This window comes from Polypterus senegalus, chromosome 7 (assembly GCF_016835505.1).
Source record: "Polypterus senegalus isolate Bchr_013 chromosome 7, ASM1683550v1, whole genome shotgun sequence".
Taxonomy (NCBI): Eukaryota; Metazoa; Chordata; class Cladistia; order Polypteriformes; family Polypteridae; genus Polypterus; species Polypterus senegalus.
This window is the reverse complement of record NC_053160.1, coordinates 841,196-913,284: the sequence shown is the minus strand read 5'-3', so window position 1 is coordinate 913,284 and position 72,089 is coordinate 841,196.

Below are 72,089 nucleotides of genomic sequence, written 5' to 3'. Positions count from 1 at the left end.
CTAAACCAGCCCTGTGTCTCCCACAGGAGCCATCACTGTGCCAGCGCGCCCCCTTCTTCCGCTAATCCCCAGTCTAAGATCTGCATTGTTATCAAGTGGAAGAGGGTCCCATCTGCCGGTGGCAGAGTGAGTTTCTTTATTAGGCTGGCACGGGCGCCCGCTGTGTAAGGAAGACAAGACAAAAGGCTGAATGAACTGGGGGTGGGGAGGGGGGCCTCAAGTGGCTGCCGCCGGAGTCAGCTGATGAGACATTCAAACAGCTGACAGCTGGAAACAGCAGGGGGGCCGACCGTCTGGGGTGCCCATCATTGTCTCTCGGGGACGACACAGATGTGCCATCACAGCTCTTCTCATCTTAATCACCAATATTTACAATTCAGAAGATGAGCTCGGCCTGGAAATGATGCCACCTGGCACTATATTGATGGAGAGGGCGAGAAGTCTCCAGACTTGGCATTCCTACTGCCACTGCTGGCACCCTGAAGAGGTGTTGACCCCCCGTATCATCTAGTGAGACCAACACCCCCTGACTCTAAGCTCAATGGACTTGTGGCTCCATCTTGGACCAAACCCACCACTAGAGGGCATCTAGGAAGCCACGGTGCCCTCTGCTGGCATCCAAAACCATTACACCCAAAAAGCTTAAACTAGTGTCCCCATCTCTTGGGCTGCTATGTTCTATAATTGTGTGCCAACCTGCAATTAGGGAGTCAGTGGGGCCCTCTGCCAGGTTCATCATGGGTACACTTCCATTGAGCTGGGCACTTGCAGTGCCCTCTACTGCCCAAGCCTCTTTTTCACTTGCTGCACAGGCTCAGGTGTCCTCTCACCCATTGTGCTGCCCGGGAGGACATTACGTGACACTTCTGTCTTTCTTTAAGGGTCTAATTGGGGTCTGTCCCATCCATCCAGTAGACCTGACCCTAACTGGTGACCCTTCATGAAAACGGGACTTAGTGGATGCAGAAAATGGGAATCAATGCCCTCCCATACCCCCCGCTCCAGTTCTACACCCTTTCTGCTTTGATGAGACTTTAAATCAACTTTAAGTGGGACGACTTCTCACACAGCCAGCTTTAGTCACCAAAATGTACATTTCAGTAGATGAGCTCAACCTGAAAGTGGCACTGCTGGCGCTGTATTGGTGCCACCGGCCTAGGCTGTCAACAGAATGCTGGAGACCTGAGCTTCCTGCCACACGTACATCAGGGATTCTCAGCTGGCAATTTTGACAAATGTTGAACTCGTCCATCCCGAGTCTCCTCACCTGTCCTTCTCCATCCAGCGAGCCCTTTGTGCCAACAGCCCACCTGTCCTCAATTTGACTCTAAGCTCAATGGACTTTGTAAACCCACCCACTACCAAGGGCATCTATAATGCCACAGTGCCCTCTGTTGGCCCCTGAGGTCATTACACCCACTTCTCTAGAGCTGCCATGTTCTATAATCATGTGGCACCTCGGAATGTGGTGGGGAGTGATGGATGACAGCCTGCCCATCCTAGCACAGACTCACTCCCATGCCAAATGATCAAAGGCACACTCACTTGGCACCACCTGCCAGTCCTAAAGCCTGAAGCTGCACTCCCAGAATGTGTCCCTGGAGGAGGAGGAGGAGGAGGAGGACGTGTGATAAATAATTCAGTGCCACCACATGGATTGGGCTGTCACTTACAGAATCAGACGTGTTCTACAGTTTCAAGATTCCAATAAAAACGAGGACAACATGAGCCCATTCTGAGCCCCCATGCCATGGACTTTAGCTCCTTCTGCTGTGTCCCACCAATCAGAGGATGGAGTCAAAGAAACGCACCAATCAGAGGGCTCCGATGCACTTTAATCAGCAGCCAGTCCACACCCAGAGGTTTGGCAGGGTCAGCTGACTGAGTGGCCGTGTGGCTCCAGCAGCCCACTGACCTAAGGGTGACATCCACAAATCCTAAGGGGTTGACAGTCCCTGTCATGAGATGGCACTGGCCATTCTTAAAAAGAGCTCTGGGCATGGTGCCAATCCATCACAGGGCGCACTTGGCCTGATGACTGATTCTGATCAGATATACGGTAAGCCCGCTGTTTGAAGGTGTGCTGCTGGCCTCCCAGATGTCAACACTCCAGATGGGTGCCATGGAAAGCAGAAGAAGAAGATGGTAAGAAGGTGCTGGTTTAGGAATACCCAGGGATGGGTGAGGTCCTTAATCGTTAAAGACTTTAAAGTCGTATGCCTGCCAGGCTGGGGCACAGAGACGCCAGTTCAATAATCTCTGAGCCGTTGGTGCTGCCTGTGCTCAGGATTAACTACTGAACTGCATCTGTAGAGCACCTAGGGGGCGCTATATAGACACTCGCATACACAGACCACCATATAAGAAATGTCAATAACTGAAAACAATGAGCAGTAAACTAACAACCCGGAAGATGGGTGGTACGGGGGGGCTGTGGCGCCTCCTTTAGGTACATCTTTGATAGTTTTGGAACTCTTTGTTTTTAAAGAGCCAGGGCTTTATGTGTTTCTCTCCCTCCTGATCAATTCTTCAATTGCTCTTTCATTAACGCCGCTGGGTTAGCATTGTGTGCCAGTGGAGGCCCAGGCCTACTTAAAGCCCCTCAGTCAGTCTGTGACCCTCATTTGTTGGCCTTTTGGGGCTCCAGCCTGGTAGGCCCTTATAGCTGTGCAGGCCACAGGCTCACTTTGTGGGTCCCTGCCTGGTTTTCCTTTCTTTATTTTTTTTTTAGTTTTGATTTTGCTTGTATTTTTTTTTTTTGTCTAGTCAGTAATTTGAAGTTTAATTATTTGTTTTATTTCTTGATATGTAATTCTGTTTCTTTAAATATTTTTCTAATCCTTTTGCAATTTTTATTCGGTGTTCAGATTTTATCAGTTTTACTTGTCGTGGAAGGAAAGGGGTGGAGCCTTCAGCTCTGTGTTTAAACCTAAGGGGCGGGGTCTCCTACGAGGGCTGGCATTCATCTCTGTATGAGGTCCCCCTCCCAATAGCGCCCTCTATCGATGCCAAAGGAACCCCTACAGGACTCCATTTCCTCAGCACCCCTGTGGGTGTCCCGACTGGGTTCTCATATGAGGACCGCTGCCCCCTAGTGCATGGAGGACGGGACCACCCCCAAGTTCCGGCCTCTGCTGCTCCAGTCATTATTTTATACCTGCTGGGCACAGAGTTATCATTCCACTCAGCTGGTCAATCCATCCATTGTTCCTGTCCAGCCCCCCATCCAGGTAATAACCCGTGCCCCTTCCTGGCTGGGATGCCCCTGTTTATCCCCCAAGTGGCAGGTCGAGCTACATGACCCCAGAGCTGAGGACTGACCTGACTGCTCCTATCAGAGGTGGTCCTTCAGTTCTCACACCCTGACTAGAGCTGCTGACTGGCTGTGCCAACCGCGTTTCTGCTTGTCAGTCATTTGTTTAAAATACAATGAATGTAATGTGAATAAACCGTTACCAGCCCTTCTCGATTTTAAACTTGGTGCCACTGCTCAACATCCAAACTGTCTCTCCTGGCCTTGGAGAGTCACCTGACATCCTGAGAGCCTTCGAGTCAACAGATCGTGTCACACGTGCACACCTGGCACCACCTGCAGCCTCTGAGGAGGTAAGCAGTGCCAGCCTCGGACTCCAACAGGCATAGCCACGCCCACAAAGCACACAGAAGGCACCGCCCCTTTCTGGAGTCCTTCCCAGCAGGTGGCATCGCATTCTGACCTGATGGTCAAAGAGGACCAACCTCAACACTTGGCAAAGCCAGCCGTTTTTCACTCTCTGTTCTTTTCTGTTCTAACTACACAGGGTGACCCTCTTGGTACCCCAATTATTTCTAAGAGTACCCGCCTCTATTTCTGGTACGATGGAAAGATTCTGTCATCAGATTAGACAGCCCAGAGCAGACTCGTGAAGTCCCCCAGACTCTGACCCTAACCCATCGTGGACCCCCAGATGAGTTTTTATTTTCCTCTTCTCCTGCCAGCTGGGCACAGATCAACAATTAAATTAACGGACAGACTTTGTTTGCTCCCTTTATGTGGCCCTGCTTTGCTTTACTGTGTCCTTATATGTGAATTGTCACACACGTGTGGCTGGTTGGTGACATCAGGGCTCAACTCATGGTAATTCCACCCTGACTCAAGAGGTGGCGCTGTTGTCCAATGTCTCTCCACTGATGATCGGTGACAGGAGGACAAGTGACAACACATTCAGATCCCAGTCCGCTGAGCCCACCATGCCCACCCCTTAGTCATGGAGTGGATAGACCTGCGCCTGTGTAGACGTCTTCTAAGCCACACGTTCACTTCGTGATTTTTATTTTTCTGCAGTTATCCAGTGTAGCGGGTGGCCAGTGCCCTTACAATACAATACAATACAATACAATACAATTTATTTGTGTATAGCCCAAAATCACACAAGGAGGGCCGCAATGGGCTTTAACAGGCCCCGCCTCTTGACAGCCCCCCAGCCTTGACTCTCTGAGAAGACAAGGAAAAACTCCCAATAAAAACCTTGTAGGGAAAAATGGAAGAAACCTCGGGAAAGGCAGTTCAAAGAGAGACCCCTTTCCAGGTAGGTTGGGCGTGCAGTGGGTGTCAAAAGTAGGGGTCAATACAATACAATATACAGGACAGAACAATTCCTTAAGACAGCATAATAATAAAAATTTTAGAAGTACGGTTTAACAGTAGATGATATGACATAATTAGGTTTGGATATTTTTAGAGTCCTGGAGACCTCATCCATCTAGCTGCCGGGATGTCCCCACAATGGAACGACCGGGGGGCAGAGCTATTTAAGGACATTTTCTCACTAAGACTGATAGTGGGCAGCCCCCCTTGGCTTGCAGCGGGGCCACAGGTTTTGAACTTCGAAGCTCAGCCACCAGGGGGCAGCTGGACGTTTGCTGAGCCCTGTTTGGCACCACTTCTTCCGGAGGGTCCTGTCAAAGGGGGCCATTCAACGTCCAGAGTCGGGAGTAATGGAGGCCGAGAGGACGTTGCCATTATTTGTATTGTCCTAAGAAGTGGGGAGCAAACAGAAAGGCTCTTCCCTCGGAGGACTGAAGGGGTGCGTTGTGCCACCCCAGAACTCTCTCTGCCAGTCGGCTGTCTGCGCCCGGGCATCACACCAGGGTTTGCCTCAGGTCTTTCCCTCTCGTGTGTTTTCCACTGACCGTGCGTTCTATAATTCAGACTTTGTAGAGTCCCTGGGGGCTTTAAACAGCACTGTGAGCCCACACACTGCAGAGGGCGCTCTACAACCACCAACTGAATTCAACTCAACTAAACAGCTTTAGAAAATGGTCTGAACACACAAAACAATGAAGTGACGTCAGTCGAGTTCAGCTGTGGTCTGCAAACGCTGCCGTGGACGGTCGCCGGTCGTCTTTCATCCCAAGGCCCACTCAGCCGCTCTCCACGGTGCTGATCTCCGTCTACCCCTGCGTCTCCGGTGCCGAAGGCTGTGAAAGCCCACCCTGAGATTACGGCCACAGACGCAGGGGTAATCAATGTGTTTGATTAACAAGAACTTCATAAACGACAAGCAGGAAGGAAATCCGAGCACAACAATTTGTGTCAATGAAAGGAGAAATGGAAGAATAACGCCAAGCAAGTGAACTCCACAGAGAGCTCAATTAAACAGAATAAACTCTCCAGCTGGCACAGAGAAACACACCAAGCTCGCGTGGTCCCTTCAAATGGACTGAAAATCAGAACAGAAAAACAAAACTTTCAATAATCCAAACCCTGAGGGGAAAATCACAGAACCCAAAGGGAAAGTAAAGGAGCAAAAGACGCAGCCCAGGAGTGCAAATGAAGACCAGCGAAGCTCCACTGACCAATGGAAGGCTCTGATCCGTTGGCTCCACCCTAATTGACAGCCACAGGTAAAAGAGGGCGGGGCCAGCGACGACCAGATGGGCACAAAGCACCACACGCTGCAGTCATCCCACGTGACATCGGGACGTCCCCACCCTGGACCCCCCTACAGAGCCCCTGAACGTAAACCCTTGCCGATGTTCGTTTGTATTTATAGGACCTCAGACACGTTCTCGTAGCTTCACGATCCTTGGTGAGTAGACATCTCCAGACACAGCGACATCTGCTTTGGGATCAGCATGCGCTGCAAGAAGAGCTGGTAGTCGGAGTCCAAGTCGGCCGCCTAAACACCCTTTACGTTCTGGACTGCAGCAAATCCCAGCCATTGCGCCAATCAGGAACCCGTCGTTTGGCTCTGTAGTGCTGCAGGAAATGCTTCTCCTCCACGCTGAGCCTAAACCTCACATCCCAACTGTACAAATATATAGCGCCTTCACCTAGAGTAGGATTATAAGGAGCCCATTCACTCTGTCACGCTCCTTTGGTGGGTTAATCACTGAGCCGTCCCAACATCTCATCCGCTGACCCTTCACATCTTCCTTAGCGTTGTGTCAAGAATACTCCCATTGTGTGGGACAGAAACACGTCAAACATCAGCAGAGGTCCAGGGCTGTCTGGTGTCCACGGCTCCCCTGACACAGATTCAGTGCATGTCCCTTGTGCCACACGTTTTGGAGGTAACACGGACAGTAGACGTGTGTTTCTCTCCCCATTTTTCTTGTAAGATTTTTTTTCTGCTGCTGGCACATGAGGTGGTAGAAGGTGGATGCCTGAGCTGCATAATCAGTGCCACCCCTTGCGTTATTGTGCGCTACCACGGCGCCAGGCTGAGGGACCTCCACAGATCCCTGACATGGACATTGGCGTTGCATTGTAAACCGGGGCTGACGTCTGTATCGTCTTTCCAATCCATCACAACCATTTTTCCTATTTGATCCTTCACGTGACCAAAGTCACCAGGGTTATCACGGCGGTTCAGTCATCCAGCGCCACACATGCCTCAGTTCCACTGCCTGTGCCAACATCTGGTGACCAACTCACATCGCTTGATTCGACTAATGGCTCAGTATTAATATCTTCAGCCTCTCATTTACATGCCATGTTAGTGGGTTGAAGGCTCCGCCCCACTCATGAATATTGATGAGTTACCTTAAAATGCATAGAAAGAGTCAGGATATGTTTTGCAGCATGATGTTATTTTATCCACTAGATGGCAGCATTAGACTGTCTCGAGCATTATCCCTGCACGTCACCTCGAGTCCGACTCGGGCTTAACCCTAATTATATAGAATTCTGAGCCCAAATCACAGCCAAGGAGGTTAAAGGATCTCAACGTTTCTGCTTCTTCTCCATGTCTTGATGATAATCCTTCAGTTTGCTGCAGTTGTTTGTGTAAAGAAGAGCTTTGTGGCTTCAGTCGAAAATGCACTTCTCCTTCGTCCCCACTAGATGTCCTGTATGAATTCTGCTGAATTTTCCATATCGATGCCTTTGAGGATTTTGAAGACCAGGATGAGATTCTCCATTCAGACTAGACAGCAGGACATGTCTTGAAGTCCCATGATGCACCTGGTTTCTCATCTCTGCGCACCTTCTAATGGCTTCTCTGTCTCTCCGGCAGTGTGGTGACCAGAACTGCACACGATGTCCCAGATTTGGACTCCACTGTGCATTAAATAATCCGACGACAGCTTTGACCGCCTCTGTTACCTAACACTTTGAAGTTCACTTCAGTCTTCTTTGTGTTTCATTTTGCGTTGCTACTTTTCTGTGAGTTTCACTTGCCCCAGGAGGCGGGGCCACGTCATTGCCACACCTCCTGGCTCCTCCCTCCGGCTCTTTGTTTCTGTTCCGCAGTCGAGGACTGGAGCTCTTTGGTCATTTTTGAGCTTCTTTCCTTGTGGATTTGATGGGTTTGGACTTTTCTTTCTGTTTCAATCTTGGATGGCATTTTAGAACTTGTTTACTCGGCACTGCCATCTAAAATTTGCAGGGTCCTCGTCTGAAGTTCCTTAAACTTTACGGCCAGTCAGGCTGAAGGCTCGGTGACAATCCAGCCGCTCCCTCCTAAATGCCTGGCACCTTACAGGGTAACACAACCTGCCGAAGGTCCACAGATAATCCCCTAAATCCCCAAATTCTCTGAGCCGTCTTTGTGTCAGGGCTGTCAGAGTGCGGGCCGTTCCTTCGTGTAAGACTTTCAAATCCGAGTCGCTCTTTAATGTTCTGTCATCTTCTTTACATTTTTAATTCTCCTCTCTGCTCCCTCTTGGCGCTGAGATGAAGCTGGTGGCACAGCAATGGGCTTAGGAGAGCAAACAAAATGTCCCATTGGTTCCATCACACGGCTGGCAGGTTGGCTTAGTGCCCACCGGTGACTTGCTGTGTGACCCCGAGCATCACATCACCACCATTCTGTGAAGCGCTCTGCATGTACTGGAGACGCTGGGGGGTCAGACTACACGACCGGCGGACATGGCGGTGGGCCGATTATGTAAATGAACTCTGAAACTGAAAGTCACTGGAAGGCTTGTGTAGCGTGACAGGAGATAAGAACCATAAGAAGTGGGCCCCTCTCTACCCCCCCCCACTGCTAGATGTGAAGGTAAGCAAGGCAGGTTGAAGCGGGGTAGTGGCACACAGGAGCACTTGGGGGGCCGGCACCTCCTCTTCTCTTCCTTCAGACCCCCACATCACTTCCGGCCCCCCTGACGATGACCTCACTTCCTCCTGCCATTTTAGCTCACGTTTATGTGTGGACTCCATCCTTTGTGACTCCTCGTTTTCTCAAATTGCTTCACAGTATGCGGGGGTTCCCAAACTTTTATTTAGGAATTTATGAGTCCCCAGAAGTTAAGGGGGGGGGCAGACAAAGAGCCCCGTAGGACAGGATGGCCACACCACACCACACTTAGCTTCATAAGGTCAGTCCAGGAACTGATTGAGGGTCTTCCATACCATCACAACTGAGGCACACAGGCGAGGCGAAGCAGCACGGAGACGCCTGCAAACATGTGTGGTGGGCACTGCCACATCTTGACTTGCCTTGGCACAGAACAGTATGGCGCCTTCATGCGTTGAACACCTGCATATTAAATGGCATTAACTGCCAGCTTCTCTGGCCTGCTTTCATATTTTGTATGCTGTTTGTCAGCTTTGCTCTTATTTGTTTCTTGTGCTGCCATTCTATGTTGCTTTTTGGGAGGAGCCTAAGGAGGCGGGGCCACCCTGACATCACTCTGCTGGCCCCTCCTTCAGTCACAAGTGGGACTCGACATCGGCCCGCTCATTGTAAATGTCATCTCACGATGAAATGATTCGATTCCCAAACCCTAACCCTAATTTTGGGACTTGTTACCTTTGGATTGCTTTTTAGGAAACTCTTTTCTCCTCTTTTGGGTATTCGTTATTATATTTGGTTTTCTTTCCCTAAATATCGTACTTTATCCAGATTGGAATACAAGCCCAAGTTTTCATCATGTCTTTCCCTTCTGAGGTATTTAAGGACTTTATTGAATTATTTTTGGATTTTTCAGGCCATCTTATAGGCCTGTCTAGGCCAGAAGCCTGCAGGCAGCAGTTTTGGTAACTTGACGCCATTCTGTGAGCCTCTGGCCTTTTAGACTCTCAATTTGGTATTTTTTCTTATGATATTTATTTTCTCTTTTATTGTCGTTGTTGAACTCTTATTCTATGTTGTAGTAATTGTGTGCTGCAACTTTAAATGTGCGTCCATTTTGTTGACTCTGTGGGAGGAGCCCGAGGGGCGTGGCCTTGCTGACACCAATGCTGGTGGCCCCTCCCTCTGTCTTTATATTATGCCAAGACAGAGAAATTCAGCGGCAGGACATCAGGATGGTGGAGGTTCTTGTGCCTTGGAATTTACTGCTGCTTTGTGCTTTTCTTTCTCTCCTCAGATTCCACCCTGCAGACTTGTTAGCTTTGGATTTCCGTCCAGGAAACGCCTTTCTGCTCTTTTGGGCTCTTTGCTTTGGGTTTTTATTTCTGTCAAACAAACCTTTCAATTCTTCAAGATTCTTTGCCAGACTTGCCTCTGTAAGCCAGAGTTTTACGGTTTACCTCTCCCTTGTAAGCCATTTTTGTATTCCGTGAGACTTTCTTTGAATTTTGAACTTTTAAAGCCAGCTCTTCATTTTTGGGGTCTCCTTCAGTGGGAGCCAGCAGGTAGTAGTTTGGGCCTGGCTGGGTTATGGTGAGCCTCTTCTGGGATGGTCCATGAAGGTCCTCAAGGCTCAGATCTGCCAGTCCAGATAATCAACCTGCTCAGTTTCCCTTGGATGTCCTCTTGGGTTGCTGTGACCCAAACTGTGCCCAGAATGCTAGGTGAGGCCTCACTGGTGTGTTACATGGCTGAGGAGTAAACACAGTCATAGCTTGTGATATACGTAAGTAACACCTGAACCAACCGATCCACCTCCGTTCCTAATTCTCCGTACTTTGTTCAGCCCCTGTGTGCTCAGCCTGCAGAAGTTCATCTCTTTGAGTCCTTCATCATTTCTCACCGTCCGTAGTCTTCAGGTTGGCCTCCCTCCCAGTCTGAGCCCCCTGCTCGCTACTCACACTTCATGGCCCACAATCAGCCATGCTGCTCTCCTCTGAACCTTCTCTGTGTCTGCCTTCTCACTTCTTTGTCATATGGATGCCTAATCCTCACTAGTGGGCTGTATGGCTGGACTTCCGAGGCTGGACCCACCAAACAAACTCCATTCATAATCTGAACACATTATTCATGCCTCCTCTTAGTTTGTGTAAACTGTAAAGCTTTAGCTCCTTCAGTGTAACCGTACTGACCTCTGGCCATGGTCCTGAAGTTGGACCTTCATCACTCAGTCGTCCTATTGAGCTGCTCTCTCTGAACGTTCTCTTTTTTTTTTTTTGGGAATTTGAAGACCAAACCTGCGTAAGGCACTTCAGCTAAGCCCTCACTGCTGTGGCTTTATAAACTCCATTACAGCAGGCGGATACTAAGAAGTACCAGCTAGGATCCACCATACTGACTCCTGTCATAATCTGGAACATTTGATTTCAGTTCCTTTTCTTTAAAACCATTCTGACAAAGCTGCTTTGATCCCTGTCCGTGGTCCTGAACCCGGTCTCCCTGCTCGGTGTCCTCTTTAGAAGTTCTCCATTGTTCTTGCAGTTGGGCCCATGCAGTCCGCTCTCCGTGGTCCTGAATCCAACCTGTTGCTTATTGCTGGACTTTCTCCAGTGCTGCTCTGTCTTTTTTGGTAGCCTGAAGTTCAATATTGCAAACAGCCACCCCAGGTGAGGCTACACTATTGAGTTTATGGCTTAATTATTAGAACATCAGAACATTTGAGGAGGGAGCAGGCCATTCTGTCCAACAAAGACAGATCACCAGTCCTCTCCACTTAACTCTTCCACAATAACATCAAGTCGAGTTTTGAAAGTCCCTAACGTCTTACTGTCCACCACACTACTTTGTCGCTTATTCCAAGTGTCTAGCGTTCTTTGTATAAAGAAACAACTTCCTGATGTTTGTGTGACATTTCCCCTTCACAAGTTTCTAACTGTGCCCCCCTCTCTGTTCTTCATGAACTCATTTTGAAATCACCGTCTCGACCCACTGGACTAATTGCACTCATCATTTTAAACACTTCACTCAGGTCTTCTCTTCACCTCTCTTAAGCAGCGTTTCTCAACCTTCACATATTTGTGACCTGAGTTTTCATAACAGTTTTAATTGCGCCCTCCTAACTAAACTAGTGTTCAGTTTTTGAAACCCTAATAAAATGTATTCCTGTATTTTTTGCTACAAGTTTTATTATACCTACTTCACTTTTATCGACATTTATCTAACACTAGATTTATTGTTCCAGTATCAGAATGTAGTTTAAGTTCATTTGTTTTAGTTTCAATAGATGGATTTTTCATATTTTCTATTCTTGTTTTCTTTCTTTCACATCTTTACACCCCTTTTTTGTTACTTTGCACCCCCCCAGGGGGCGCACCCCACAGGATGAGAACCTCCGCTGTAAAGGCTCAGCTCTTTGAATCTTTCCTCATAACTCACCCCCTGTAGCCCCCCGTAGTCACCCTAGTTGCCCTTCTCTGGACCTTCTTTAGTGCTGTTATGTCTTTATGGAGACCAAACCCCGGACTCCAGATGAGGCCTCACCAGTGTGTTATAAAGCCCCCTGGGACTTGTAGTCCACACGTCAAGGCGCTATATAACCTGACATTCTGTTAGCCTTCTTAATGACTTCTGAACACAGTCTGACAGTTGAGTCCACTATGAGTCCTAACTCCTTCTCATAAGGTGGGCTTTTTGATTTTCAGACCCCCATTGTGTATTCAGACCTCACATTTTTACTTCCTATCTGTGATTCTTTACATTTACTGATATTAAATTTCCTCACCCACAAATCTGCTGTCCAAGTCCTTCTGTGATGACATAACGGATTCCAAATGATCTGCCAGGCCACCTATCTTGGTATCATCTGCCAACTTCACCAGCTTGTTCCTTCTATTCCTATGTAACTTGTTTTTATGATTTAGATCAGAATCATAGCCCCCTGGGCTTGCACTCCACACAGCATGGCGCTATATAACCTCTGAGCCCGTTTTATGTATTAGCTGTGTTTGCTGGAGATGAATCCTCTTTTGTGTTTCGCAGATTGGCTAATCTCCTCATATTCACTTTTTTATTTCTTTGTGTAAACTCAGCAGCCTTACAGTAACAGGTAAGGCTCTCCCTCAATGTGCAGTGAAATAAATTAAGTTCAAGACCAAGAAGGAGGTGCAGACCAGGATGAGACGGAGACTTCAGGACATTCATAAGCAGCAGAAATCGGTGAAATGTGAAAACTGAAAACCAAGAACCGTGCAGCAGGTCAAATAACAGAATGGCAGGCCAAGAAGGAGCCTCCAAAATCCAAATCCAGACAGCAGCGGGCAGCCATTAAGAAGAAGCCTGAGACACCGCAGGACACACAGGGCCACAGTGAGGAGCCCCCTTTATTGCTCTGGCTCCTCCCACCATGCGGCTGCTGCCTGGTAACAGAGTCTGAGGGGAGGGGCTATTCTGTGCCCACCTGGTCATGTCTCCTTGGGCTCTCCTGTCGCTATTAAGAGAGATAACCGCGGAGTGTGGAGCCAATGGCGAGTCTGAAAGTGTGCGAAAGGGCATGAAGCGCGGCAAAGCCGATTAGAGAAATTGCCTGCTGGCGTCCTTTGAAGTCACGTTTCCTTGCTCGAGTCCCTTTCATCTTCTAAGCTCGGTGATTAGAGGGGCTGTGGACCCCTGTTTGGTGAGTGGCTAACTGTGAACACAAACGAAGCCCCTGGTGTTGGGGTCTGCACTCCTAATTACGTCAGGTGACATTGTGCATTGGAGTTGATTCTCCACGCCTTGGCAGGGTGGTCTCTTGTGAATTTCAACCACCGCCACCCTGAGGGTCTCCTTTCCATGCTTGTCAAATCTCTGACCCTGAAATCTTTGGGTGGGGCATTCCAGGAGCACTTGGTGGTCTTTCCTTGTCTGTCCCCTCGCTCTTCATCGCTTCATGGAGGCCCAACAAGCACAATTCTTCAGAGGACCCCCTGATAGTAAATATGAAGAAGACGTTTTGTTGATATAGTGCCCCCCCCAAGGCTGTCCTGCTCCAGGTTGGCGGTGATTGGCTTGTCTTCCAGTGTGGGTCCCCCCTTTTTGTTAAATTTGATGTCATGGGATGTCATTCTTTCTTCACGGCTGTCCCTGACTTTCCTTTCTTTGCCAGCAGTTGGCCCACCTGCTAGTTGAGTTGCTGGCTTTCTTATTTTCTGCCTTATTGTTATTTCTGATGCGTTTTCGTTGTGGTGTCATTTTTATTACTATAGTGTAATGGCAGGAGACACGGGATGGACGCGATTCCTGGACAGGACTACAAAAGGGATGAACAGAGGGACCCCACCTTCCAGGACAGCACACTCGGTGGCAGCATTTCTAGGCGGGTGGCACCCATGAGCACATCCATGGAATGGACTGGGAACTGCAGTCCCTGCTGGGTGCCACAAGGGGGAGCTGCAGGAAATGGCCATCTGTAATATCAGGGGTTTCAGTCTGACCCAGAAGTGCTTCCTCTTAGTCTCAGGTCTTCCTCGTCTCAGTTGGCAGAAGAAGTAGGAGGACAACACTTGCTGGACGAGATTTGGAAGGGAACATAAAGGAAGGATTTGTGACAATTGAGGGGTACAAACGTTCACTTGAACCCGTGACTGGAGTCTGTTTAGTTGTGTAGAGGTTGTGAGGTCCAGCGACTCCCCCTGGAGGCCACAGCTGGTATTAATTGAGTCTTTAAATTCTATTCTGTGTTGTTTTGTGGGTGGAGCTCCTCAGAGGCGGGGCCTGCACGTTGTGATGGTGTTGGTGGTCCCAGCAGAGCATCATAGCTACTTGTCTTGAATATTGGATTGGATTTATGGAATTATTGGATTTTGCTTCTGGTTTGGATTTGTTTGCTTTGGACTGAATTTATACGCATACCGTTTTGTCCTCATTTTGCCTTTTTCCAAGTTCTTTATTTCTGGGATTTTTTCCATTTACTTTCTCCTTTGTGCCAGAGGTTTTATGGTTTCCCTCCCCTTGAAATGTGTTTTTGTATCTTTGGGACATTTTTGAACTTCTAGATGCCCCTGCACAGGCCTGAAAGTCGGCCTTTTGAGTTTGGGGCCAGGCGGCCTGCGGTGAGGCTGTGTTTGACTTTGTATTATTTTTTGGGCCATTTTGTGTTGCTGCTTTATGATGGTGGGCCGCAGTGGGAGAAGCAGGTGGGTTACTGTTGGGGTCTTTGGGAGCAGCAGAGGTCAGGAGACAACTTACTTTTACTTCTGGGGCGCATTTTCAAGCTGAATGTGTTTTACGAGAAACAAAGGAAAGAACTGCAGACTTTAACTGGATACCTGAATTGTTATTAGGGTTACATGTCCTTCATGGTGGGCACATTTCTCTTGGAGCTTTTAAAAGCTGAAGGACTTTATTGTGGTTTTCTGGTTGTTACTTCATTTCTGATCTTTCAGAGCGCCATCTGTTGGGTTTCAGCAGGTGTCACCATTTGAGGGGTTTCTTCCTGCGGTGCGGTGACTTGTTGCTAGGGGGCGTGGTCCCAGGAGTCAATTTGATGACATCACATCACGTGATACTTAAGCCACCACCCCACACCTCTTGTTGTCCGAGTGTTGCAAATAAATTTCATTTTTTTAATTTTTAAGACATTTTTGTTGAATGTTTCGATGATCATTTTTTGGGTTTCTGAATCGATTTTAAAGTTCTTATTTATCTCTCATACTTAAAAACATTTAATGTCTTCTTTTCTGATGGTGTGTTCTTTTCTACAGTACATTTGCGGCTGGAGGTGAGCGCCGTGACGTCACCGCTGTGACAGGTCAATGCCAGGTATTGCTCAGGCGTCCGAGACTGCGGATTCCCCAAAGATGGACATAAAAGCCAATTAACTCCGCCCTTTCCCATCCCACAAACATAAAACCCAATGAACTCCGCCCCTTCCCGTCCCACAGACATAAAAGCCAATTAACTCCGCCCCTTCCCATCCCACAGATATAAAAGACAACTAACTCCGCCCCTTCTCGTCCCACAGACATAAAAGCCAATTAACTCCGCCCCTTCCCATCCCACAGATATAAAAGACAACTATCTCCGCCCCTTCCCGTCCCACAGACATAAAAGCCAATTAACCCCGCCCCTTCCCGTCCCACAGATATAAAAGCCAATTAACTCTGCCCCTTCCCGTCCCACAGACATAAAAGCCAATTAACTCCGCCCCTTCCCGTTCCACATTGGTGCCTGTTGGGCTGTTTGTAATCCCTGCATATGAATCTGAGGTCACATCAAAATGGCTGCCTTCATAGAATCACAGGACTGCGCACCTGATGAGAGAGCAGAAAAGGACAAAGACGCCTCCATCTGAATAAACTCACAAAGGCACAAACGCTGGCACAGAGAATCACAAACAACTTGCAACATCTTCATATATGGATCAAGGCAAGCCTGGAGAACGACTGGGATGTCAGAGCTGGAGGTGGCAAAGCCAAAGGAAGTTTCTGGAGTGACGACAGAATCAAGTCGTCGGGTGTGAAGCCAGCGGTCCCAGTCCTGGATGGATGGACGGCTGCATGGGACCCAATTTTCAAATGACTTTTCTCAAATGTCCTTCAGTTTCGAGGTTTGTCTTCCCGGACCCCATCGTGGACATTACCGTCCAGCTATTTCTGTGCCATCCTTCACCAGTCCTCGGTATGAAGCTCAGCGCCTGAGACTTCCAGAATATTCTTTGAGCGCCACTCGGCTCTGCTTTCTCCACTTGGAGTGTAGGATTTCGCTTTTGCTTTGCGTCCAGTGGTGGACACGCTGGGGACAGGCTCATCCCCGACACTGTCACAGCTCGCCATCCAGCACTTTGTTTTCCATTATTTGGGCTCCGGACGTGATAAGAACTCCAAATCCCGCAGCACTTTGACAGAATTACTTTTGAGATTCCTCAGGGGACCCACAGCAGTGAAGCTGGAAATAATTGAAAAGCTGAGGAGTGCCTGACGGCAGTGAGGTCTCACCAGGCTCAGCTCCAAATCCCATTCTCTCCGGCCCTGGTGGGCCTCAGCACAGACTCATCACCCCCCTCTTATCTCATGACTTTCCTTTGTGATTCAGGGGGTTCGGATATCCAAGTCTGGTCCATGAGAGGTCCTGAGGAGGAGCCGCATGCAGACACCAGGCTTGACACCATCTGGGCATCAGGGACACCTCAGCATCTGGGACAGACCACCAGGCCGTGGCTCGGTCAAAAACGGTCACCACCATTACAGTTGAGGCTCTGAGGGTCTTTAACTGAGTAATGCAAAGCCATGTCTGCAGGGTCTGTCAGGTCGTGTTTCTCCACCACTGGATGGCAGGTTGGCATTGTTGGTTCAGTGGGTTGTCCAGGCGACCGCCAGTACTGAATGATTTGTTTCACCAAAGGGGACCACCGATTGAGCTCGTTTCACCAAGGTGGGCTGTAATTGCTGGTGGTGGGTCGTCAGGGTGGGGTGAGGAATGGTGGTGTAAGGTAAACCTTGTGGGGCAAAAGCCTAAGAATTAGCCACGTGGAGACCCTGAGGCTGTGGGTTCAAATCCTGCTTCTGAGACGCTGTGACCCTGAGCTTGTGCTTCAATTAGGAAAATCAAACACACAAACGTAACTAAATGTCCCCGAAATGTCATAAGTCACCTTCAGTAAAGGCATCAGCCACCTCAGTCAATCTAAACGGAAAGGTAAGGGACGACTGTAAAAACTGTGAGGGACTGTAGGTGGCGCTAGCGAGAGGACAGAGCAGCACTTGAAGACAAGCAGAGAGGAGCAACCAATGGGGTCGCTGGAGTAAAGGGGCGTGTCCTTCAGGGAGAGGGGCAGAAATCGGTGTGCTTAGTCTGAGCAGAGGGGGCTGCGTGGGGTCCTCGTCTCGGCTGTCATGGAGGGGGGGTCACTAAAGCAGACGTAAGTAAGACAGTAAGTGAGGAGTGATGTGCACAAGGACACCTAGTGGACACTCCAGGGAAGTGCATGTAGGACTGAGGACAGGGACAACCTTGAAGAAGAACCTGAAGGAGCTGCGAGGACAGCTGAGCTAGGCAGAGGAGTGACAGACTGCCACCGCATGTGACAATGGCTCAGTGGTTCCATTTTTCTGTCGTTTCTGTTCTCCGTGTGTTTTTGTTCTGATCTCAGTTTTACTCTCCCGCTAGTCTTAGTGTGTAGCAGACTGGATGCATTTGGAGGATTTGCCTAAGAGGCGGGGCCACCGTGACATCATGGCTGAGGCTCCGCCTCCACCTTTTCTTTCTTTGCTGCTTGTTGACTTCAAATCATTTTTCTATTCTTGGCCTCTCTGGTTTATTGCGGCCTTTTCTTTTGTGTTTGTCTTCTGATTTCTGGGCTATTGGTTTGACTCGTTGCCGTTGGGTCGCCTCTTTAAGCAAACCCCCTCATTTTAGGTTATGATGCTGGGGGTTCTTCACCACGCTCTTCACACTGGTGCACCCACTCAATCTGTCCTGGACCCGAGTCTCACCTGCCGGCTTCCCTCAGAATGAAGAACAAAGCGCTTGGTCTCAAATTACTTTACCAGATGCCCTTAAAGGGAGAGGGTCACCGTAAAGCTCCGGCTGTATAACACCAGGCAGACAGAGAATCTTTCTTAAAATTAAAAGGTGTGTTTTCACAGTTGATCTGTAACTCCAAAGTGGTCACATGAGCGTGAAAAGCAGGAACGGCTCTGATCCTGCACAGACTCCAATGAGCAGAGCAGAGGCCAGAAATCCCAGGAGTCACGGAGACAACGATGATCCAAAAACTCGAGAGCCAGAGGCCCAATGTGCTGCACCCGACCTGTGGGTCTCCCCCTCCTTAATAGGGATGGGGGCGGGCCCACACGAGACAGACAGGTGGGCCCACCTCTCGGAGAACCGCCCACAAAGCACAAGCAACACATGGGGGACGCGTGACAATGCGTAGAAACTAAACTGCGCACTCCTGTATTAACGTAAAGAGACACGACAGACACATCAGTCAACACACAGAAGACACAAAGAGGAGCTTAAGGTGAGAGCAATGAACGCAGTCTGACCAAACCAGGACGTTTAATAGCTGATGTCCTTCAAGCCTAAGGGTTTGCAGTCATCCTCTCTCTCGATGGCCATTTCTGGAGCACTCTGGACTTGTGGCCCATGTTGGGCTCGTCTTCTGGGTTTGGCGCCAGGCTGCCAGGCGTGAGGCCTCGTCTGGTTAGCACAACACAACTGATCTCCTCCCATTTGTCGGGCTTCTTATGTTCTAAATCAGAAGTTCAGGGCGCTAACTGCTGACTAACTCACTGTCTGAACTGAAATAATCAGTGAAACTGTAAAGAGGCTGGAATGGGTGAAAGGAGTGGGCATCAGGGGGACCACAGGGGGTCCTGAATGGAAGTGCACTGGCAGTGAAGACAGACGGCTCAAGCCCTCCACCAAGAGGGGGCGCCATGTCACAGTTGAATACTAAGAGCCCTGGACTGCATGGCGGCGATGATGAAGTGCCCTCCATGCAGAGGGTACAATCGGGGGGGCTGCCCAGCCTTTATTTAATAAGTCATTTGCCACCTTTTGTGCTTAATTCTGGTTTTGCCTTCGCTCTGTCTGTGCTGAGGTGGCTCGTTCATTCTTTCCCATTACGTTTCTTTCTCTGGGTGTTCCTTGTGGTTGGCCCCACCTCATGAGGGCGGAGTCTAAAGGGTCACAGCTGGGCTGTGGGGGTCCTGCGGTTTGGCGTCTTCTTCTCATCTTGGATTGGCTGCTGTTGAGTTTCTCTTTTTGTTTTCTGCGTCTTGCCTTTTGTTTGCCCGTCTGCCCCTTTTTTGTTTTTTTTTTCCTGTTTTTCTTTCAGGTTTTTCCTCTCAGCTTTTCTCCTTGAGGGTCCCTTTTCAGGATGAAGCTTGCCTGTGGTGGCTGGGGTGAGGCCATGACTGGGTGGGCTGGTGAAGGTCCTGGTCGGCTCTCTGCGTTTTCTCTCAGGCCTCACAGCCTTTATGTTATGTTTTTTTGCAGCCCCCATGCTGGACGTGTGGACCCTTTAAGAGTGGCCAGGCACTGCACATTCACTGAACTCTGTAGATGTGACAAGGAGGAGCCAATAAGCCGCTACTCAGAGTGACCCCTGGGGGGCGCTGTGTTTAGCTGACGTTTCTGTCAGGTGTGCGCTGAGATTTGTTAGGTAGGACAGGTGAGTTTGGAGGTGAAGTTGTCCTCCTCACTAAGGAGGTGGGCTGCTGATGTGTAGGGACTTCTGAAGACATGCTGCTAGGGTGGTCCGAGGGGAACCTCCAGAAGTGACCCCCCAAGCCTGCCTGAGAAACTTCTTCTGGACGGTGAGCTCAGACTCAGGAGGATTGGTGTTTTTTAGACAAAGGCTCCCCTGGACAGAGGAAGAAAAAAGGAGTTGAGATGGGGTATCTGTGTCCAGGCAGGCCGGGGGTCTCTGAGGATTTCATGTTTTGGTTCACCTTGGCCCACAGTGGCTTCCTTATTTCTGTCACAGTAAACCCTTTCTGTGTCATGGACGTTATTTCAGGTGGTCCTGCTGCCCACAATTCTTCATCATTTTTTTACTGGTGTGTGACATGGCAGCTGGACTGCCATGACGAGTGACCCATCACATCCATCAAGCAAGTCTGACATCAGAAAGAAAAGACCAGGAGTGGTCATTGTGCCGCAGGGTCTTTGGTGTCCTCCAGCCCCCTGTCTCTCTTTAGGCTCTGACTTGTGCCACCTTACTGGTGTCATCCTGGTGACATTGTGCTTTGTGTACTGGACATACAATCGAGTTCAGGTTCCAGAATGGCAGCACATCAGTGGAACAAAGCCGTTGAGATGAGCGTGAACTGAACTTCACCTCACATGTTGGGTCCAGCAAGCGTAAAATGCGTAAAATGTTTACTTCCACAACAACATCGTTTGCATGAATGAGGTTTGCCTACCACCTCTGGGCCCTTCAGTAATGAACGTGAGCTTCAAACGGCTTTGAGATAAGATGTGCTGTGGGACGCATGCCTGACTGAGCGAGAAAGTGTGAAGGAATCAGCAGAACGTCAGGCTCTCCAGACAACAAGAGTCCACCGCACTGCTTCTTCAGTGCACCTGTGGTTGTCTGTGTGACATTTGTGTCAAGACTCCTTGTGGCGGGTTCCAGAGGGTAGGACTGAACCACGTATCTGCCTAGGGGGTTGCCAACCGGGGTCCCGAGCTGTTTGGTCAAGAGCACCTGGCTGCAGCCACTGTGGAGCTCCACAGTAAGCGGAAACACGTGACCTCCACAGCCGGCGGAGACCACCTTCAAGCATTCACGCATGCGTTAAACAGATTGGGCTGCACCGTAAAGTGTGTGATGACGTAGCCTTTCAATACGCACGCGCACGCAGATCGGGCAGCCAACGAGAGGGGTCTGGCTGCAGCCACTGTGGAGTATGGAGGAATATTTCGGACAAAATGGAATAAATAAATAAATGTGTAAATAAATAAAAGTACTGTGAAATGTGAGCATAAATAAATAAATGTGTCATGAAATGAGAGCCTTAATAAATAAGTCACGAAATATGTTTTTTGTTGCTTATTTATTTTGTTATTTCATTTTGTCCGTAACGTTCCTTCAAACCGTCATGAAATACGACTTGAAATCAAACTGTCACTTTCACTCGTCAAAGTTGAGAGGGCGGGCTCTAACACGCCCTCTAGTTACTGATTGGTGAATCGATGTCACAAGAATTAATTAGAAAAATGCTTACTACTGCCGATGAAATGGATTCTGCCGATGATATTACGTATTTCAGAGAGAGAATTGAAGATTTATTGGAAGAAATTACAATGTTGGCGGCCCTTTTAGACTCCGATATAGACGAAACTGTTTTTGAAAATATCGAAGAACTGGTGGAAGGGACTCGACTACACTGCAGTTCAGGTGAGGCAGTTCCCTGCTGTGGCCGTCCATCCTTTGACACTCCAGCTGAGTCAATAAAACACCTTCTGTTATGCGGTTTAAAAGTACGCAGGAATGTTACGGACAAAATGAAATAAATAAATAAGCAACGAAAAACATATTTCGTGACACATTTATTTATTTATGCTCACATTTCACAGTACTTTTATTTATTCACGCACTTATTTATTTATTTAATTTTGTCCGAAATATTCCTCCATATATCAGGGTGTTTTACAAAGATGCCTTGAAATAACATTAAAAACATCACTAAGAACAAATGTATTATAAATATGAACTATAGCAGCAAGCAACTTACTGTAAAAAAAAAAAAAATGATTGGTTTAAGTGATAATAGCTCATTTCCTTAATTTAAGTCTGTGGATATAAAGTTAAACTTCTTTGTAAGATTAATAGCCATTGGAATAAATGAGTATTTGAACCAGTGGCTTTATGCTCTTCATTTCTTCGGCATCTGACCTGATTGCACAACTCAGAACGAATTAAAGAATTTTAACAAGTGGACAGTAACAGCACTAAGGACAGGGACAGTCAGCGACACAGTGTTCTTTTCTTTTTTTGAAAAAGGATCATACATTTCTTTAAAAACTGGTTGGATACGTTAGGTTTTATAAACCTGATGCCTTAAGACAAATGGCAGTTTTATTAATAATAACTGATGTCTAAAGATATCTTTAAACAAACACAATTTGCTCATAAGAGGGAAGTTGCAACAATAGATCAAAACGGAAAGGAAACTTTATATGATTTACGTGAGTGGGAAGATAAAAACACTACATACTTTATATATATATATAGTACAGTACCTGCCAAATAATACAAAGAGTACACCGCATGTGTTTCGCCCTAATTGGGGCTTATCAGGTGTGCACACCTAAGCTTCCTCTTACGGCGGTTGAACATTGGACATCAACGTTACGCCACAAAGGCTGCTTCGTTTATTTTGCAGGATTAATATTTTCATTTTGGTCAACTAATGTGGAACTAAAATGAATAACATACTGTAATGTCAAATTGTACATCATGCACAGTTCCGATCGGGCCGTAAAGTGGATATTTTGGTTTTTAATATTTTTTTCATTAAGCGCATGCGGTGTGTGTCACTACGTGATTCCCGTTGCCGGCCCGATCTGCGTGCACGTGCGTATTGAAAGGCTACGTCATCACACACTTAACGGTGCTGCCCAATCTGTTTAACGCATGCGTGAATGCTTGAAGGCGGTTTCCGCCGACTGTGGAGCTCCACAGTGGCTGCAGCCAGACCCCTCTCTGTTTGGTGGGTGCCACACCGTGCTGTACCAGTGCCTGCTCCCCTCCTTGTTCACCTCCTTCAGTCGTCCCTTCTTGTTTGCTGTCCATGGTTCTGAACCCATCCAGCTGCTCTCCTCAGTTCCTGCTCTCGTACTGCTGTGTGTATAAATGTGGAGACCAAAACTGCACAGGTGAGGACTCACTAGTAAGGCATAGCTTGTGGCACACATGTGCGCTTGGGCTCATCGAGTGGCAGTACCACCCCAAGTCGAGGGTTGGCCTGATGCTTCTTCACCTTTCTTCTCAACAGATCTGACAACATCACTTCTGGGTTACGACCCCCTGAGGACACTTCTTCGGCCTTGGCTTCCTCTTAAGGGGGGCTCGCATCTCTTGGGAATACTTTTGATACTGTGGACCCTAGGGGTCGCTGTTGCCCCTTTAAACCCAACAGACCGACTCTCAGGCCCCAGGGTAAAAGCACCATGAAGTATTTTTAATGCCTTTCTTTCTTCTACTGTGCCCTCCGAGCACCACAGCCACAATCGACAATCAAGTAAATCACAAAAGCACAACAATCTTCTCTCTCTAACTTCTCCTCCACACCTCCCAGCAGGCTTTGTCCACCATCCACCCGACTCTGGCTCTCTTGCTGGGTTTTCAGTCGTCCTTTATATGGTCCTTGGGGTCAGATGGAGAAATATTTCAGGGCTTCCATCCTCGTGACTTCCTCAGTACTTCTGCGCTATAAGGGAAGCACGACTCCCCAGGTCCTTTCATGGCACCCCCTGAGGAACAGAACGCCAAGTCCCAGGATGCCCTGTGGGAATCTGGGGCACTGCTACACTCCCAGGGAGCTGCCTTTTAGTGTTTTTTTTTTTTTTCAGTGACCACAAGTAGCTGCCTTCTCCCATCCTTCCATTTCAGGGGCGTCCCGGTCATCTCTTACAATATATATATTTATATAGGGGGTCAACACTTTATCGTCTCTGTTTGCCTTTATTCTCCCACCTCCCTTGAGTTGAGCTCCACACATCATGGCACTATATAACTCAATACCCCATTAATCTTCTTCACACTGCCTGCTTGCTGATGGTCCACCACGACCCCCAAGTCACACAAGCATTTCTAGCGTCTGACAAGCATACGACTTTATGACCTCCAGCCCCGTGTCTCATACTGGAGTAGCCAACTGATATTTGGCTCAGCGTCTTCTCCATTTTACTGATGTCTGTAAACTCCTTGGAGTTTGGGTTACGTGGCCCATGTGGAGGACTTCCTTAAACAGATAAGGCGTCTCTCTTTGGCTCTTCACTGTCTGCGGACTCAGCCTCCTACTGGACTCCATACTGATGTGTGGACAAAGCCAAGGCCTTTCCAGACACTTTCCTGTAAGGGCACCTTGGCACCCTTGTCTTTGACTGTGGTGAGGGTAGATGCTGGTTTGACTGGCGTTTCTCCACTACAGCGAGTGGGGCTTCATTCACTGCTCTGTGGGTCATAAAGCTGAAGCCATGCTGGTCCATCTCGATGTATGACTCCTCTGTTGGCTCTGCAATGGTAACACCGGCCTACACCTCCTACCAGTGACCCCCACTTCCCGAGTGATTTTCCTCCAGTAGGCCCACCTGAGATGATCTGAAACAATCCCGAGTGTGCTGCTCTCCCACCGTATATGGAGAGGCGGCTCATATCATGGCTGTGCTGACACGAGTCAAACAACAAGAAACATTAGAAATAATAAACTGCAGAAGACTGCGCACAACCTTTAGCACGGAGCCATGTCTCGTCCCGAGCCCCCTGCTTATCTTTGTAAGGAATAGTGACGGATTAAAAACTCTGAGAAGAAAGCCGTAATGTGAGGGCATCGTTTCCAAAGCCTTGTGCAGTAACATTTCTTTCTCAGTCTGCCCACACAAAACCAATCAAGTTGAATAAGATCACAACGGCGATAGGCTGCACCACTGACCAGCTTAGCTAATATAATTGGGATAAATAATGGGAAAGCGTGGTGGCCTTTAGCACCCAAGCAGACAGACATACAGCAAAAGCGGCCCCGTCGGTGACCCCGCACTCTCCAGCCGCCAAGATGACAATAAGCAGAAGATGCACGGCTGCTTTTCAAGCCTCAGAGATATGGCCGGCTCAGGATTGGGTCTGATAACCTAAATCTAAAGGAGCATTATCTTTTAAATGGTTTTGCCCTATAATTGCATTTTCTGAGAGATCAAAAAGAACTTTAATCTTAGTCACGCTCTGCTGCCTTCTGCTAACCAAACGGCAACACCTGAGCTGCCGAGGCAGAGCACAGAACGGGAGCCCCCCAGTGCCTTTAAAGAAAAGCTCGCAGACTGCCGTCCAATCTCGGGCCCCGTTAGTGTTCGGCCAGCCGCCGATGAACCTGCGGCGTTACTCACGTTCAGCACCACAGAGCCGTGGACAGCGGCGCTCATTGGACCTGCGACGGCGACGGCAACGGCGGAAAGGAACTGCAGTCGGAGCGGACCGGCGAGAGGAAGACAAGAGAGGCTGAGAGTGTGAGAGAAAGAGAGAGAGAGAGAGAGTGTGAGAGAAAAGAAGAGAAGAGAAGAGAAGAGAAGAGAAGAGAAGAGAGCGAGAAAGAAAAAAGTCAGAGAGCGCGGGCGCGTGCGCGCTGGCGATTAACTAACGAGCTGACGAGGCTGCCGCTTCAGGACACGAGCCGCGCTAAGCAGATGACTGCTTTACGGCGCGCCTCTTACAGAGCTGCTACGGTGGGATCCAGGGGGGCTCCATGACTGCAGAATGAGCAACACACGCTGTAGCTGGGATCCTGTGAGGCAGAAAGACAGGCAGCCATGAGGTCCGGAGAAGGCAAAAGGTGCAAAACATAATTCATGGAAATTTGAGTCTTAATGCAACTGACACTATAGTTACATACAGTATGAAAGGCGCTATATAACTGATAGATAGATAGATAGATAGATAGATAGATAGATAGATAGATAGATAGATAGATAGATAGATAGATATGAAAGGCACTACATAATAGATAGATAGATAGATAGATAGATAGATAGATGTGAAAGGCGCTATATGAGAGAAATACTCAGAACCTCTGGTCACGCCTGACACTCACACACAGTGACATATCCGTCACTTTCCACGTCTAAGTCGACATTTCTTTCGTTTTTTTGTTTCCCTCAGTGTTGTCCCCAGCACTTTTCTAATGTCCTTGATTTCTCCCATTTTTTCCGGTGGTCTGCGTTTCTGCCTATCTTGATTTATTTATGAGATCCCCCATCTCCCCCCACCTGTTTGTTTGCTCTCCAGCAGCTCCTTCTCGTGGCTCACATCTCATTTTGACCCTTGACATGTCGGCGTGATTTTAAGTACAAATCCTGATCCCCACCAGTGGTTTCCTTCAGATATTTGTGAGTGGTGCACCGTCATGTGCCGAGGGTCGAGTGCAGCTCATGTTGGGGGAGTGCAAGGTCAGGGGGTTTCAGGGAGCGACTGAGTGCTGGTTGCTCTGCTCTAGCTCTGCTGTCACCTGCCCTATGGATTTCGGTTCCTCCATTGAGTGTAATGTCAAGATATGCAGAGTGGCACTCGATTTTGTTTTGTGTTTGTTTGTCACCTTGAAACTTTCTCAAATGTGAAGTGACGAGGACAGAACAGCCAGCAGATTGCACTCATGATGTCTGCGTTTTGAGACTTGTTTCCATGTTCTCTGTTGTTCTGATTTGTGGTCAGCCACACTGGATTTGTTTCCTTCATAGACGTGACAGGCGCTCTACATTTGACAGGCAGCCGGACTGGTGGTCCCCAGTCCTTTGTTTCATCTCTAAAGTTTCTCCAGATGTTCTCCATGTGGACCCCTGAATGTTTCTGATTTCCAGTTCTTTGAGTTTGTCCTTCTGGTTCTGATTTTTCACGCCTCTTTCTTTCTTTCTTTCTTTCTTTCTTTCTTTCTTTCTTTCTTTCTTTCTTTCTTTCCAGCTCAGTACCTCATTTCTGTTAGTCATCATTAATCATACGGACTGCGTCCCTGCATTTTGGATGCGTGTTTTATTTGTTCTTCTTTTCTTTTGTGTATTTTCAGTCTAATTTCTTTTGCTTTGTATTCTCGAGCTGCTGGATGTCTTCGTTTCCCTTTTGCTTTCACAGTTTCAGTGATATTTCCAGTTATATCTGACTATTATTTAAACATTCTTCCCACACCTCCATTTTGTTTTGCCAGGGTCATTGCTATGATGACTGTGGGTTGCTAGGGGGCAGTCAACAACAACAACAACATTTATTTCTACAGCACATTTTCATACAAACAGTAGCTCAAAGTGCTTTACATATTAAAGAATAGAAAAATGAAAGACAGAATTATAAAAAAAAATCAACATTAACATCGAATAAGAGTAAGGTTCAATGGCCAGGGGGGACAGAAAAAACAAAAAAAACTCCAGACGGCTGGAGAAAAAATAAAATCTGTAGGGATTCCAGACCATGAGACTGCCCAGTCCCCTCTGGGCATTCTACCTAACATAAATGAAACAGTCCTCTTTGGATTTAGGATTCTCACGGAAGGGCTTGATGTCGTGATGTCGTGATGTCATCGATTACCGCCATGTTTAAACTGGCATTGCCACACAAGTTTGGGTCAAATCCCTTGCTTTCCCACCATTTTGACAGATTTAGGTGGTCTTACAGCTGATAAGTTCTATAAAAGGAGACCTGAACTGGACTGCATGTCAATAGGGGCTTAAGAAAACTGTGACGTAGAAAGGGGGGACACGTCAAGGCTGCCATCTGAGCCCCGTCTGTGATTCAGATGGCACAAAATGCAGAAACAGTTGGGCTTGTAGGGATGCTGAAAGGCGCTATATAAAATTCAGGTCATGGGCTGTCCTTATTGACATCACCTGCATCTGCGTCACTTTATAGGAGTGATGGCCTCGGCTCCTCAGCTCAGCACGTGGGGTCGGTAACAGAGGGTGCTGAGCCCTGCGCTGAAGGGGTTAACGTCAGGACCCCCTGTGCTCCGCGAGGCTCCCTAATCCTGCAGAGATTCAGCGTTTAACATCGGCACCCTCCTAATCCCGCTTAGTCAAAGCTACGCCCTACAAACAAAGTCGCTTCATCCTCCAAAGTGCGCCAACTCGGCGCGCAGTAATCCGCTGTAACGGCCCTCCCGCCATGCTAAATTAATTAGCCTGATTTTAATTACAAATGGATGTCACCGAGCGAGCGGCGCTTTAAAGGGGGAGCCACAAAGCCGAGCGCCTGCCAGGTACTGAAGGCTCACATGAGTCAAAGGCGTCTCTGGCAGTTAAAGCTGCCAATGCCCGCCGGTGGGCCCACTTCGGTTCGAGGCCCAAGAGGTCCACAAAGGCTAAGGCCTGCTGCAGTCCTCTGCTTCTCCTTTAGGTGGCAGTAGAGAACATCACCTGTGAAGCAGGACAGAAACTCGGGGCTGATGGGCTGGGAATGGGAAGGAGCAGCAAGACCATCATCTTCATCACTCACCTATAGTAGCAGAAGCAGAATGGAGGTCTTCAGAACAGCCAATCCACATGAGCAGGCACTCTGGGCACTGAGACTGCTGGCATGGATGGTAGGAATTGGTCTGCCCTGCAGGTCTGCTGGGTTTGCCACCTGTGATGGAGCGAGATTTTTCTTGACATGGAGGCTGCAGCTCCTCTGGGCCAACATCCAGGGAGGGCACCTACGGGGCATCACCACCAGAGAGCATACTGAGCAAGGACTGTGTGTGTGTGAGCGAGTGAGTGATGAAGTGGAGGTGTGTTTGGGGGTCTCTGTCTGTGTGCCAGTGTTTCATCAATAGTGAGTGTGTGAGTGAGTGAGTGACCGAGTGTGTGAATGGGTTTACTCTGGATTTGCACTAGTAAATGAGTGAACAAGGGAGTGAGTGACGGGCTGGGTGAGCCAATCCCAGCACCATTAGGTGCCAGGCAAGAAGTCCCCAGGAGGGGGCAGCACCATCCATGAGAATGTGGAGTGAATGCCGATTACTGAATGAATGAATGAATGAATGAGCTAAACACTGCACCACCCTGCCACCCAGGTCAGAAAAGTCCATTAAATAAGTCTCTTTGACAGCTGGACATGGCTCGTCAGTGGTGGTCCGGGCTCTCTGCTTTCCCAGGTTCATTGTCTTCTGCTCGGCTTCTGCCCATGTTTCTCACATCAGTCACCATATTGAATTGCACCTGAGGTCATCCACTCGTCTGACTGTGACAGTAAATGGCCTGGAAATTCAACTGGACACAAAGGGTGACAAGCAGGCTCCACTGTCCCTCGAGGAGGACGGATTACCAGTGGCCACAACTTACTCCCCCCACTGACGCTGCCCCCAACCAGCCTCCCTCAAGGTGGCGTCACTTGTCAAATGAGCGTGAAGAAGGCTCACGGGTGTCACATTCTCCATATTTACGGTTATTTGATTGTCAGCCAGGCCAACACCTCAGTAGCTCCAAAACAGGAGAAACCCACCGGAATGTGGGGACAACACAAAGACATCCAGGCCTGGACCACCTTCTGGAGTCTGTGCTTTGTTTATATAGGGCCTTTCACACTCAGCCACCACATCGCATGCTTTCTGGATGTATTTGTGACACTGTCACTGTCACATTGTCTGAATCATCGGTCTGCCCTTGAGAGGTGGCATCGACATCACAAACAGCCACATGTGGCCTGGCGGTGGGCTGCTTGAAAAGTGGAAATCGGACACAACAGCCAGTTCCTCAGCTAAGGGTCATGTGGGGTGGTCCACAAATGTAACGGGGGTCTGAAGTGGCAACCTCATCTGCCACCAGGTCCAAGCGCTGCACTTGCCCACGCTTGCCAACACACTTGATGGCCCCCTTGGCCAAACCCTTGGTGTCTCATGAAGATCCAAAGGTGGGAGACACTGGGGGCAGGCACCGTGATTTGAATGGTCAGTGGGGTCCTTCATGTTAGCTAAATGATCTCAAAGCAAGGACATCAATTATTAATGATGAGCAAATAAAAGTCTCGGGTGGTCTCAGCGTGTTTACTGAAGGTCTGTCTTTGTGCTCGCACTTTGATTGGCTTTCAAAACTGGGTGAGTGCTGTGCTGCCCCCAATGGGGTGAACCGGGTCAGTGCCTCAAAGCTGTCGAGAGGCAAAGAGGGGCAACTGGCACCTTTGGAAGGGCACGCTGATGTCAGGCTGGCCATGAGTGTCAATGAGCACACAAACAGACACACAGACACACACACACACGCACACACACTCTCACACACACACACACACACACACACTCACAGACACACAGACACACACACACACTCTCTCACACACACACACTCTCACTCACTCACACTCACTTACACACATTAACCCAAAATGGAGCTCAGGCCTCAAAGTCAGCAACACCTTTGCAGGCCTGGACACACCAAGGAGGCCTCACCGCAGGCAGCCCGGCTCTAAACTCAAATGGCAGGCTTCTGGCACGCATAGGCCCAAGAAATGGGGCTGAGGCTTTAATTAAAATATCAAACATGTCTCAAAATGTCCAGAATGGAGGAGAGGGAAGCCGTAAAGCTCTGGCCCAGGATAACAACAGGCAAAGTTTCTCTTTGTTTGATTTTAATGATTTTAATTCACACACAAAAAAATGGATGGGCAAATCTGAGACTTGCTACCCAAAAACCAGGGCTGGGCTCACAGCCAGAGAATCCAAAATCAGGAATCCGAGTCAGGAAGCCGCTAATCCGTCAGTCGCGTTGCCTTAAGTCAGGTGGCGCTGCCTCCTTAGGCTCCACATACAGGGACAGGGCAGAGAACCAGGTGAACAAACACCAATATCACGAACAGAGCAATCCTAATAAACAACAGGACATTACTGACAGAGTGTCACCATCCTGGATGGGACAAACAGATCGGTGCCCACCCTAGATAATCGACATATTGAAGTTAAAAACAACCCGCATGAAAAAGGCACTGGGAGAAGTCAGAGGATGGCAACTAAATCTGTGAGGAATAAGGAATGGAAAACGGCCGAGCTGTCAGCCTCAACCCACAGAGAAGAAACCCAAACCCTCCAAACAGTTGTGAAGCTGCTGAGCTGCCAACTGGATGAGGTGGGCACTGGAGATTCCTCAGCAACAGCAGCAGTCAACTGAAGCCAAAATGGCTGCCATTAAAATCAAGATGGTGGAGTCTGAAGCAGAAGCAGAAGAGAAGGACCTGGAAAGGGTCAATCGGGTCACTCCACTGTCTCTCAAAAGCAGGCCACCTTTACACATAGAAGAACGGAATGACAAAGACCACCAGTACTCATGAGGGACACCAGTCACCGAGCGCCACCACACAGTGAGCCATTCAACATACCAGGATGTCAAGTTTTTATGATGGGCAGAGCCCACCTGGACTGGAGCCACCAGGTGTGAAGTTCTTTGTTTTATCAGAAAGCAGGGGGCTGATGCTTTGGGGTCCTCGCCATGTGCCCAGCTCAGAGGTTAGGAGCGTGTGCTGATACAGCACATTGGCACACTCACCACATGACAAGTCAACTCAGGAGTGCAGCCATGCAATGGGTGACGTCTTGGCATCACACTATCTATCTATCTAGTTCAGATGGAATGGAACAGTGGGAGGCTTTTTATGGTGGTTGGAGTGCCAATTCTGCCACCAATGTGCCCATCTCAGTGCCTCCTACAAGCCACCTTCATGTTTTTTCCTGTCACCTAAGCCAACATTCATCTGGTGTTTTGAAATCGTCTCAGATCAGACTGTCACAGTCGTCTCTCTGTCTACGGTGCCCCCCAGTGGTGGGGTACCAGCAATGCAGCACAGACTTCTTTTCTAAGCCCCAGCGACTGTGATGACGATGGCTTGTTCTTCAGTTCACCCCATCTGCTCACTGCAGGCCCTCAGCTGGCAGGACTTTGTTGACTCTCCTGAGCTCCTCTCTGCCCCTGCAGAGACACTGGCACCCAGCTCGCCAGACTGCTAATTTATGGGCACCTCGTCAGCCGAGCCCGTGTCACCCTCATCTCAATGAAGCTCGCTGTAATAATTCACGACTCTACTGCGTCATCTGGACTGCCATAAGTCTGCTGTGTCTGCGGCCTCCATGTGAGGTGACTTCATAATGAAACTATTGACACCTGCCACTGCGCTGAGCGTCCGCCATCTTCTGAGCATTTCAGTCCACGTTTAGAGTTTCTGCTTCGCAGCAGCATTGGGTGGGAGGAACACTGGAAGGGACACACAGCTGTCCTCCCGAAGGACTGCAAAGAAAAGGGGACACAGCAGTGGAGCCCCCATCTGTGACATGTCTACACCTCCCAGTACCTAACCTGCTTATCCAGTTCAAAATACAAGGAGAGAAGCCCACTTAGACACGAGGAGAACATGAAAACTCCATAGTAGCACTTAGCAGATAGCAGATTTGAACCCCAGGCACTGGAGCTGACCGCTGAGCCACCAACTCCAGTCAAAATACATACATCCCAGTTAGCTTGCTTATCCAGCTCATGGTCTGAGGAAAACCAGAATACGAGGGGAGACGTCCACACAGACACAGGGAGAACATGCAGACTGCACATAAGCATTGAAGGGGTAGAGGACTGAGCACTGAGCCACCCAGCATCACATATTCATTAGTCAGACCCGGAGAGAAGAACACAAAGGCAGAGTGTAGGGAGTTTGAACCTGAGACACCGGAGGCCATGAGGGAGCAGCGGTGGCCACCATTTCATGTCCATTTACACCCCAATCTCTCAGGGTGACAGGGAGGTGGAGCCTAGCGCGACAGCCCTGGAATCAGACTTGGACTGGAGGCAATGGGGCCGAATCAGAGAGAGCTCAGCTGACACTAAGCACTGAGTCACCCTCCGTTCAATGTCTGTTTATGGCGCGACAGTGCCCAACGGAATCAGCACCACCTCTGCCACTGGAAAATAAACCATTGGGTGAGATGCCCTTCCCTCACTGGGCACAAACACAGTGGCTCACTTACCCCTGCCCCACTTTCTACACAGGTGGGCAGCATTCAGACTCCACCAAGGTGGGCAGCCTCTTCAGCCTTCAGACTGTGTGGGCGCCTGCCAGAGTGCCAGGTATCTGTGTAGAAATCTGACAGCTTTGCTCAAATGAGAACAAATTCCAGGACCCTAAAAGGGCAGTGGCTGACCCCGACGATGACCATCAGTGGACAGTAGGGAGTGCTGCGCTCAGACACCCCATTGCTCCATTGTTGTTGTTGATGCCCAGGCTCAAGTTAATTAAAAAGTTAAAGGTCTCGTTAATTCTGATTCTTTGTCTTTGTCGTTTATTTATTGGCTGGCATAACGTTGGATTTTGCACGTGTTACTCCATCTTGTTCTTCTTATCAGCCCAAGGGGCGGGGCTGGAGGAGGGGCCAGTATTTAAGGAGGCTCCACAGCTCTCACTTGACCTTCTTGTTTGGATTTTCTGGCTTCAAGTCCTGCTCCCTCTTAAGGTACCGCTATTGGATTCTGTCTTTCTTTTTGATTAATATATACATATTGATATATTCACCTCGTCTCACTGCTTCTTTTAGAATTCTTTATAATAAATATTCAAACTATTCACAGGGATGTGTTTGGGTTTTTTTATTGTTCCTGCTCTCCATTTTTGGTATTGCAGATATTTTATTTTATTTTATGTTTTTAAAGCCTGAGCCCCACTTCTGGATTGAAAGCCTGCCTTTGAGTTTGGGGTTAGGCTGCCTGGTGGTGAGGCCTTTCAAGGGAGGGATGGTTGGTTTGGCCTTTATGGCGACTTCCCCTTACCATGCTTTGTATGACAGGAAACCTGAGCAACAGGAATGAGCAGAAGCTGAAAACGAGTGACGATGGCAAGCAGGGGAGCCTCAAAGGTAAACCGAACCAAAACTCAGAGCTGCAAGGCAAAGCTGCACATCAGAAATGTCAAAAGGTGACAATCATGCAAGAAGGGCTTTTATATAAAATATCGTCAAATTTGGACTTGACGTCACATGTCACCTCCGATGGGACCACGGCCCCTTATGACAAGCAACCAGCAGCACCCAAAATGGAGGCACCTGCCAAAAAAAACAAAATGGCTTCACAGGAATTTCAAAACGTACATCAAAACCCCAATACAAAAGGAAAACAAGTGACATTCATGGCACCTGCCAGCCTGCATTGGGACAGCCTGGTGGACTCAAGGGTCTCCTCTCATTTCTCAAAGTTCTTCTGTTCACAAGCATCGAGTGGACGTCCCCAATGACCACAGGGTAAGTGGCACTCGCTGCTCTGACAGAACATTTCAGATCGTCCTGATCTCCTCCAATTTGCAATGCCACGTTCCTGGGACTTAATGCCATCCTGGCACATGCTAATAGCTCCTCATTTGACACTGCTGGGCCACCAAAGCAGTAGAAAGAGGACTCAGCTGCCCCCCATAGTGACCTCCTCATGTAAGTGAGTACTCACTGGGGCTCCACGTCCTTCTGGACATTTGTCTGTGGGGCAGATGCTCCTCCGCAGGTCCGCACACAATCGATCCACGGCTTAGAGAGGAGGTCACTGTTGGGACGGCTGGTATCTCTCATGACCTTCTTTGACCTGTTCTGACATCCCTTGGCTATACCTGACTTGGACGTCTGGGAGTGCCCACCCAGTGACGTGTCCAGCTGATCACCCTACTCTCTTTAGAGTCTTGTGGTTGCCAAGCCGGGTAGTGAAACTTGCTGCTGTACAAGCAGGAAACGTTTGATGGTGGATCTGTGGATGTTGTTCAGTAATTGTGATGGCAGCCTGAAATCCCTGAGATGTCTGAAGTGGCAAAGACTCCATTGTGCCATCTTCACCACGATGCCGGAGTGCGTGCCCCTGGTCAGGTCTTCCACAGTGTTGTGACACTGTCCACTCCTGTTCATACTCTGCTGTTTCCTCCCAAAGTCCACAATCAGCTCCTCTGATCTTCTGTCACTCTGGTGTTCTCCAGACACTAGTGGGACCACCAGACTCCCCACTGCATCCAGCCAAGATGTTTGAGATCAGGCCCACCACCACAGCTGTGTCGACCATAATGCTGGGGTGGCATTGCAAAGGACTTGGCACACAGCCTGTGGTTGAGAGTGAGGGACCACCCACTTGATCAACCCTCAGGGTCCGTCAGGGAGCTGAAAGTCCGGCTGCACAATGAAGTGACGGACCCTGAGGGTGGTGATGACCTTAGAGGGCAGCTGCCTGAGTTTTGGTTTCCTCACCTCCACTTTAGTCTTAATGGACTGATCCTTGACTTTCTGCTCACTCGACTGAGTTGTTGGTTGAATTTCAGAGGATGAATTTCGCACTTCTGCCCACCGGTCCGCACTCAGTAACCCAAACGTGAGCACAAGTGAAGTCCTGAGGCGAACCAAACGTTGATGTCCAGAGTCAAATCGGAGCCCTCAAGCCAGAATGGCCAGCAAACTAACATCCGATACGGAATCTGAGGGGCAGTCGTCACCCTCCTAAACACTGGAACTTCTTCAAATGTCACTGATCGTGGTCATGTGACCAGACTTCACAAATCTCCAAAAGCTCTGGCATGCAGGGTTAGGGTAAAAAAAAAAAAAAACAACCAAAAACCAAACCATGAAGTCCAAGGAACTCCCTGTTTTAAACGAGATGTGGTGGGCAAGGAGACAACGCCACTTGTAAAGCTTTGAGCATCCCTGGAGCACAGTGGCCTCAAGAAATGTGCAATGAATGAAGTTTGGGACCACCAGGACTCTTCCTAGAGGTGGCCATCTGGCCAAACCGAGCAACCGGGCAAGAAGGGCCTTGGTCAAGGAGGTGACTGAGCACCCAATGATCACCGTGACAGAACATCAGAAATCCTCTGCTGAGATGGGAGAAGCTGTCAGGAGGAGGTCCACTTCAGCGGCACTCCATCAGTCAGGTGTTAATGGCCGCACGGCCTGGTGGTAGCCGCTCTTGAGAAGTAAAAGGCATTTAGAGAGCAGAAGGAAGAAGATTTCCTGGTCTGATGAGACAAAAATGGAAGTCTTTGGGCACAAGTCCAAGCACCATGTCTGGTGAAGACCAAGTGCCACTCATCGCTTCAGACAACAGGCTATGAGGATAGGGAGGCTGGTCGGAACTGACGGAAGAAGGTCCTTGCTCCAGAGTGCATGCCACCTCTGACTGGGTGACGAGTCAATGACCTGACACATACTGGTGAGATGACACTGCGGTGCTGGCTTTGAGATGACTCTGTGATTGTCCCCGAGTGGCCAAGCCCATGGAACATACATGGAGAGACCAGAAGATGGCAGCTCACAGGCACTTTCCATCCAATCTAATGGAGTGTGAGAGGACCTGCCAGGAAGAGTGGGATAAGCTGTCCCTAGCCAGGTGTGCCAAGCTTGTAGAGACTTTCCAAGAAGTCTCAAATCTGGATTTGGGGCTTCTACAAAGTGAGGGGTCTGAATACGTCTGTGAGGGCGAGATTTCAGTTTGGGATCTTTCTGGTCCCGTGTCCTCTCGTTGGCATTAGGGGTTATAGAGTAGAGATTGATGGGCAAAAACAGCACATTTATGAATGTAAAATGAAAATAAAGCGCACAGAAAGTCGGCCCACCGTACGTCAATCAGCTCTTTATGCCTTTGCCTTTGCATTTCACCTGTGGACTCTGAGCCTGTGCTATACAGAGATAATAAGCGAGGGCACCTTGACTTCCCACTTGTGCCCGATGCACTGCCATGCCCTGCCCCTCCCACCTGTGTCTGTTGCTAAGCAAAATTTAAAATATATGGGAAGGAAAAGGGGATGAAGGGTGGGGGGCTTAGACTGAGGTGAGCCTTCAGCATTGTGCCAGTGTGCCTCAGTGGAGGGCGCTATAAATGCCCAGTTCCAGTGGGAGTGGCCGACATTTCTAAATGGGTCTCCTGGGAAGTGACATGAAGCACACAAGCAATACCAATGATGAACGCGGCCGTTTCATTTTCTTTCACTTTCTAAATTAGCTAAACTGCTGACTGGAAATTGAAGACCGCTTGATATAAATACAAAAAAATATTTTGAAGGCACAGATTCAGCCTGCAATTAGAGCCAGCATGAAGCCCACTCAACAGTCAAATATGAATATCATATCAAACATCGGGTTTGTTACAAACAGAGCGGATCTCACACTCCAGCAGCCAAGAAGAAAACCCGTCAGCACAGATGACAGAGCGGGCACAGACGGGCACCTGAGGACCACTAAAGCCACCGACCACAGATGTGCACAGCACGGAGACGGGCCAGTGACGCAGCATTAAAGGAAACCAAAGGTGGGACTTCAGAAACAAACCAGACATGTCGTGTGTTTGTCATGTCTGTCCTGTGGGGTCCTCCAGACCACCCCTTCGCCTCTGAAGACACTCGCTAAACGCCTCATGCTGGTTGGGCTGTGGTGCAGCTTCTTTAATTGTAGCCCCCCGTCTCTTTACTGTCCATCCTCCCAAACTCCCAAACCAAAGTGACAGTCACTTTCACACAACGTCACAGAACCTCAGAAACAGCAAAAGGACAAAGTGTGCTGTGATGACGGTGGCTTCAGATAACTCAGTGACATGAAATTTGGAGACAGGGTGAGGATGATAGATGACTTAAGGGGGGCTACAAGAGCCATTGGGCGCTTTCTGTAGCCATAACAGCACAAAGGTACACCTCCTCAGAGTGTTAAGTAAACTTGCTTGTCCTCTGGCTTAAATGTCATTTTGGGTGGGCTTCAGACAGCAGACCCCGCCATCTCTGTTTCGTTATATTTATGGCTGAATCTGCTATCAAAGTGATCAGAGTGCACCCCCCTGAGGCGTCACTCACTAAAGACATTCAGAAGATGCAGCCACAGAACGGGGAGTGAACAGGTGTGCTGGCAGTAGGTGGGGGGGCTTTTGAGTTTCGATACCCCGGGTCCCATGGGGGTCTTAATCCAGCCATACTTACATTATTATATAATAGAGCATTACCAGGTCTGCACGTTCAACGCTTTCCATCCACACCAAGGTTTTCAGGTCGTTTCCTAAAAGGGCAAAAAAAATGAAAACCTTCCAAGTGGGCATCCACAGCTTATCAGCCAGAGGGGTGTGGGCTTTAAAACATGAAGGACCCCCAAAATGAAGAAAGAATGAGGAACACAAAACGGACTTCTTTGATGAAGAGCAACTGCTTCCAAACAAGCAAACAGCTGACAAAACCTTAGAAAATACAAAGTGGGAGTCCTGATGAAAAGAACACAAGACAAGTCCAGGCTTCCATCCAGGAAAAGCCCTGAGATGAAACTGAAGTGGGTGGTCTGTGATGCTGAACGTCAAAGGAGAGGAGACCACTGAGCTGCCCCAGACTCTCCTCTCAAAGGTTGTCCACGTCTCAGGAGTTTCTTCAGATCCCCACAGCTCTTTGTATAAAGAAGAGCTTCCTGGCTCCGGTCCTGAATGCCCTTCTCCTTTGTCACCACTGGGTGTCCTCGATTCACCCTTAAGCTGAAAGAATTCTGCTGGGTGGTCTTTAGGAATTCCTTTGAGGATTCTGAAGCCCTGGATGAGGTCCCCTCTGCTCGACATTGGATTCTCCGAGTCTGTCAGAGTAGGATGTGTCCTTCAGTCCCATGATGCACCTGGTTGCTGTCCCCTGCTGCTATGTCCTTCTCGTAGTGCGGTGACCACAACTGTCCAGATGTGGCCTCACTTGTCACTAGATAGTCTGAGCATGACGTCCCTTGATTTATATTCGACTGTTCTTATGAGGCAACCTCACATTTTGTTTGCTTTTTTAATCGTTTCTGCACATCGCTGAGCGGATGAGAATGTTCTGTCAACATTGATTCTCTTCAGAGGTCTCCCATCTTGTATTTATAATCGGTGGTCCTGTTGCCCACGTGTAGCCCTTTGCACTTTGGTTTCCTGGTGTTCTCACAGATCTGAAGCCTCCTCAGGGCCCGCCATCCCTCCAAATTAAGGTGTCATCTATGAAACTCACAAGTTTAGTGAGCATCCCAAAATCGATGTCATCAATATAAATTGCAAAAAGTAACAGAGGGTCCAAGAAAAGACCCCTAAGGGACTCCACTGACTCTCCCTATCTATATTCTTTGTCTACTGCCGGTCAACCACCTTGAGCTGCAGTTTTTAGGTGACCTCTGATACCAACAGTTTCTAGTTTAACAATTCAATACCAATGCAGATTGTCAAGAAAACAGACCACCCAGGCCCACTGGTCAAAACAGAAGAGCCAAATCTGGAGGCACTGAGATGGACACGTGAGGTCGCAGCGCTGCTTAGTTATGTTGTTTGAAAAGCCAGAGGTTTATGGTTATCCTCTCCCCCAAAGGACGGTTTTGCATGTGTGGGCCTGAACTGCAGGCCAGAAAGCCTTTGATCTGAGTTTGGGTCGAGGCTGCTGGGGGTGAGGCCTGCTTCTATAGTCCAGGCCTAATGGAGCCCCAGTTGGGCTTTGGTCTGCTCACCCTATTGGATATTTTGGTGTTGCTGAACACAACAAAGGGTTGCATAGCAACAGAAAGTGATGGAAGGGGGCTGAGCAAATATTGGGCAAAAGAAAGGCTGGGGGCCGAGGCAGCGTGCAGGGGTCTGTGGTTCAGGAGAAGGTTCGTCTCTGGAAAAGGTCACCTGTGACTTGTAATGAAGTTCATCAAAAAGGACACCACGGTTGACATGTAATTTGAGTGACATATGGGACAAGTCACCAAGTGGGGGGATCCAGTTTGCTCCTGCCAGACTGTCCACCCTGCTGTAATGTCACTAGTGGATGTGCTGATTCCATGCCCGGTCCACATTTTCTGCTCCTTAAGGCTGTGCCCACCCTTTCTCTCAATATTTAGATGGTGGTCTGCAACTTCTCTTCCCTTTCTTGAGTGTCTGACACCCCCAATTGTCCAACCTCCTGTCCATTTAAACCCACTTACTGTAAGAGGTCTGACAGCACAGCTGAGATGTGTGCCCAATAAAGAAGCCCCTGTGATGCCAGTGGCATTACTGGACAACAGTGTGACACAGAGGTGACAGGGCAGAGCCCTGTAGAGATTTTATTCATGAGCTCCGAGAAATTCAATCTGGAGCTCATATAACCGAGATCATGTCGAGAAGAGATGAATTTTTAATAAGGACAATAAAGTTGCAGATGCCTGAGAGTAAATCATATGAAATCCCCCAAATAAACCTGAAAGACGCCAGCGGCCCCCACGTACTGGCCGTGTCTGAAACGTGAGCAGGATAAGAGAGCAAACCGTCTTCTAAAGCCACTCATTCAGCTCACGATGTTGGGGAGCAGAGGGTCCACCGTAGACCCCCACTTTGAGCCTGTGCAGGCCTGAAAGCCTGCCATTTGAGTTTGGGGCTAAGCCTGCTTCTGAAGCACAAACCTGGTGGGGCTCCGCTCTGCCTTGTGCCAATTCTGATGCCTGCTCACGTGCCTGGCTATTTGGGCATTTCATAAAGCAGCGTGGAGGGGATGCCAGTGTGTCCCACTGTCAGATAACGCAGTTATTAACATCTGTAACAAAAGGCGCTATATAACAGAAATAAAATAAATAAACTTGTATTGTTCTTCACCTGTGGGGCACGTCTTCCCTGTACTCCCAACAGGCACAACACAGTCCCAAGTGTGCAAGCACCACCAAACACACCACACACTTTCTTCTCCTTTCTCTTCCACCACCACTCCTCCATCTCCTCCTCCTCCTCCTCCTGCCAACTCTGGCCAATGAGTGGTGGTCGCTGCCTCCTTTTATTAGAAGAGCTCCAGGTGCTTCATTGCCGACATCTGGCTGCACTTCTGGGTGTGGCAAAACTAGCGCCCAAAAGGGGCTGCAGCACCCACTGGCGGCGCCTGCGGTACCCAACAGGGCAGCACCAAACTCCAACTCCCATGAAGCCCTGCGGGAGTCCGAGGCACCGCTGCAACCCAGGGAGGCTGCCATCTAGCGTCCAGGGGGAGATACTGGGTTTCCCATGCTTGCTCCCCTGGGACATATGTTGCAGGTGCGTCCCGGCCGGGCCATCCATCACACATCCTTGACCCAAATCTTTCCTGTTCATTGTATTGAGAGCATTTGAGGAATATGACCTTTAGGGGGTGCCACAGCATCCTCTTTTACTACAAACATTCTAATAGATTTGTAAACCCACAGCAGCAGTTCAAGGTAAGAAGCCACTGGCATCAGTTGTAAGAGGAATCCTGCCCTCCAGGGGGCGTTAAGTCTGCCCCAGTTTCGCTAATGACATTATTAATGTTATCTACTCCATTCTTTCCAGTTCATTTTATTGACTGATTTTAAGACTACACCCTATAGGGGGCACCACCATATTGTACTACGCCAGTGGTATTCATATAATTTTATAAACCAGCGATTCCAGTTCTGCATGAGGGATACCAGTGAGTCAATTCCAGAAAAATAACGTGCAAAGGCTACATCCTGCCCTGGAGGGGGCGCCGATCCATCTCAGTTTCACATAACTGATTTTTTAAAGTGTGCATCCAACCCCAGTTTCAAATGGTGCAAACCAGTGCCTGATTCCCCCATTTCTATTTTAGACTAATTTTCAGAAATGTACCCAGTAGGGGGCGCCAGAACATGATACTACACTATGGACACTCAAATTATATTTAAACTCATAATTTCACTCTTCAGCTTGTCTGCAGCAGGACTGGCAAACACCAGGAGGTCACTGGACGGTCTGCAGCTGTGCCAACACACACCAATTCAATTTCAGGAATGAGTGGCCATCCCACAAACTAACGGGCATCAACACCATTTAATCGTTTCTTAAGAAACTCTCAGGCCCTTTTCTTTCCTGGGTTGAAGGATGTGCTGTCGGTCAGGACTGCCTGATGTCAATTGGAATTACAGCCTACAATCTCAGAAAATGTCACCTAAAAGCCACCTCAATGAAACAGATGACAGTGCCATGACGTTTCTACTGAAGCACAAAGACATGCCACAGAGGAGGGCACTTCTGCATTTTTATTAATACACATCTTAATAAATGGCATGCAGGATGGACTCTCTGTCCTTACCTAGTCGGGTGCTCCCTGCCTTAGCCATTAGGGTGGCAGAAGGTACCAGTGTGGAAGTGGGTAATGTTGGCATCCCAGTAGGGCTGAACTGATGAACAAGTAAGGCCAGTGTGATGGAAAGAGAGGAGGAGATAACCAGTCAGGGCTACATGCTCCCCTGACACACTGGGTGGCAGCATCCCCTGTATGGACACCCACAAGGCATGCTGGGAACTGAAGTCCCATGGATAAGCCTTGCTGGGTTCCACAGGTGGCACCAGGGAGTGCTGGAGGGATTCATGATTCCTACTTTTGTGGGGATTCCATGTGATCCAGAAGTGCTTCCTACGGGCCATGCGCTGGCACCACAAGCACTTCTGGCTCTCAGATAGCAGAAGCCCCCTGACTTCAAATAAACCTTTTATTTGTACCAGGGGGTATCTGGGGTTTGCGGTGCTGCAACGCCCCCTATAGGGCACAACGTGTACTCACAGCGGGGCCTCAGGCGCTGTGTGCTTTAGCACAAACAAGGAAGAAGTTCACGAAACTTGACAACTAAGACACATGACTACCGCTGGTTTCTGTTATATAGCGCCTTTACTACCCATCTATTTGTCACAAGTAAGACTTTCACTGGATGACCAACAGGTGACAATGAGGACCTAAACACGTGACCACTGCTGACCTCCACTGCAGTCGGCTGCTTGTGAACGATTCCTGAAAGTCTCCAAGGGTGTCAGCCTGCTGGATGTTTTCTTTTATTTTTCAATTAAAACTGAAGGCTCGTCTTCTTCTTCTTTTCTTTCTTCTTCTGTTCCTAGACCTTTGGTGTCTCGTTTCAGTGGCACTGACACCAACAAGTCACTTTGACTCTCTTCTTTGTCACTTTGTGGTGCCCTTGACATGTTGGATTATTTTTAAAGCTTTTCCTTTTCTCCTGTTGACTTTTCCGCACCACCGAGCTCTGCCACCTGTCCCGCTGAGTGACATTTAGATGTTTGTGACCTGCTGATGATGCTGATGACCCCAAACTGTGACCACCGAGGTCAGAGCTTGTGCAAAGATCTCTGGTGGCTTTGTGCTGCTGACAGGACGTGAAGTGGGCTGGGTGGTACTCACTGGCACTTCGCACTACTGTACTGGCACTGGCACCTTTTAGTGCAAGGCTTCATGGGAACCCCCTACTTACCAAATAAATCAGAGGTCTTTTTATTGCCATTAACAGAGTACTACCAGTAATTTGGTGCCACTTCAAGCACTGGCTCTGATAAAGGGACACAAACTGAGCTTAGCACAACCCCACTTTCAGAACGGCGCTAAACGTGGCAAAGCCTCGGCTGCTGCTTCTTCTTTTTATGTCACCTGAGCAAAAATGAGCGGGAAAACCACATAGTGCTTTGGGACTGCTGCCACTCAAACATCAAGCCCCGCCCAATCACCTCCCAGACACTCGTGTCGCCCCGCCCACTGTGCCACCCACACTCACTATCTTTTCTCATAGACGCGGTGATGGGCACTGAGCAATTTCTAATGTCACGTGATGTGGCACCGCAGGCTCTCGCTGTCTTCTTTAGAACTGAATTAATTCTGGTTAAGATGGCGGCTTCAGGGATCAGACTTCAAATCCCACTACTGACAGACACCATTGTGTGACCCTGAGCATCCCACTTCAGAAAGAGCGAGGAGGCGTCGCCCAAATAAAAATAATGAGAAGTATTAATAAAAATAAGTAATAATAATAAAATAAGTAATAATACAAATAATAATAAGTAACAATAATAAATGAATAATAATGATATTAATACTAAGAAGTCATAATAAAATAATAATAATAACAGCAATCATAAGTAATAATACAAATAAGTAATAAGTCATAATAATAATAATAATAATAATAATTAAGCTTCACAAATGCAAGGGAGACTCCCAAAGAAGAGAATAAACAGCAGTCCGATGGTGAAGATGATGAGGAGGGTCTTTTTCAGGTCACAGAAGGATGGCCAATCAGAGGTCCAGGCGGTGCTACACGATGGGGGCACACAGGGCACGTTTGTGATCTGATTTATTTATTTATAATTATTATTTCTTATCTGATGTTTGTCCCGTAGCAGCAGCAAAGCGTGACAGGTGACGCAAGGCTTGTCCAGTGGCGTCAGGCTGATGTGCCGCTTGGTGAGCCTCAGCCTTTCCATCTCAATGTCCTTCACAGTCACCTAACAGTCTGATGGACCCTAGCCCATTGTGACGGCGCCTTCATACACAAAGAGGGGACACACGGGGTCATCAAATGTTGTGTCAACTGATTATTGGAGCCGCACGCACACTTTGATGTTGTAAGTGGGTGGACGTGATGGACGCCTCTTCCTGCCACTCAACAAGGCTTTTCGTAAAGGCGCTATATGGTTCTTTCCTGCATTACACCCAGTGCTGCCCCTCTGTTGTCCCTAAATTCTTGTCACTTAACTACATGTGACACACTGGCTTACCTTCTACCTCAATAACTGTCTCTTGGTGACACATGCATGGGGACATCCAACCGCAGCAGACAAGGTCTCTGTGAAACAACACGATAAGAGCTTCCAATTTACGCTGCTATGATTCCCAGCAAGGGGGGAGTAACGGCGTCGTCAGAAATCATAAAACGAGTCAAATCAGGAGACGAGCATCAAAATCCAAACAACGCAAACAAACGAATGGAAAAGCAGACGCGAGTTCAGAGCCCAGGACTCCAACGTCACCAAAGGGCTCTCATTCAGACAGCAAGTGAACTCTTCAATGACCTGCGAGACCTGTGACGATGTTACCTAAGGTCACGACCCCCAGGACACACCCCTAAAACGGCGATGAGCGTAACAAACAAAGATGGCAGCCCAAATCAATTCATACATTCCAAATCAAGCCATCAATCAGCAAACTTGTAGCGGTGACGTCAAAGAGACACTGATTGATTGATTGATTGATTGATTGATTGATTGATTGATTGATTGATTTTCAGTGGGGACCCCCAATAACACCAGTAGCCTTGGCTCGACTCCCAGAGACAGAGTGGCTCAGCCGATTATATAAATACTAAAGCCGTCTATTCAATGAACTGGCAATACCAACAACATCAAACAGCTGAGCCGCCCGTCTCCCCCCACGGCGATGACAAATAGTAACAACAACGATAAATATTCACGACAAGACACACTCCAGCCTATCACAGGCAGCTGACGATGAATGGAGAGCAGAAAAACACTGGAAGGAGAGTCAAGGGGATGAGGGGATTGGCAGCCCTCCCTCAGATGAAGACGCACCAACGCGTACAACTTAGACGCACAGGTGGGCACAAGACAGACCACCTATCCAAACAGGAGCCATGGGGTCATCCAAACACCAGTCGCCCATCACCTCCTTCCTTTACAAGTTCCCACTGGCTCGGCCTCTCCTTCCCAGCTGCCCCTGCGCCCTTGAAAACTGTCCAATAGAGCCGCGCCGCTGGGGCAGCTGGGATATGTAGTCCTCTATTCTGCAGTGCTGCTACAAACTTCTTCTTCTTCTTCTTCTTCTTCTTCTTCTTCTTCTTCTTCTTCTTCTTCTTCTTCTTCTTCTTCTTCTTTCAGTTGCTCCCATTAGGAGCAGATCACCAGGTCCATAATCAAAGGTGTAAAAGACATTTCTACTTTCATTTATTTACAAAGCGACTTACAAAGAAGGTCAGCATTGTGGAATAAACATCAGTCTGGGGACTGTTTGGGGACAGGAAAAGGTGACAAAAGTGAGAGCACAAAACAACACACCAGCTAGTGACATTTCATTAGTTTACAAGAACTGAAGAGTTGACATCAGCCAGACAGATGTTCACCAAAACAGAGGGTCAGCAGCTCAGCGGTGGGAAGCTCGGCCCACCATCTACACGTGAAAAGAGACTGGACTGAGATTTGAGTCGACGCAGAGGGGGTACCACCAGATGATGGGCATCAGCAGACTTGAGGGAGTGAGAAGGGGCAGAGGAACTCACAGGCCTGCATCAAGGAGGGGGCCAGGGGTCTGAAGAGAGGAGTGACATGAGACCACCAGAAGTGCTGCTGCATTGTCAATCACAAATGAGAGCTGATGTAATCCAGACATGAAAAGACCAAAGCCCGGACCACCAGGTGTGCTGCACCCTCTGCTCAATTGGTCTGAGACCCCAGCAACATGGTCCTTGAAGGACGGCAGATCACTGACCACCAACTTGCCAGGTGGGCCAAGGTGAACAGAGACGGGGTGCTGAGGAGATGACATAAGGAGAAGGGCCGCCGTGACCAGGTTGAGCTGGAGATGGTGGTCCTTCACTAAGGTGAGGCAGGCTGAGATGAGCTCTACATGACACCAATGGCAGGTGTGGCCAAGTATCACCAGCGTGACACTGGTAAGAGAAGCCATGGGGCTGGTGAGATGATCCAATCAGAGTCCAAAACCTCACAAAAAGGTGAAGGACTGCACTCAGAAGAGCACAATGCATGACAGGTCACACCCCCAGCTGCAGACCCTTAAATGATGTCATCGGCTCAGAGGGGTCTGCCCTTGGTGGTCTGCAGCCTGAGCCTTCTCGGTGCCGAGGGCCACCTTCGGACCACTTGTGTCTCTGTGGGCATGTCTGGTGCTCACGTGCTCTGAAGCATTTGGGTGGGCTCGGCTCAATGCCATCACAACACTTACATTGTGGATTCCACTTCTTGGGGGTCCCTGCTAAGATCCCGTGTTGCCACAAACCCAGGCTTGGGCTCAGATCGAGGAGAAGTTCACCATGACGTGAGTCAGATAAGCGCCACAGCGAGGTGTCATGAAATCCCCCAAAAGCCCTGAAGACGTTGGCACTCGTATCCCGAGTGGAAGTGAGAGGTGGCACACGGCGCCCACCGCAGGATCAGCTCGTTGATGCTCGTTGAAAGGCCAACTCCCACGGAAAGCCCTGCCGAATTGCGTCGCTCGACGAGGAACAATCGGCGTTTTCCGCTTGACTTTCAATCCGTCTTCCACAAGCATGGAGAAACGAGATTAATTAAAAATATCAGCGCGAGAAAGTGAGCTGCGCCTCTCTGCCTGCCTAATGGAAAAGCCTGCGAATCGCGGAGTGCGTGGAGATAACTGGGGCTTGAATAACGTGAAATAATTTACAAAGGGGGGATATCTATAATTAGCTAAGCACGCCAAAGCCGTGCGGCGAAAGTCAATTTGACTTCACCTCGAGGAGAATCTCGTCACCTGCTCGTCAAGCGGGCGAGGGGACCCTGCAACGCTGCCGGCTCCCTTACCTACCAGGAACCCTCGGCTCATTTGCATATTGGGGCTTTGGAGGGGAAAGAAGACGCAGACGTCCTGTCACGGCGGCGAAATCCCATTAAAGCCGCATTACTGTCGACAAGATTGGACCCCGGATCTGCCGCTCTGCCCCCTTCCTCTTCATTTGAAATTCTTCAAAAGTCCTTCCGCTGTCTCCTGTAACTGTAAGTGAATCAGCGAACCAAAGTGGAAATGACACGAGGAATTAAAGTCAATTAAAGTGACGCTGGCCGGGCGCCCTGGGATACCCGCCGGAGGATCACATCTATTACATGCCGTCCTTCTTCATTTCATTCGGCAGAGCGTATGATCCAACTGTGAAATTAGAGGAATGGGGTCTGCAGGTCAGGCCCCTGGGGGGGAAAGAGCCGACAGCAGTGGCAACCAACATGAGGCAGGACAGGTGAGAACGGGATCCGCTCATCTTCAAAAGTCACGGCACCTCCCAAGGCATCTAATGAGGGAATGTCTGGTGGGCTGAGGGTCCACAGAAGGCAGCCCTGCTGTCATATCCCAACTTTCATATGTGCCCACCACTATGCCAATGCCATTCAGCTATCCCGAGGACAAAGCAGGCGTCTCAGTGGTAATCGGGGGCACCTCAAAAACAGAGACCCTCAGCATCCCAACCTGAACTTTACTTTCACCTGGCATCTCATATTATCATTAGGATGTGATCTTGGGGTGACAATCAATGACCACACTGAGGCAGGTCCACCAAGTACTATCTGACCGAGTATGCAGCTCCACTTCCTGCCCGAGCATTGCTGGACCTCCTTACTGCCAGGCTTATCCATCGCAGATGTAGCAGCACATCTCATTGCCAGTCACAGAGGTGGGCACACATCACCCTCCTTCTCAGGTCACTCCACTATCAGGTTCGAGTCCTTGAGGCTCATCTACAGGTGCTTAGGACTATGATGGCCCTGATGAGGTCTGCTAACGAAAGTCGCCTGGTAGTGCCATGTCTATGTGGCATCAGCTTTAGTGCATACCCTCTTCATGGCTGCTCAGTGTTGTTTCTATATGATGTTGATTTTGGTTTTGTTCTTTTCATAATCGATATATTAATCATTTCTTCTGTAACTGTTGTAAGAGAAAGAGTCTCGTAAAGGGTCTGGGGCACCCAAAGGCAACCCCCGTAAATTGAAATGTGGGCAAAGGAGCCAAAGAAAATGCCTGGTAAAGCGCTATTTCGTAGACTACCTCCATGTGCAAATCGAGTCTGCCTCAAGATGGTGGCATCTTCAGCTGTAATGGTTTCTGGGAGTAAGAGGTGGGTACAGTTGGACGGTACCCAGAAGTGACGTCATGGATGTTGGCCCAACAATCTTTTGTTCTACAGAGGGGGAATGCAGAAGAGATACCGTTACAGCACACTGCCCCCAGGTGGTCCGGGTTAATATTGTCATTAACTAAGCCTGTAAGCTGTGTTTCCTAAGTGCATGCAGGTGGCAAGGTGCACTTTATGTGTGGTTTTGTTATCTGCCCCGTCTCCTTCATGTTGAGAGTCCTGCCACAAAAACAGCACAAGCCTCCTCAAAACCAACTCTGGGCCCAGAAACGGGCCTCACCCACGGCAGCCAAGCCAAGTCTCACACTAAACAGGCCTGAATCGGAGTTTGGCTCTCGAGGTCACACAACATTCTGAAATGGAGGGAGAGAAACTGCAAAGCAAAAATAAAGATCCTTAAAATTTAACAAATTTCTTTAAGAATTCTAAAAGGGCACACGAAGGGCTGGCAGGATCAAAAAGGTGCCAACTCAAAGCAAAGAAATTCAGCCTGAGAGACAAAAACCGAATGAGCAGCTCACCCAACAGTAGCACATCGACACACAAACACAAATTAAAAAATCAGGAGGGGGCCGAAGAGAAACTCCGGGGTCTGCCAGTCTGCCATCGTCAGGTGGCCCTGCCTTCTTGGGCTCCACATACGGGAGGCAGGTTACGACAAAAACAGAATTAATAACATGATAAGAAACATGACAAGAAGATGAAGTTGGCCACCAATAAGACCTGAGCCTGGGCAGCAAGCCCCTCTGCCCGTGGAGCCCCAGGAGGCCAGCAGGCATCACACAGAAGCTCTCCCTTCACCTTCACCTTCACCTTCACCGCCGTGGTCTCTTTGTGGTTTTTGTGTTGCCCTTCTTCATATTAAGCTCAGGTTGTTGGATTTTGGTTTTGGTTTTGCCTTTTTGTCCCACCTTCACTTCTTGTTATTTTGGTTTTATTTTTTTTTTTTGTAATTCATTTCAGGTTTTTGTGTTTTTTTCCATTCTCTCCAAATGATTTTTGTAAACATTGTGAAGCACCTTTTAAAGCCTTAACTCCATTTTGAGCCTGTGCAGACCTTAAGGCCTGCCATTTTAGTTTGGAGCTTTGCAGACTGGTGTAAAGTCCAACCAGAATGAAGGGCAGGTCTTTGAATGACTCGATCCCCACGGGCACAACGCAGTCCAAAGCACAGCACACAAACAATACTCTTCCTCCTCCTCCACTCCTCTGGTCAAGCATCATCTTCCTCCTCCTGACTCTGGCTTTTCAAGTAGTGGCTTCCGGCTGCACTTCCGGGGTTTAGCAGAAGAATTCCCCACTAAGGGCTTAGCAGCTCCTGCCACAGCACCCCCTGGCGCCTGCGGATCCCAACAGGGCTGCACCAAACTCCAACTCCCATGAAGCCCTGCGGGAGTCCAAGGCACTGCTGCAACCTAGGGGGGTGCCATCTAGTGTCCCGGGGGAGGTAACGATCTGCCCACGCCGCCTCCCCTGGTCCTCCCAGCATGGAGGCGTCCTGGCTGGGGCTCATCACTTGTGTGACAACGTCCTCTAGAAGTCAATTTTGCAGTTGTTAAGCTGCACAACACACTAGCAGGGCTTCATCTGGACCACCGTGCGGAGTTTTGGTCTCCACATGGCAGGAAAGATGTGGCAGTGCCAGAGAATGTCCAGAGAGGAGATGGCCAGGCTGATTCAGGACCATGGAGAGCAAGCGTGGCACACAGGCTGAAGGAGGAGCAACTCCATGCCGTGCACCAGGAATTAAAGAGGATTAAAGGAGATGGACCTTTACAGTTTACGCAGATGGAGATGAAGAGCTGACCCAACTGAAGGCTTCACAATTCTGATATGGCAGATCCTGCTTGTTATTTCTTTAGGTCACAAGCTGTAATGGAGGATATTCTTCATGTGTATGACGCGGTAGTGAAGCCTCACCTGCTGTACTCTGTATAGTCTTGGTCTCCAAATTACAAAAAAGACAACGCAGCACCTGAGGAAGTCCAGAGGAGAGCAGTGAGGGAGGAGAGGCTGAGGTCCGACCAGCTTCAGGACCACCGATGATGAGGACAGACTGGAGGAGCAGAACAATATCGATTAAAGCAAATGGAGACCCGACTGTCACTTTAAAATGACGTCTTCAACACGAGCCCAGGGAGGGCCCCCCACAGAAGTGCCACCCCATCCTGACCCTTACATTATTAGAAGTATCAGTGGTGAGTGTGGCCATCATGTGCCACTTGTCAAATGTCCACATGTGCAGTGCCGCACTGGGCAGGGGGTGTCCATGTCTAGATGTCTGGTGTTTTTCTTGGGGGGGCTCCCCTTTCTTTGTTCATAGTGGGTTTGGTGAGGATCTGGGAGGGCACTTAGGGGGGTGGCTGTTTTATTCTAAGGACGTCTCACCCTTTGTCTTTATAATTCCCCTTTTCCACTTTTCACACAGATGGAGGCTGTCCTGGTAGATCTGAATACGAGTCCCAGGAGTGTGGTGGGCTCTAAGGGTCTTCAAACCATTTTGGACATTTTGAGCTGAACTGGGCTGAATGGTCATCTCCCTTCACATTTCATCATCCTCTGCTCCTGTGTTTGCTCCGACAGCTCACCTTCAGTGTCACTCGGTGTGTCCCTCGAGTCCCAGGGCCGCGACCCTCCACCAGTCCTCAGACCAGCACCTTCGTCTTCCTATTCCACCTCCTCTGCGTTGATCTCGCCTGCTGTTTTCTTTTTCCTTCCTCCGTCGACATTTATAAATTGCTTTTGCTTTTCTACCTGAGGCGCTGGAGTTCCCAGAAGTTTTAGCAATGGAAGCAATTAATTTCTGTAGAAATATTCAGACACACTTGGACCCCGAAGATGCATACGGCTGACTCGGCGTTTGTACACCTCTGTGCTGTGGAGTGCGCTGCTGATTGGCTGTATTGGTGGATGAAGGCGGCAAGCCGCACCCAGCCAAGAACAAAAGCGAAAATAATGGGGGGCTTCGGGGGGCTCAAGCTGGCAAAGTCATCCACTAAAAAGGACGAGAGTGGGAGGTCAGCGCTCAGGGAAGCTGATGTGGGGTCTTCTGCAGACCACCGCAGGCTCTAACCCTCACCTGAGTCCCACTGGAGGACACCTTCACACCCCACTGGGGCTCCTGCTGGTCCTTAAACACCTCATGGGGTCCGACAGGCTGAGTCCACACAATTCAGCACTTTGTTGTCTGGGGACCTTCGGCAGGACTGTCACCCTCAGGGCTTGATGACGTCACACGCTAAACACACACAGCGTGGATCTGAATCTGTAGAGACCACCCTTGTCAGGACTCACTGACTCATCACGCCGTTGTAGACACAGCTGGACGTGTCTGAGGGGCTCAGAGTCTTCACATGGGCACAGCTTGATTCTCATCTCCTTTGGTGACTCGGATTCATTTATTTGATTCAAATTACGGTGGTGTTTTAGGGGCCGCTGTCACTTAGGGAAGTGCAACAAACCAAAGCTGATGTGCAGTGAGGTCATCAACTTACTGGCATAAACGTCAGCCATGCGCACGTCGGGTGGGTCTGAGATCGTGGGCAACAGAGAAAGTCACTTCAAGTGGGAGACCCCTAAAGTGTCCAAGAGGTCTCACTGATCTGCTGCTCTTCTCGTCATCTCCTGGTCCAGGGAGAGACACCAACTATATATATAGCGCCTTTCACGCCTATCTATCTATCTATCTATCTATCTATCTATCTATCTATCTATCTATCTATGTATTATATAGTGCCTTTCACACTATCTATCTATCTATCTATCTATCTATCATATAGTGCCTTTCATCTATCTATCTATCTATCTATCTATCTATCTATCTATCTATCTATCTATCTATCTATCTATCTATCTATGACCAGAGTGCCCACGGTGCCCGTGTGACTGGCACTTGTGTGATTTACCCCTCGTGGTCATAGCTTTGAATTTCTTCTGTGAAGATCAGGGTTACATTGACAGCCTCAGGTTGCAATTCTTCCTCCCGTGCAGTAGGTGGCAGTAGTTTAGCTGCCCAGAGAACTAATTGGCCACAGCTGTGAACTTTTTCTGTTTTTCTCCTCCATGTGTGAAACAGGGTGGATTCAGCTGCAGTTCAGGGGCCTTGTCAGTGGTCACTATGAGACCCTGTGGATGGTCTCCAATATGGCCGGACACTCCTGTCTGCTGGTCAGACTCTAACTGACCACACAGGCCACTCTGATGTGACTACTGTAATATTTTGAGTGACAACTGCCTTTATGTTGGCTGACTGAATTTAACGTTTTAGATGTCGTTGAGAAGTGAAAGGCACTATATGAGAGATGGATGCTTTGGGGTCACTAGCACACTGTGTTAAATAGCTGTTCCTGTTCTATGCCCCCCCCTCCACTTGAGGGGTCTCATCCTCTCGCTAACCCCCACACACCAGGAGGATCACCGCCCCAGCATGAGCTCAGAGTCTGCGGCCGTCCCGGTGGGCCTCACAGCACAGCTTTTATGACTCCATCATTGTGGTATTAAACAGATTTCTCAAGAAGTCAAGGAGTGAGGAAAAATAAAATAAAATTAAAAAATGAAAGAAAGGCAGCCGTGTAGGAAATGTCTGGTGACGGTGACGGTCCCGCTAATGTCACCAGTGGTTATCACCTCACTGTTTTACGGCAGTCCATCTGTCACAGAAATATTGGCTGCAAAAGCGAGATTAGGCTGACCTTTATAAAGCAATATATTTGAAAATATATCGAAATGTTTACAGAGAAAAATACATCGCAGGCTGGGGGCCCTCAAAGTGGCATTTATATGAGTCTGAGAACGGCTGGGGACTCCTGTTGTGACAGGGAACACCCAGGGATCAATGCTGTAATGACAAGAGGGGCTGGGGGGGGAATGTAAAAGAAAGAAAGAAAGAAAGAAAGAAAGAAAGAAAGAAAGTGTTCTTCAATCATGTCCAGTATGAAAGGCACTATATGAAGCTTAACAGAATTCAAACAATTTATTTTATATAGTGCCTTTCGTATAGTGCCTGCTCCTTGCTGAACCCCAAAAGTAGAATCAAGCTGGAGGCAGAAGGGGCCCAGGTGGGCCTAAGAAAGTGGGCGCAGGTCCAGAAGGACGTTTGAAATGATGACGTTACTCCCACCAGGTGGTGGCAGAGCACAGAGACCCCCGCAGTGAGGCCCAGCAGTTCAGGCTGACTCGGCGTGTGACAGTCACACAAAGGACTTTCTACAAGATCACCTTCATTAGGGCAGTTGTGAGAATAACAGGGTCTGCTAAGTTTAAACCAAATAACCTGACAAACGCTAAACCACCAGCACTGAATACACAAATAAAACCAAAGCCTTCTGATTAACGTGACACATCGCTAACCATCCATCCACCCATCCATTATTCAACCTGCTAGATCCTAACAGAGGGTCACGGGGGTCTGCTGGAGCCAATCCCAGCCAACACAGGGTGCAAGGCAGGAAACACACTCCAGGCAGGGCGCCAACCCACCGCAGGGCACACACGCACACCCACACACCAAGCACACACATGCCAAGCACACACTTTAGGAACGCCGATGCACCCAACCTGCACGTCTTTGGACTGTGGGAGGAAACCCACGCAGACACGGGGAGAACATGCAAAGTCCACGCCGGGAGGACCCGGGAAGTGAACCCAGACGGGTCACCTAACTGCGAGGCAGCAGCGCTACCCACCGTGCCACCAACACGTCACTAATTACACATAATTAGTACAATTAAGTAAAAAAGAGCAGGAGTGTGAGAATAAAAGAGCATCGGAGACAAAGGGTCAGAAAGGCAGATGCTGCGCTTCGCTGTCTCACATCAGTCTGTTCTCGTTAGTTTTGGGAGGTCATTATTAGAACAGGAGACAACCTACACGTACCAAAGGCGTACCAAAGGTGTATCAAGGTGACCACAGACACGCTGACCCCTGCTGACCAGGTGGTCTTTTTTTATTTTATATGATTGACTGACGTGAAGGTAGAGCTTTGAGTCACAAACCAGCGAGCGCGGCTTCCTTTGTTTTCTCGGAATTGCCCACCTTAGACCCTCAGCTCCTTACGTTGAATTTGCCACTTTGATGCTCATATTTCTCGTCCATCTGACTGCAGCCACAGCACCAGACCTGCCATCTCCAAATGGAGCTCATGCCAGATGGTGGGCACTAGCAGGAAGAGGAGAGCCCAAGAGATGCCAGTGGCTTGACGGCCGACGTTCATCACGTGATGGCAGAACCCGCAAGGGCCAGCCATGTTGGATGGATGAGGCCTTTTTGGTTTGAACTTCTGAGAAAGGTGCCATCAACCTGCCGTCCTGCCCACTCATTGTCTGCTTCACCAGGTAAGTTCGAGAGCACCATGCCAGGTCAGCGCCATGCCAGTTCACATCCTGCTCTCCGCACTCTCCGGCTGGCTCGGGATACGTGAACACTGACCTCTTTGAACAGACGTGACACGACAAACTAACACGGCTGTCCTTTACAGCCCTTCCTCATATAGCGCCTTTCACAGGGCTGTGAAACTCTTTTCTTGTATAGTGCCTTTCCTGACTGGCATATTTTCTTCCTGTGAGATCCAGGATTCCATTCTTCTCCAGGCAGCAGTGAGACTTGGAGCTGGAGACCCCGTTCTTCCCGATGTCCCCGTCTCTCTGTTAGCTGGCTGGGCTGGACACACCTGTGATGATGACATGGCATTGTTTGTTGCTCTTCCTGTCACCAGTCCAGGAGATGATTTACGTCAAGGCCAACAGTTTTGGGGTTCACCACGGATTAACTCCAGAAATATCAAAGACCCCCAGAGAGAAGCTACTCTGGCATTTCTAGTTTATGAAGGATTGCTGTAAACACTTACTGTAAATGAAGCTGACACAAGTGAAGTAAAGGACTGAAGGCAACTGAAGGATTAACTAAACGTGGCCTGAAGCTCCAGCAGGTGACGTCCACCTCATCTCAGAGACACCAGCAGCTTGACTTTCCAAGGTTAGGATGAGGTAATTGAGCAGCAAACAACCCCCTGGACAGCGAGGATAAACTGGTGAGAAAGGCCAGAGACCCCTCAAGATCAACAGAAGGGGCTGCAGATCCCCAATTAGTGAGACGCCACTCAGGTAAGAGGGGGAGTCGACAGGTGGCACCAAATGACTGGCTGAAATACTAAAGTCGGGCGTATTGAGAATCAAGTGACGTGATGTTTGGCATAGAAGAATAACAGCCAGTGACTTGTGTCATCGATGGCCACTCCGAGGACCGAGACATCCCGGCGTATCTGTATGCAAATTAAGAGTCGCTCTGCATTCTCAGGTGGTCCCCTGTGAAAATACAATGACATCGACAATACAACGAGTGGCACTGCCAATGAAGCAGAAACAGTGGCCAGCTGGAGGGGCTCCAAAAGTTCTATTGGCTGATATCCTGGCAGCTCTCCTTCGATTGGCCATACCCAGTCCCCACCCCCAACTCCATATATGGCTTTTTCTTCCTTTCATATAGCATGTGGTGAGGTGAGCTATGGCACCAGATCAGACATGACTGTTGGGGTCCCAGCCAGTTTGGCCCATTTAATGAGGGTGCCAGCAACAACAGCACCAGCGCTTGGAGGAGCAAAAACAAACAAAAACACAAAGGCTGCTGTGCCCCTCCTGAGCGGGCAGGTCTGCAGCAGAGTGCCAACTTGGGTCAAATGAGCCGCCATCTTGAATTTAGAGTCCTCCAACTGGAAGGGGCAGAGACAGTTGCCTTCATTGGGTGTCTGCTCTGGGGCAGTGGGAATAGAAACAGACGTTAGTGACAGCGCCCCCTCTTGTCCTGGAGTGGCATTGCTTACCTCGGATGAGCCCAGAAGGTGACATACTGGCACCTTTCATAATGTACTCTTCTATGTAGCGTATTCTTTCATTCTTTCTTTCTTGTTCATAATGGACATTGTATTGTTACACTTTATGATAATCTTTACCTTCTTTGTTGTACTTATTCCTATATAGCGCCTCCTCCTGCCTCCAGCTTGATTCTACTTTTAGGGTTCAGCAAGGAGCAGGCACTAAACGAACGACACTATATAAAATAAATTGTTTGAATCCTTTTAAGCTTCATATAGTGCCTTCATACTGGACATGATTGAAAAGCTCTTTCTTTCTTTCTTTCTTTCTTTCTTTCCTGGCCCCTACAGTTTGCCCACCACCCTCACCTCATTCGCGCTCAGATGTGCATCGCATCGCCACGCAGGGCCGCGGGTTTCCCTTTCATGTGGTGAGCAGGAGCCCCCCAGAATGAGCTAAATGGATGTCATTGAGCTGCAAATGACGTCTTAATAGCCGCGCGACTCGCCTTTAATCCCGGGCTGCCAGAGGCCCAAATCGAATTCCAGATCTTTGAATTTTAATCATCTTCTTATGAAAATCAGCCAGCGCATTGAAAAAGATCAAAACACCAAAGAGAAGAAGGAGGACTGGAGGGGCTGCTGCTGGATGGGGTGGGGGGGGGCCTTTGTGGACCCCTGAGGCGGGGTGGGAGGAGGTTGGCACTTCTTAGTGTTTGGTCATAAAATGAAAACAGAAAGGAAAAGATGAGCCACGGCGTCCCTGTTGGCTCTTTAATGAAGTCGGCCCCCCTCGACGTAAAGGCACCCCTTTATTTATGGATGTATTTGTGTTTAAATATCTTTTACATTTTATTAATTCATTCATTTTTTTACCAGAAATGTTTTTGTCCTTTTTTCAAAAAACTTGATTTTAACTCTCAAAGACAGTCCTCGCCCCATGTGACACAAAGCCACCGCAGTGACAACACAGACAACAAAAGCCAATCCGGACACAAACAAGAATTTGATCTTCAGTTGTATTCATTTATCTTTCAACGCTCAAACGCCAGGAGAGGACAGCCCTGAGCGCAGCACTTAGCTGGGGGGCTCTCACACGTGTCCCCTCCAGCAGTCCGGGGTCCTGCAGTGCTGACACTTTATGGTAATCATCCTTGGGTACAACAAGCCACTCAGGGTCAACTTAGGGGCTCCCATCTGGCAGCAGTGCCAAAGAAATGCGACTGGCAGAGCAGAACACAAAAGGCAGGGGTGGATAACAAAGAAACAAACAATCGATCATCTTCATCATCATCATCATCATCCTCATCATCATCACAAGTCAAAATTAAACACCCATTACGTATGAAACAATCACATTCATCAGCAGGGTACGCGACTGAGTGTAAAGCTTACTGAGCACACGGACTCCAGGGACGCAGGGACCCTTTGTGGCCGTCTCTTCGAGCAGCCGGCCAGTGCGCCTCTTGGGCTGACATTTTTCTTTTCTTTGTTTTGTTTTTCCTTCCCTCCGTCACACAGACATCTGACGAGCTTCTCCTCGGCCGGCACAATCCAGCACACTCGTTTCCTTCTTCACCTCCACTCTTGGTGTTCCTTGTGTGGTTTGCACTTTCATTTGGGTGCTCGTTGGCCCTCAGAACACACACAGAAGAACCCAGCCTGATGACAGGCAAACCACAAAAAAGTCACATCAAGTGACATTACTGTCGGGCCATCCATAGGCCACATTGAAGCATACAGTGCTGTACACGGGTACAAAGAAACAATGGACATAGAGGACAAGACAAGAGGAGAGAGGACAAGGGGAGGACAAGTGACACCCATATACTATACTATACTCTACTATACTATGCTATACTATGCTAGGCTGCACTATACTCTACTATACTATAATATACTGTACTAGGCTATGCCATGCCATGCTAGGCTGGACTACACATCACTATACTATAAAATACAATACAATGCTATGCTATGCTATGCCATACTATACTATACTATACTATACTATGCTGTGCTATACTGGGCTGCACTACACATCACTATACTAAACATCCATCCATCCATTTTCTAACCCGCTGAATCTGAACACAGGGTCACGGGGGTCTGCTGGAGCCAATCCCAGCCAACACAGGGCACAAGGCAGTAACCAATCCTGGGTAGGGTGCCAACCCACCACAGGACACACACAAACACACCCACACACCAAGCACACACTTTAGAATCGCCAATCCACCTCACCTGCATGTCTTTGGACTGTGGGAGGAAACCCACGCAGACACGGGGACAACATGCAAACTCCACGCAGGGAGGACCCAGGAAGCGAACCCAGACGGGTCTCCTAACTGCGAGGCAGCAGCACTACCACTGCGCCACCGTGCCGCCCCTATACTATACAATACAATACAATGCTATGCTCTGATCTGCTATGCTATACTAAGCTGTCATAAGCTACAGTAGGCTACACTATATTACATACTGGACGTTCCTAGTACTTTCATGTCTGCTCCACTTATCTGACCTTGTTGTCTTCTCCCTTTGTTCATCCCTCCTGGTTATTTACGATCCAAATAAAAAGTCTAATGTTGGTGTTTTGGCCCTCTTGTCATTGTTGTGGGGTTCATGGACATTCTCGGAGTTCCCCTACTGTTGTATTTTTAAAAGATGACATGCGTGACAGCCGATGGTCCCCGAGGGGCTCTTCTCAGCCTCACAGTGTGATCGCTTGTTCTTCTGAGTAAAGAAAGCCTTCCAAACATTTGTGTTTAATTAGCTCTTAACTGGCTTCTGGTGGCACCCCCGGTGCCCTTGTTGAATAATTCATAGTAGAGAAACAGCTGGCATCCGCCCTCCTAACTGCCTTCTCATTTTCCTTCTTTTCCTGTGGAGACGGAGCGTCTTGTGATCGCCCTCAGTGTCTCCCCATGTTTCTCAGTTCGGACAGCTTTTCCTAACTCAGTGACGCCCATCTTGGAATTCAGACAATAAACATGCGTTGCATTTCCAGATTTGGTCTCACTTCAACATTTTGCAATAAGGACACAGGAACACAAGAATTCCCTCTTTAAGTGTACATTTCACACAAATCTTATAGAGACCCAGGGGTTAGGGTCTTCAGAAAACACCTGACATGAAGAAGGGTCCGGGTCTCAGCCTGATGCAGACACACACAGGAGGTCATAGGCAGCCCTGCCTCATGGCTCTCCAGTTCTGTGTGCCTTTACTTTTGTGCTGAAGCCCCCTCAGCGCTCAGGTGTGGACCCTCAGTGTGTCACCTTTGGTATGAATGGCCAGGGTCTCCTAAAATCAGTTGCTACTCTCAACTAGAAGATGAGGAGACAGATGTGCCATCTCTGGTTGTCTAAATGCAATGCTGGAGGTTGTCCTGAAGAGACGAGGCAGGCAATTATTGATTCATCACCTGGCACTGACAGCCTGCCCTTACTGATAAGAAAATGAAAGTGCCAGCGTGGAGGGGCGCAACAGCAGGGCCTGCCAGTCAAACTCACACAGCAGGGCAGGGCAGCGCAGCAAGTGGCAGAGAAGGATTTAAACTGAGATACCAGGAACCAATCCTGGACCGGTGGGTCAGACGTGATAGAGAATACAGCAAGAACTTTGAAAGGCTGGCGCCCTGCCCGGGATTTGTTCCTGTCATGTGGCCTGTGGTGGCTGGGATTGGCTCCAGCAGACCCCGTGACCCTGTAGTTAGGGTATAGCAGGTTGGAAATGACTGACTGACTGACTTCAGAAGTGACAGGCACAGCTGACAGCCCCGTTGTCCCCAGTCTATGTCTCCTGTGTTTGTTCCTGATTTTGATCCATTTTAGTCGTCATTTTGAGTGCAGTTCCACTTCCTCACCACTTGGTGTCCTTGAGCACAACACAACGTGACATTTTTGAAATGGGGTCAGAGTTCATCCTGGAAGGGTCTCATGCAATGCAGGAGCCAACCCTGCAGGGGGCGCCAGTCCACCACTGGGCCCACACAGTGTTAATGAACCCATCCCTCGTGTCCTTTTGGGCACTTTATAGACTGATGGGTCCCTAAAGGTCCACATGCTCAGATAACTCAACCATCGGCTCTCCAAGGATGCAATGAACTGGAAACCCAAGACTGGAAAGTGGAGGCCAAGCCATGTAAGGACAGCCATGTAAGACCCGGCGAGTGACCTGCCATGCAGTTCTGCACGTCATTCATTTCAAATGGTGCCAGGCTGCGGCCTTTGTGACTGAGTGAACCTGTTGATGTAAGCCCGCTGTCCAACGTGCCAAACAGCGTGGGAGGCCCAAAGTCGGTCTCAGTGAGTAGCGGCCGGCCGGGACCCGCTGCCCTAATTTTAAACGCTTCAGTGGCTTCACTCGTTCCTCCTCGGTCACTCACTCTCCGCGGTCCTGACTCAGCCTGGCTGCGCCTGCCGTGCTCTCCGTGGTCCTGAACTTGGCTTTAGTTGCTCCTCGCTGAACTTCTTCTGGCACTTTGTCTTTTTGTAATTTGATGACCAAAACTGCACTCAGGAGTCCAAGTGAGACCTTAATGTGGTGGGTTATACAGGGTGGTCCAGATCTAATTATGCAACTCTTAATGCAATGCAGGAAAACAATACAACTTCGGGTGATTGGCGCTACCAGTCTGGTCAAACATTTCGTTGATTTAGGAGATCGTGTTCCTATGCACCACAGGCGGTCCAAATTCCTCCAACATTCTGTGTTGCACGTTGTTATAGCGTAATGAAAATTGCATAATTAGATCTGGACCACCCTATACAACTTAAGGTTAAACCCACTCAGATGTGCCACTTGGTGACACTGCCCACTTGCCAAGTTGTCCTGCCACCTTAAGATAAAATCATCTCTGATGGAGGATCACAGGAATCACTGGGTAGAAGGGTCTTGTCATCAGATTGGCTGACTCAGCTGTGGAGTGGCAAATAGGGGGAGGCGGCTTGATGGCCAAAGTCTCCAGGACTCTGAACCAATTGAAATCCTCTGATGTGATGTCATCTCCTGTTGAATTCTATTCTGTGATATTTCTATTGTATTATCATTTTGTATTGACCCCCTACTTTTGACACCCACTGCACACCCAACCTACCTGCAAAGGGGTCTCTCTTTGAATTGCCTTTCCAGAGGTTTCTTCCATATTTTTCCCTACAATGGATTTTTTAGAAGTTTTTTCCTGTCTTCTTAGAGAGTCAATGCTGGGGGGCTGTCAAGAGGCAGGGCCTGTTAAAGCCCATTGCAGCCCCCTTGTGTGATTTTGGGCTATACAGGATTGATGGCTCATCTCAGATCATCAGAGCTTTTCTCGTGTGTGTCGGGGGGCTGCTGCTCTTTGCTGTAATATTTCATGAGCTTCTGTAACTAAACACAAATGAAGAGGGTGGCACAGCAGCCCTGTGCCTCGTAGTAAGGAGTCCAGGGATCACACATCAGGTCCTCCCTGCATGGAGTCTGCACGCTCTCCCCGTGTCTGTGTGGACATCCTTTGGGTTAGGAGGACTGGTGAGGCTCTGAGGGGTGTGTGTGTGGGGGGCACCCTGTGATGGACTGGCATCCTGCCCTGGTGCCCAATGCCTGATTAGACAGGCTGCAGATGTCCTGCAACAATAGGTGGATAAACTGAAAAAAAAAAGTACAGAGATAGTTAAGAAAGGCACTCTATAAAAGAGATAGATAGATAGATAGATAGATAGATAGATAGATAGATAGATAGATAGATAGATAGATAGATAGATAGATAGATAATGAAAGGCACTATATAATAGATAGATAGATAGATAGATAGATAGATAGATAGATAGATAGATAGATAGATGTGAAAGGCACTATATAATAGATAGATAGATAGATAGATAGATAGATAGATAGATAGATAGATAGATAGATAGATAGATGGGTGAAAGGCACTATATAATAGATAGATAGATAGATAGATAGATAGATAGATAGATAGATAGATAGATAATGAAAGGCACTATATAATAGATAGATAGATAGATAGATAGATAGATAGATAGATAGATAGATAGATAGATATATAGATAGATAGATGAAAGGCACTATATAATAGATAGATAGATAGATAGATAGATAGATAGATAGATAGATAGATAGATAGATAGATAGATAGATGGGTGAAAGGCACTATATAATAGATAGATAGATAGATAGATAGATAGATAGATAGATAGATAGATAGATAGAAACAAATGAAAGGCACTATATAATAGATAGATAGATAGATAGATAGATAGATAGATAGATAGATAGATAGATGGGTGAAAGGCACTATATAATAGATAGATAGATAGATAGATAGATAGATAGATAGATAGATAGATAGATACAAATGAAAGGCACTATATAATAGATAGATAGATAGATAGATAGATAGATAGAAATGAAAGGCACTATATAATAGATAGATAGATAGATGAAAGGCACTATATAATAGATAGATAGATAGATAGATAGATAGATAGATAGATAGATAGATAGATAGATAGATAGATGGGTGAAAGGCACTATATAATAGATAGATAGATAGATAGATAGATAGATAGATAGATAGATAGATAGATAGATAGATAGATAGATGGGTGAAAGGCACTATATAATAGATAGATAGATAGATAGATAGATAGATAGATAGATAGATAGATAGATAGATAGATAGATAGATGGGTGAAAGGCACTATATAACAGATAGATAGATAGATAGATAGATAGATAGATAGATAGATAGATAGATAGATAGATAGATAGATAGAAATGAAAGGCACTATATAATAGATAGATAGATAGATAGAACTATATAATAGATAGATAGATAGATAGATAGATAGATAGATAGATAGATAGATAGATAGATAGATAGATGGGTGAAAGGCACTATATAATAGATAGATAGATAGATAGATAGATAGATAGATAGATAGATAGATAGATGGGTGAAAGGCACTATATAATAGATAGATAGATAGATAGATAGATGGTGAAAGGCACTATATATATTCTAGAGAGAGAGAGAGATCTTGAGGGCCTCATTTCCTAATGTGATGGAAGTGACGTCCTATCCTGTCACCCAGTTGGTTCCCTTCCTGCACATTTCTGAAGCTGAGATGGTTCAGTCCACAGACCCCGTGCCCCCTGTTTTTGCCCCTATCAGCCTACGGGCACTGTAGCCTTCTTGAATGGACGGCACTCTGTGGCGCTGCCCGCCCTGCTCAGATGTTTCATCAAATTTTGATGGATTGAACTCTCCAAGTTTCCTATTTCATCAAACTCGCAACTCTAAGAGGATGTGAAGGAGAGATTTGGGGACAGATGGGCGCTGATTGGTGACAGATTGTGTAGGAGCGACAAAGAGACAGCGACAGGTAGCGCGAGCCCCGGCCACACTGCAGCTCCATCAAAGATTAACGAGGAACTGCCGGAGTTTGGCCAACACTCACTGGCCTCCGTCCCCGCGCCGCGCTGCTCTGTCAAAATGAGTTACAGGGCGACCGGCCGAGACGCTGAGACTCTCGTGCTTCTCCATCCCGTCTGCCATTTGTAATGTTTGTCTCGAGAAGCGCGTGTGTCTGCAGGGACCGCACGATGGAAGGAGCAGCCGCCATTTTGAGCTGGAGCGCCCGGCGCCGACCGCACTCACTGCAGCTCCATATTGTTAAAGCGGTGTCGGTGGAAAAGCAAATGGACGTGAAAAAATATAAAAGACCCGAAAAGAGAAAACACTGCGAGAGTGACGAGCAGGGCCGGCGCCACCATTAAGATGAATTAGGCATTCGCTAAGGGCGCTGATCACAAAGAGGAGGGTGGTGACCGCACGGGTAAGCTAACGACCAGTCAGTTGGCGCACTGATCAGCTTGGTCTACAGAGCAAAATAACCGGCAGGTTGTTACATTTACAAGAATGTATTTACTTTATATTACTTGTATTGTTTATGTTCCACTTTTGAACATAACTCGATCATGTCTAATTTATTGAATCTTGTGGAATGTGTAATATTCTCATTTCAGTCATTTAGGGAGAAGTCAAAATAGTTCTATTTAGTCCTCACCGGAAATGAATACGCACCGAGCGGATTTATCATCAGCAGTGGCTGGACAACACGGCGGGAAAGTCACGTGACTTTCAAAAACGCAACAGGTTGTTCGTTTGAGTTATTATCGCTGGTTAAGAGCAAAAGGTAAGTGAAATAAAAGTAAAAAAAATAAAAACACAAACAACGAGAAATCTTCATATATTCATTAAAATACTTATTCACACAGACTAACGTTACTCCGTTTTGCATTTTTTCTTGTTTTCTCTTTTAATGTTTTATCAAAGCGGCACGGTGGCGTGGTGGTAGCGCTGCTGCACACCCGGGTTCGCTTCCCGGGTCCTCCCTTCGTAGAGTTGCTTTATTGACATGAGCCATGTTTATTTAACATAACATAATTCATTTAACAGAGAATGAAAAAGTTTCATTCATTGTATATAAAGATATCGTGATGTTTCAGAATATAATAATTTAGTGCATTAAGTATAATTAAATTATTTTTAATAAAAACAATTTTATTATGTGCAAAAGATGTACACATTTTTTTATTTTGATCTGACATGCCATTTTTTTCAGTGCGGTACTGGTGACAAGAGTCAAAGACAGAGGTCGATTTAAAAACTCCACTGCAACTCGCCAAAATGTGGACACAGTGGAGAGGAGGAGCTCCGTTGGGGACTCCGAGGTGACATAAAAAGCAAAAACACACATCACACATGAACAGCGACAGGGACAATTAAAGAAATATAGCGCCTTTCATATCTATCTATCTATCTATCTATCTATCTATCTATCTATCTATCTATCTATCTATTATATAGTGCCTTTCACTTTATCTATCTATCATATAGCGCCTTTCACTCTATCTATCTATCTATCTATCTATCTATCTATCTATCATATAGCGCCTTTCACTCTATCCATCTATCTATAGATAGACATTTACAAAATATATATAAAAAAGGTAAAGTAACACAAAAACCCACCCAAGACGGAGACTGAAGTCCTGCTGTTTTAAAAGAGCCACAAGGTGGTGACCCTAATGTGGGATCATAGTGTGCCATTTGATTAGAGAGGACTGGCACCAATGAGTTGATGTGCTGGCGTCCATAGTTGAGCCCCTAATGAGTGCCCATTATTTGCCCACTAAGCTTGTATTTCTCTGTTTGTCTTCTTCATGGCCAATCAGCTCTTTCGGGGGCTCCTTGGAGTTCCAGGTCGGCTTGTACATGTCAGACTGGCTTCTTTCCTTCCAAACTCCCACAAGGCGGCTTTGACAAATGAAAAGCTTCAAAAATGCCCGCTAATTGCCAGGCAGCAGTGAGAAATTCTGACTGGCAAACAAGTGCTTTAATGAGGTATAATCAGCTTCATTTAGAAGATGGAGGGCACAAGGCGTGGGCAGTTTACAAGAGATAGATGGTCTCTCAAGATGTAAAACCTGAGGTGCAGCTTTGTGCGGCTCACACTTCGCCAGTGTGCCCGTCTCCTGATGGCTTTACTCTCAGAACTGCAAGAAATGAGATGTAGGAGAGCAGAGAACATCAGGAGCTAATTGGCCACTAGTGGGCAATGATAGCCAACTTTTTAAGTCCACGAAGACCCCCTGGTCTTTGGACCCTCCAGTGTGCTGTCCCAATGTGTGTGTTACAGGACTGGAGGCACCACTTCATGACGTCGTCAAGTCAACTGCAGTCCCCAGAGATGTGATTCCCGATCTCCCTTGGGATCTTCCTGAATCAAGCTGGACTCTCCAGGCTTCTGCTTCTCTCCTTGGTCAGCCATGTCCAGGGTGACTCCCCTGTGGTGCCATCCATCCTGGGCTACCATCTTACTGCAGTGAGCAAAGGGCAGGCCCAGGGTGTCACCTGGTGATTATTGCTATCTGGCTGACACTTTTATTTGAGTTTCAATTTGTCACATTTGTTTTTAATTCTTTTTTCCAATTGGAGAGCAGACAGCTAAAGTGAGGCGCTCAGGGTGACACCACGCCACTAGTGGGATCTGAACACCACACTGCCTTTATTTCAAATACAGATGTCACTCATTTGGGTGTCCTTAGGGACACTTTCAAGAGTAGTGGGATGGGGGTCCTCACACATTCTGAAGACTGGTGACCCCCAAGTTGGTCACAAGTGGGCTTTGTGCCACAATGACTGTGACCAGGCAAAGGACAGACGCAGAAAACTGCTGACAGGAATTGTAAAGTACAAAGCTGGGCACTCCCTGTCTGTCGTGTGAGCCTCGTGCCAACGGGCGCCCTTTCACATGAGTCAGGTATGTATTCTGTATGCCCCCACATTGGGAGTCAATGGGACAGACACAGCCCACCTAGAAGTCCCAGTAAACACACGACGGGCCGTCTAGACGTTGGCCTTGTGCTGCACCCTTAGCTCCTCCTCTATTTGCCTGTTGCTATGCAACGTTACTCAATCTAGAGTCACATGGTGGGTGATGCACTACGTATGAAAGAAGGGGCCTGGCTGGGGGTCTTACATAGGGGAAACAAGAACTGTGCTGGAGGTCAGACCCCCAGTGAGGCCCCCACCTTTGTGTCTAGAGCCCCCAACAGTGAATGGAGTCTGATTAACACTGACGAGGGAGGGGCTGTGGGCAGAGCCTAGTGTGAGGTGGCACTGATGACCACCATGTGGTCAGAGGTGCTGGCAGTCAGCGGTGGGACTTGACCCAGGGCCTTTGGTTCTATATAGTGCCTTACTACAGCCAGCAGTGTGCAGCACGCTGTGTTTGCTTCCATAGCTGTGCCAAGCGAGCAGTGCCAGCCTCTGATCATCTCAGCCTACTGTGGGTACCGCTATGGCACCTGCTGCTACATTTCAGTCAGTGTTTGTTTGTTTGTTTTTCTCTTTTTGTTTTTAGGTCTTTTTGTTCCAATTCTCTTGATTTTTTATTATTTAGTATTCAAGTATTGTGTCTCCATGCTGGTCACTTTTGCTCCTTGTGTTTTAAGGGTACAGCCCCTAAGAGGCAGGCCACGATGACATCACTGCTGAGGGACCGCCCCCAGCCTTTATCGTGTTTAGCAGCCCGACTTTCATTTTCATTTCTGGTGTGGTATATGGCCGGCCGTTCATCCCGGCTAATTACCCCCAAGCCGCCAGGTGGAGCCCTCCCTGCAGTATGGAGGTCACCTGAAGACCAGCAGGGCATCATGGACATTGGAGTTTTTATACACAGCCCTGCTGGATACCATGGGGGCCACTAAGAGATGCTGCAGGGAGGAACGATGGTTATTTGCCTTACGCCCCGGAAGTACATCCGAGTCACATGGACAAGGGGAATGACGTGCTTCTGGGATGAAGAAAGGGACTTGTTATTTGACATGGAAGTGACAGGAGATCACATGGACTGGGGATTGGAACACTTCCGGGTCAGGGAATATAAAAGGATTGTGACAGCTCCCAGACGGCGAGCTGAGCTGGGTGGAAGGGTGGCAACGCGTCTGGGAGTGGAGGATTGTGTATTGAGTATTGTATTGGTTTTTTAATGGGTATTGTGGAGGAGAAGGTGCTTTGTGCACTGTGCTGTGTTAATAAAGTCAACATATGGACTTTTATCTGGTGTCTGACGTATTGGACAGGGGTTCAAGGGAGCGATAGCGCCCCCTATCTGTCACACTGGATATTATTGAACTTTGAATATCAGATTTGGATTTTTGTTTCTGCTTTGCTTGCTTGTTCACCTTTGGTTTGGATTCTCTAAATATGAGGAAAATTGTTTTATTTTTTTCTCCAGTCAAGCCGGAGGTTTTTGGTTATCCCCTTCCTTCAAAGTCACTTTTGTGTTTTTAAAGTATTTTGAAGACTGAAATACCTGATTTTCATTGTCGGCCTTTTCAGGACTTGACGTCTGCCTTTGGACTTTGGGGTCAGGCCTGCTCTGGGGGTCCTCAACATCTTTAACACCAAACATTTTACTCTGGCCCAGTTGTCTTCAGGGCAGCAATCCCTTGTGTGAGGTTTGCAGACCCCCTCAAATGAGTAAAAACAAGGATGGGACGGGACGCTTGAGGCAGTCCTTGTGATCCAGAACAGGAGGAAGGAGGTGGAAATTCATCTCGATTCTCACCTTCATCTAGTAAAACAAGCAACATCACCCTCTCTTTGCAGGCCTTGAACCCTGACCACCAGGCTCCTTCTCCTCGCCATCATGTCAAACCAGGAGAGGCAGCATTGAACCCAGGATCGCTTTTGGGGACCCACGTTAACCCATTGGGTTTGAACTCCCTCTAGTGGCTCCTGGTGCTCCTGCACATTTAAACCCTTAGTTGGTCTCCAGTCGTTGACGTTGTGCTGCCATCTACTGGGCTGGAGGTTTCAACGTGGCGTCCTGTATTTTGTGTTTGTGTTTGTTTACATTCTTTCTGCTGTTCTGATTGGTTTCAGATGTGCCTGTGTATTGGTGGACTGTCTTGTTCATTTTTCTTTTTTTTTTTTGGTGGGCGAGTCCCTGAGAGGCGGGGCCACCTGTCATTCTCTGTTTGGGGACCACCCTATAAGATCATTCAGTTTATTGGATCGTTATTTGGATTTTCTGGGTTGTGTTTTGGGGTCTTCTTCACTCTCATCTGTCTTTTAGCAGCGCCTTTAATGCTTCTGTTGGCTCAGTGGAGCTTTCTCTGTCATTTTTGGTATTTTCCATATAAATCACATGTTTCTAAAGACTCTTTTCATGGTCTGTCCTTCCAGGCCAAGGTTTTATGGTTTCTCCTTCTCTTGGGGGGCACTTGAACATTTTGGGACATTTAAGTGATTTGGAGCCTCTTTGGAGGGCCTGTGGGTTAAGGAGTTTAACCCGTGGCATAGGAGGCTGTGCCCGGTTGGCGGAGGCTTCTGGAGCCCTCACACCCTTTATGCCAGCGTTTCTCATCCTTTAAGTATTTACGACCCGAGTTTTTATAACAGTTTTAATTGCACCTCCCTAATGTTTTTTGAAAGGATCCCACTAATAGCAATTTGTCCTTTTTAAATTAATCATAGATGCATATTTTATTATACCTACTTAACTTTTATTAACATTTATCTGACTCTAGATTTCTTTTTCTAGTATCAGAATGTAGTTTTAAGTTAATTCGTTTTGGTTTCAATTGATGGATTTTTCATATTTTCGATTCTTGTTTTCTTTTTCTTACATCTTTGTGCCCCCCTCGGGGGGCCCACCCCACCGTTTGACAGCCACTGCTTTATGCTTTCCTGGAGGCTCCATGGCTTCCTCTATGAAGTGACAAGCACTGCCTTTGTGCCCTCAGCAGAAGGTCAGCCATTGCTGTCACTTACTGGGACACCTGCCACTAGTGTCACCCAGGTCACATGTCTGTCTGACTTTCCTGGGTCTGCATGAGCAGTGCCTCTGGCTTTGTACCATCCCTGAAGGGCATTGTTGTGTGTCTGCCAACCTAGAGGTCACCTCAATCCTGGTATGCCAGTTGGGCATCTTCTTCAGTCCACATGTCTGATATGAATTTCTCTCTTCTGTACCACCCTTGATCCAATTCAAGGTCATCGCGGGCACAGCCTATCAGCTTTAGGCTCAAGGGAGGAACCGACTATGGACGCGGTGCCAGGGATTACTCATACAGTAATCAAAACATTACCTGCCTTCTCCCAGTATGTGGACTGTAACACCTGGGGACCATCGACCTACTGTATGCCAACGTTAAAGACGCATACAGCGCCACCCCGCTGATCAAAACCTGGTCCTGCTTCAGCCTCACCACAAACCAAGGGTGACGGAGTAACCGACAACCACATGTCATTCAGGAAGTGGTCACCTGAAGCTCTGAGAGACTGGAACTACGGACTGGGATATCCTGAGGGGTCACATAGTGAGAACATTGAAGAGGCTGTTGACTGCACTACTGACTACATCAACTTCTGGATGGACATTGGAGTTCCAGTAAGACCAGTATGCTGCTATGCTAACAACAAGCCATGGATTACAAGTGACATCGAAGAAGAAAAGGACTTTTAAAGGCGGTGATCAGCATGAGCTCAAGCACGTGCAGAAGGAACTCCGAGTCCAGCGAAGGAGCAGTACAGGAGAAAGCTGGAGCAGAAGTTGCAGAACAACAGCATGAAGGAAGAGTGGAATGGGATGAAGATCATCACTGGCTGCAGCTCGAAGTGTGGTGCCACCATCGAGAGAGACGTGGAGAGAGCAAACCTGATGAACAACTTCTTTAACAGGTTTGATCACCCTAAGCCACTCTCACCTCGGAGTACTGCATCCTCCAACCATCCTTCTACTGATACCAGCATAGGTGAGACATCCTCACTCACAATTACAGCAGCGCAGGTGAGCAGAGAGCTGAGGAGACTTCATGCCAGCAAAGCAGCGGGTCCAGATGGTGTATCAGTCACGACTGCTGAAGGCCTGTGCGCTGGAGCTGAGGAGTCCTCTACAGCACATCTTCAACCTGAGCCTGGACTGGACTTTCTCCGGTCCTGTTCAGCCAACACACATCAGACTTCCAATACAACTCGGAGTCCTGCCACGTGGAGAAGTTCACTGACGACACTGCTATGGTGGGCTGCATCAGGAGTGGGCAGGAGGAGGAGTATAGGAACCTAATCAAGGACTTTGTTAAATGGTGTGACTCAAACCACCTACACCTGAACACCAGCAAAACCAAGGAGCTGGTGGTGAGTTTTTAGGAGGACCAGGCTTCTCATGGACCCTGTGATCATCAGAAGTGACTGTGCAGAGGGTACAGACCTATAAATACCTGGGAGTGCAGCTGGATGACAAACTGGACTGGACTGCCAATACTGATGATCTGTGTAAGAGAGGACAGAGACGACTATACTTCATTAGAAGGCTGGCGTCCTTCAACATCTGCAATAAGATACTTCAGATGTTCTACCAGACGGTTGTGGCGAGCGCCCTCTTCTACGCGGTGGTGTGCTGGGGAGGCAACATAAAGAAGATGGACAAACTGGTGAGGAAGGCAGGCTCTATTGTAGGCACAGAGCTGGACAGTTTGGCATCTGTGGCAGAGCGACGGGTGCTGAGCAGACTCCTGTCAATCATGGAGAATCCACTGCATCCACTGAACAGGATCATCTCCAGACCCCACACTATGCGACTCGGGGGGTAAACGTTAACATTATTCAAAGTTATTGTCTGTATACCTGCATTGTTATCACTCTTTAATTTAATATTGTTATTATCAGTATTCTGCTGCTGGAGTATGGAAATGAATAAAGTATCTATCTATCTATCTATCTATCTATCTATCTATCTATCTATCTATCTATCTATCTATCTATCTATCTATTATATAGTGCCTTTCACTCTATCTATCTATCTATCTATCTATTATATAGTGCCTTTCACTCTATCTATCTATCTATCTATCTATCTATCTATCTATCTATCTATCTATCTATCTATCTGTTATATAGTGCCTTTCACTCTATCTATCTATCTATCTATCTATCTATCTATCTATCTATCTATCTATCTATCTATCTATCTATCTATCTATCTATCTATCTACAGGGCCATCCTGGCTTCCCTTGATGCCCATCAGTCACTCCAACTTTGCCTTCTCAGTTCCGAGGCAGCACTGAACCCATTGTGGGGAAACCATGCAGGAATAAACAAAGGTACCAGGACATCAGATCCACTGTGCCACCCTGTATTAATAATAAACACAGTTCAGTGTGTCAGAAATGTACCATCACGGTTAGAGCCTGGCGTGTGGAGTGGTCACGTCCCTGCCATGTTCCCCTGTACAACACTGTACAAGTCTGACTGGTGCCCATGATGGTGTAGCTCCCCCTAGAGGATGAATGAAGTGCTGTCCAGAGTCTCCAGGGCCATGGATTTGGCTTCCTCTGTGTCTGTCACTCACAGAATTCAGTAAGCAGGATGATGACACCCGCCACCAGTCTCCTTGGTCTCCGAGTGTCTGCCCCAGTTGATGATCGTT